Raw genomic sequence first — 72,089 nt, forward strand, 5'->3', positions numbered from 1 at the left:
CGCCCCATGGCCGCCACTGATCCGCTTGTTAGAGTTGACTCAGCCTCACGAGTTGTGTTGTCGTGCAAGCAGGGACCTCCACGATACTGTGTCCCTGACCAAGGCCGAGCAGGGCATGCAAAGTCCGGGCCCCCGAAGCAGGTCGCGCCCCACTGTGCCGCTCGTTATGTAAACGTGGGTCTCCTAGGCAATCGGTCGTGTAGCCAAACTGCCAAGGGTCTGCCGAGAGCAGAGAGAAGGCGCCCCCTGCAGTCAGGGCTGGTCTCCTGTGTGAGAAGCGTTGAGCAGGGAGGTCCCTAGGTGATGCAGCCGTGTCGCGGTCTTCCGAGTCTCGGCTCGTCTCCTCTCCACTCTACACAGTCGCCATAGTGTCTCAGACGCTGTCTGTGCGAGGTCGCCATTGTCCGCCTCCTAGACCCGCAATTCGTGCGCTGACACGCGCCGGGCTGTAGCGCTATGCTTGTGTGACAGGCACCTTCGTTTTGGCGTTTATGAGGGCTCAAGGAGAGTAGGAGCAATGGAGGATTATGTCGTCGGCCGGCAGAGCCACATTAGGAAACGTCATCTTGCCGCGCGCCAAGCCACGCCCCCCTGGTCCTGACATACTTACGGAGTTGCTCAGACCTGTCGTGGATGCCATCATCGACCTGATGCCCTGCTCAGCACTCCAGGTGCCAGTGCACCGCAAGCCATTGTCCATTACTGATTCAGTTTTGAGCTGTGGAGAGGGTGCGCAGCTATGCCACCTCAAACAGTGTGGGGACCCTGAGACCTTGATGGGGAAGATGATGCAGGTATAACACACCCCACTGCATCTGCATCAGATATCTATCAAAGGGACACAATCCGAGACTTTTTCTTCACATGGGCGCCCTCATCTCTAGTGTCCCATCTCCAGTGCACTACAACTCAAGGACACTTCTGTTTGCATGTTGGCTGTCCTCTGTACTTTCTCCGGCTCCCTCCATGTTGCTTTTGCATGTGTTTTCTGTTTCCATTGCACTGGTGTCTAATGTTCAAGTGGTTGCCAGCACCAGACATTCCGTGCAGAATGGCTTACACTCACCCCACACACATCCAGCACAGGCGTCACTGTACATGTGGCCCTGCCAATAAAGGGGTCGGGCGCATGTGCCCGTAGCCAGTTCAACATGATATCTGCGCGTGTCCCTGTAGTCTTGTTGTATGCATGAGGGCCCTGGGCCCTACGCCATTACATTGTGCTGTATACATCGGATGCAGACGTGTCACCGCAGGCAGCGGGTTGGAGCTTGGATATGTAGTTTTGTCATCACCCACTCAATTTGTAAGGGGAGTGGCTAGGGCCGTCATACGCAGAGCCAACATGGATGTGTGACTGCTATTTGAGCGCTCCTGCCCTTGGTTCTGTACTATGAATGTGCATCTGCATGCGTCTCTATGGCAGTGTGGCTCTCCTTAGTGGGGTGTTGGTGGCCCCTGAAGGGTGATAGACACCTCTGTATGTGTCCTGGTTCACATTCCATGGGTTCGGCCCCCACCCACGCCTGTTGGGCCACCTCTTTTTGGCGTGCAGGTACACGGTTTTTCGGGTGTGATGTGTGAGTGGGTGAAGTGTCGTGAGCCAGCTGTGCTTGCGAGTGCTTCCTGCTGTGTGGTCTGTTGCAGGCTCGGTGTTCTCCTCTGAGTAGCTTGGCTGTCTGGGTCCTGGTGGGGGGTTGCATGGGATATCGATGTGCTGTTGTAGGGCCTCGGTGTGGACGGTGTGGTGGTCCTCCCTGGCATTACTAATTGAGTTGTATTCTGTGCTCTGCTGAAGGTGTTGTGTGCCCCTCTGCAATGTGATGGGGAGGTGCGTATTGACTTTGTGTTTACATATATGTTTGCGCATTGTGCATGTTTGCATGCAGACTGTATGGCAATGTACATTGTGACTGTTTGGGGGGTGCTGGATTCTTCTGCAGGGCAGTGTACATTTGGTCTACATGACGGATGTGAGGTCGTACGGGTACATTTCCATTTCACAGTTTCCGGCTCGGTCAGATGTAGCAGGCATGTTTCCGTGCATGTGCGGAGCCAGTTGTGTCCTCTGTTCTGCAGTGTCAGCTATGAGCGTTGTTCCTCGTTGTCGTCAATGTGGGTGTGCTGTTCGTGCTATGTGTGTGTGTGCTGCAGAGCGCCAAGGGGATCGGGCAATGGACATGGATGATTGTGGGTGTGCAGTGTGCTACACCTTGTTGTGCATGTATGCAATTGTGCCCACTCCCCCCGTCCCCCCAGCCACTGTTCGTTGCACTCCCTGTTGATGTTGTGTCAAGTCCTCTCGAGCTGTGTCCGTACTCCCTACGCCTTGCACCGTCTCCACACTGATGACTGTGGCCTGGGTTTCCTTCAGCTGCTCCGGTGGCGCTGGACTGCCACCTCCTGTCACCGTTGCTGCCTTCTTGTTGGCAGCGGGTTTGTCCCTGGTTTAGATAGTCACGTCATGCCAGCGCCTATTGGCCTCCTGGATTGGCCTCGTCAGCACTCCGACTACAATCCAGGTGGTCTGCTAGTGGGTCAGTTGCTGGTAGTGCTCTGTCACCTCCGTGATGCTGGTCTTGTTTTCCTGCGGTCTGCACCCTGTCTTCCTCTCCCTCTTCTCCTTGGCCTTCCCCGACCCCGTTGTTCCTTGCGGGTAGTCTGTGGGTGTTGTGGGGCAAGAGTTGGCCCCTGCGCTGTGTCAGGGTGCATCCATGTTGCTACGCACTTTGGATTGTTTTTGGTGTATTTTTTCTGTGGTTTTTATGGTGCATTGTTCCACCAGAACACATGGGATTTGCAAGCCTGTGGCTGGTTTTCGCTACTTTTTGTACCTTGGTTGGCCTCATCGCATGTTTTTTTGCGTTCCCGTATCACATTTCTGCGGTGTGGCGTTGATTTTCACACGGAGATTTGGCGCGTTATCTGGTGACTATCGCATGCTACCGCCTTGTTGTGAATTCCACGTTGACATGGGGTTATTTTCCCGCGATATGCTGCGATATTGAAAGTTGCGTTACGCTACTCTTGCAGTAGTTATCACACGCTCTTGAGAATATACCCCTAAAAGTTTACTCCTTCTCTCCAGGGCTGGATCACTTCTCAGAGCCCTCTCAGAACCCCCAGAACATGCAACGCTTCTCACTTAGGTCACCAGCCCACACAGACCTTTCAAAGGAGTCACTCATGGGAGCTCAAGGTGTCTCCACGCTGGAAAGGATTGGGGCTGGAGACCCACATTAGCTTTGCATGCTGGATTCTGGGTGTGGATAAAACTGCATCTTTCCTTGTAGACAAGTAGCAGATGGTCAGTCAGGCTCTGCTCGAACACTCACCGGCAATGCCCCGAAGCCCTCAACTTCACGTCGGGCTCCAGAGGATAGAAGGTGTAAGACCTGCAATCCTAGCAGCACCTATATATGCCGATGTACGCGGCCGCCAAAGGGCACCGCCTCATGGAAGTGCCATATTACACCCAACCGCCCAAAAAGAGCATTCTTTCAATATATGGAAGCACTTAAATAATTGTGAGGATTTCTTGCCCCATGCCCGAGTTGCCATTTCTGGGTGTTTGACCACTCTTCGAGCAGCGATGTAGACTGGTCTGCAATGGAAGAGAGGCCGAAGGCCCAGAAAGGCAATCAGGGGCAAAGGGCTTTGACATATCATTCAGTTGCCTAATTTCACCCATGGGTGCCATAAAATTGCTGGAGTAGTTAAATGCATATCACGCGCCCCTAGATGCTCTGATCACAGAAGTGACACCCCAGGATGAAAATAAGTAATCCGGCATTGCTGCTCCTTAGTGCTAGTTTTATTTGCTATCACTTTAAAAAAATCAAAGGTTTTGAAAAGCAAAACCATTGGGTTTATAATTGCTTGTTTCCTTTGAATGTTCTATGAGCAGCCATCTTTGAACGGTTTTATACAAAAATAGAGCTATGTTCAGCACCCTCATAAGTGAGTACAATTGTCCAAGATGAAGTGGATAAGTTTAAAAATCACAAAAATATTTTGAGCACAACTTTTACATTAAGCAGCAAATCAAAACAGGCCAATGATATCTTTTCTCAAAATATAAGTAGTCCCAAGAGTCCATAAATCTATATTCAAATTGTTGGTTTATTCTTTTGGTACTCCCAGCAAGGATTTTGCCTGCCAAGTTCTCGCTGCAACATCATACAATGATAGTGATAAGTAGAATATCAGAAATGAATTTGATGCTCGATGAAAAATAATCCACATCCCTTTATGGCATCCAAGTCTCAATCCTCAAGCAACGTTGCCTCGGCTAGGCCAGTGTTATCTCGTTCCCCCCCAAAAAAATATAAGTAGCCCCTATAAACAGAAGTCAACATTTGCTCCCCAAATGCCCAAAGACTCTATCGACATATTCCATGAAAGGGTGACTGAAGATATTAAACAATTGTACCATCAAGTCAAACATAAAAAACGACAAAAACAAAACAAAGAAATTGAATATATCAAACTAATCAACAAACTGAGTAAAAATCATGAGGTGATAGTAAAACAATCTGATAAAGGAGGCAACATTGTGCTGTGGCCCCAAAGTGATTATCTAAAAGAGGCACAACGACAACTATCCGATCAGTCATGTTACCAACGAACAAGCATGCAAGAATACAATAAAGCCAAGGAGATGCTAACCAAACAGCTTAATCAATTTAAAAGTGATGGCATGATATTTACAGAAGAATTTAAATTCCTATGGATAGAACACCCTGTTATCCCATCTATCTACTTAATACCCAAAACGCATAAAAATGTCAACCCCATACCAGGACGACCGATTATCTCCGCTATCAATAGTATGGGTGAACACATATCGCAATATGTCGATTACTTTTTGAAAGATCTAGTAAAAGACCTGCCAACGTATGTAAAAGATACAGGAGATTTTCTTAAAAAGATCAAAGACATACAATGGGGAACCAACATGAGATTTATTACTCTGGACATAGAGTCACTGTATACATGCATTGAACATGACATAGGGCTCGAAGCTACAAAATATTTTTTGGACTCAAGACCTGTAGAGTACTATGAACACAACAAGACCATAATCAAATGCATACATTGGTGTCTAAACAACAACTATTTCATGTTTGGGTCTCAAATGTATAAACAAACAAGGGGCGTTGCGATGGGATCCTGCTTCTCCCCCAGCTATGCCTGTCTTATGGTAGGCTGGTGGGAGGAGCAGACCCTAAAAACAACATGGATTGAACAATATACTGGACACGTGCAACACTGGTTCAGATATATTGATGACGTCTTTGTTGTGTGGCAGGGCAGCGACGAAAATGCCATTTCATTTGTAAAGAACATCAACAATAATGCAGTCAACCTTAAATTCACGTCGCATATAAGTGAAAAAGAAGTAGACTTTCTGGATGTAAAAATATATATCTATGATGGCAAGATTAACACTACCCTACACAGAAAGGAGACAGCAGGAAACTCGACGCTTCATGCGTCAAGTGCCCATCCACGACACCTAGTGCAAAGTATACCCTATGGTGAATTACTTAGGTTAAAAAGAATACGTAGCACCACAGAACAACAGGAGAAATGCACTAGTGAGGCACTCCAGAGATTCAAACAAATAAGATACAGTGTATCTACCCTAAATCAGGCAGTAGCCAAGGTAGCTCAAAGATCCAAAGATTCTCTGCTAGAATACAACAACAGTAAAACTGACCAAACGCATGAAACCAACACGCCTAGACTCATTCTCACATTTACCCAACAGGAACGACAGATCAGGTCCATAATAAAACGCAATTGGCCGATCATCCTGACAGATGCTGTCCTAGCCCCAGATCTCTCCAATAACCCTACCATCACATTCAGAAAAGGCATATCCATGAGAACTCAAATAGTGAAAAAAAGCCCCGAGATGACAGCTAAAAAGTCAACTTGGCTGCAACCAAGACAGGGGTTCTTCAAATGTTCCTCATGTCGAGCATGTAGATTTGGAGAAACCACTACCAAATACATGACTCCCTTCAGCCCCACTGAATACAAGATCAAGGGCAGTTACAACTGCAAAACTGAGTACGCAGTGTATGTTCTGATATGCACCTGCGGCCTCAAATATGTAGGAAGTACAAAATTGCAGGTGCATGTCAGAATCCTTCAACATCTGCGTGCAATTGTCAACAATGACATGGCGTACCCAGTCGCACGACATTTCAAAGCAGTGCATGGTAATGACCTTAAATGCCTGAAATTCTTTGTAATTGCAGCCGTCCCAAATCCCCCCCCAAAGGGGGAAACCGGGAAAGATCCTTACGGCAATTGGAGTCAAAAATGATCGTTGAACTTGACAGCAAACATCCAAACGGGTTAAATAACACTGAAGATCTTCATAAAATTTTATAATGCATCCCACAGTTACAATATACACATTAGTAATTAACCCAACTATCCTCAGCTGACAATCCCCCTTCTCTGTTTTTTAAATCCCTGAAACACTTACTTTTAGATGGATAAATAACTTGCACCATTTGCACACAATTTTGGCACTTTAAACACAGCGCTTTGCACTTTCAAGCACAACACACAAGTAGATATGGGTGCTTCTAATTGTTTACAAAAATGCATAGTTTTGCACAAGAATCATGGTGGTCAGTATATGTTCAAATTTTATGGAAAAATGCACCAACATTTATGAATCTTAATTTTAGATGATCTTACTAGCAATTGCATCATTGTTCTTATAATTCATAGTGACCCTCAATATACATGTAATCATTGCCATATTTATTGTAAATGGTACTATGAGGAAATGGGCATAACAGATGGTATAGGAATTATTCTCCCTGTTTTTCACATCATAATATAATGTGAACAACTGAGTCTATCTGTGGAACAATGTGCAATGTATCATGCATTTATGCAGGTATTTATATTCGTGCTAAATTCTTTGTGATGACGATAATTGTTGTTTTTTATAAAAGACAATAATGCGGCCACCAAAAATGCATGATTCTCTATTCTGAGCAAATAGCAATATGTATAAACAAAGAAAGAATACTAGCGCCATAAGTGTATTTTCTATGTTTATTATCACATGACACGAGAGCACCATTTGCAAAATACCATCACACAAATAAACATTGGTATAAAAACAGTAGGCGGACTGCGTTTCCGCATGTGAACAAGGATACGTTGTTATCCGAAACGCGTCAGAGCTGTGAACGAGAAATGAAGACCTGATCTCTGCCACGAAGTAACTGGTGTCCGTGACTCTCTCTTCTCTCTTTACCGGCTGGGAAGTGGGAAGAGTCGGGAAAGTGCTTCAGTTATATATATGTATATATGTATATATATATATATATATATATCTATTTGGAGCGCTTGCCAGCAGGACTGGGAAGCCATTTGGCTGTTCGAGTGAAGAGTCACTGTATTTTTTCACTCGCTACGGTATGCATCAAAACCCGACATGAACTAGGTGGAAGCAGCGCTATGGGGAGGCTGGCTCAACGTACTACACCAATCAGAGCGGACTATCCTTTACTTTAACCGGCCCCCAAGTGTTACTACATTCACTTGATGGAACGTGGCACTGAGGAAAGCCGACAGGCTGAAACGCGTCTGCCTTGAGTTTCATTCATCTATTTGGAGCGCTTGAATTTGAAATAAAAGCATGTGGCAACTCCGAGCATGTGTCAGCCCCGTTTGCTCTTCGGAAAAATTGGGGATTGGAGTGTATGTTTAAGCGGTATAGCAAGCACCGCTAACCGGCACGCCCTCCCGGTTTGGAGCTCCGCGCAGACTTGCTAAAAACTTTTGGTGTTGTATTAAACTACAGCGCGGCGCCCCCCGTATGGCAAGGACACTCACCTGAGTTGGAATACCTGACGGGGAGAGAGGACGCAGTCGTGTGCTGCGTTAGGAGTTTGCCAGATGGGATTTATCGAACCCACTTTTGTAATGCCGGGACTAAGTGCAAGCCCTTGCCAGCAGGACTGGAAAGCCATTTGGCTGTTCGAGTGAAGAGTCACTGTATTTTTTCACTCGCTACGGTATGCATCAAAACCCGACATGAACTAGGTGGAAGCAGCGCTATGGGGAGGCTGGCTCAACGCACTACACCAATCAGAGCGGACTATCCTTTACTTTAACCGGCCCCCAAGTGTTACTACATTCACTTGATGGAATGTGGCACTGAGGAAAGCCGACAAGCTGAAACGCGTCTGCCTTGCGTTTCATTCATCTATTTGGAGCGCTTGAATTTGAAATAAAAGCATGTGGCAACTCCGAGCATGTGTCGGCCCCGTTTGCTCTTCGGAAAAATTGGGGATTGGAGTGTATGTTTAAGCGGTATAGCAAGCACCGCTAACCGGCACGCCCTCCCGGTTTGGAGCTCCGCGCAGACTTGCTAAAAACTTTTGGTGTTGTATTAAACTACAGCGCGGCGCCCCCCCGTATGGCAAGGACACTCACCTGAGTTGGAATACCTGACGGGGAGAGAGGACGCAGTCATGTGCTGCGTTAGGAGTTTGCCAGATGGGATTTATCGAACCCACTTTTGTAATGCCGGGACTAAGTGCAAGCCCTTGCCAGCAGGACTGGGAAGCCATTTGGCTGTTCGAGTGAAGAGTCACTGTATTTTTTCACTCGCTACGGTATGCATCAAAACCCGACATGAACTAGGTGGAAGCAGCGCTATGGGGAGGCTGGCTCAACGTACTACACCAATCAGAGCGGACTATCCTTTACTTTAACCGGCCCCCAAGTGTTACTACATTCACTTGATGGAACGTGGCACTGAGGAAAGCCGACAGGCTGAAACGCGTCTGCCTTGAGTTTCATTCATCTATTTGGAGCGCTTGAATTTGAAATAAAAGCATGTGGCAACTCCGAGCATGTGTCAGCCCCGTTTGCTCTTCGGAAAAATTGGGGATTGGAGTGTATGTTTAAGCGGTATAGCAAGCACCGCTAACCGGCACGCCCTCCCGGTTTGGAGCTCCGCGCAGACTTGCTAAAAACTTTTGGTGTTGTATTAAACTACAGCGCGGCGCCCCCCGTATGGCAAGGACACTCACCTGAGTTGGAATACCTGACGGGGAGAGAGGACGCAGTCGTGTGCTGCGTTAGGAGTTTGCCAGATGGGATTTATCGAACCCACTTTTGTAATGCCGGGACTAAGTGCAAGCCCTTGCCAGCAGGACTGGAAAGCCATTTGGCTGTTCGAGTGAAGAGTCACTGTATTTTTTCACTCGCTACGGTATGCATCAAAACCCGACATGAACTAGGTGGAAGCAGCGCTATGGGGAGGCTGGCTCAACGCACTACACCAATCAGAGCGGACTATCCTTTACTTTAACCGGCCCCCAAGTGTTACTACATTCACTTGATGGAATGTGGCACTGAGGAAAGCCGACAAGCTGAAACGCGTCTGCCTTGCGTTTCATTCATCTATTTGGAGCGCTTGAATTTGAAATAAAAGCATGTGGCAACTCCGAGCATGTGTCGGCCCCGTTTGCTCTTCGGAAAAATTGGGGATTGGAGTGTATGTTTAAGCGGTATAGCAAGCACCGCTAACCGGCACGCCCTCCCGGTTTGGAGCTCCGCGCAGACTTGCTAAAAACTTTTGGTGTTGTATTAAACTACAGCGCGGCGCCCCCCCGTATGGCAAGGACACTCACCTGAGTTGGAATACCTGACGGGGAGAGAGGACGCAGTCATGTGCTGCGTTAGGAGTTTGCCAGATGGGATTTATCGAACCCACTTTTGTAATGCCGGGACTAAGTGCAAGCCCTTGCCAGCAGGACTGGGAAGCCATTTGGCTGTTCGAGTGAAGAGTCACTGTATTTTTTCACTCGCTACGGTATGCATCAAAACCCGACATGAACTAGGTGGAAGCAGCGCTATGGGGAGGCTGGCTCAACGTACTACACCAATCAGAGCGGACTATCCTTTACTTTAACCGGCCCCCAAGTGTTACTACATTCACTTGATGGAACGTGGCACTGAGGAAAGCCGACAGGCTGAAACGCGTCTGCCTTGCGTTTCATTCATCTATTTGGAGCGCTTGAATTTGAAATAAAAGCATGTGGCAACTCCGAGCATGTGTCAGCCCCGTTTGCTCTTCGGAAAAATTGGGGATTGGAGTGTATGTTTAAGCGGTATAGCAAGCACCGCTAACCGGCACGCCCTCCCGGTTTGGAGCTCCGCGCAGACTTGCTAAAAACTTTTGGTGTTGTATTAAACTACAGCGCGGCGCCCCCCGTATGGCAAGGACACTCACCTGAGTTGGAATACCTGACGGGGAGAGAGGACGCAGTCGTGTGCTGCGTTAGGAGTTTGCCAGATGGGATTTATCGAACCCACTTTTGTAATGCCGGGACTAAGTGCAAGCCCTTGCCAGCAGGACTGGGAAGCCATTTGGCTGTTCGAGTGAAGAGTCACTGTATTTTTTCACTCGCTACGGTATGCATCAAAACCCGACATGAACTAGGTGGAAGCTGTGCTATGGGGAGGCTGGCTCAACGCACTACACCAATCAGAGCGGACTATCCTTTACTTTAACCGGCCCCCAAGTGTTACTACATTCACTTGATGGAACGTGGCACTGAGGAAAGCCGACAGGCTGAAACGCGTCTGCCTTGCGTTTCATTCATCTATTTGGAGCGCTTGAATTTGAAATAAAAGCATGTGGCAACTCCGAGCATGTGTCGGCCCCGTTTGCTCTTCGGAAAAATTGGGGATTGGAGTGTATGTTTAAGCGGTATAGCAAGCACCGCTAACCGGCACGCCCTCCCGGTTTGGAGCTCCGCGCAGACTTGCTAAAAACTTTTGGTGTTGTATTAAACTACAGCGCTGCGCCCCCCCGTATGGCAAGGACACTCACCTGAGTTGGAATACCTGACGGGGAGAGAGGACGCAGTCGTGTGCTGCGTTAGGAGTTTGCCAGATGGGATTTATCGAACCCACTTTTGTAATGCCGGGACTAAGTGCAAGCCCTTGCCAGCAGGACTGGGAAGCCATTTGGCTGTTCGAGTGAAGAGTCACTGTATTTTTTCACTCGCTATGGTATGCATCAAAACCCGACATGAACTAGGTGGAAGCAGCGCTATGGGGAGGCTGGCTCAACGCACTACACCAATCAGAGCGGACTATCCTTTACTTTAACCGGCCCCCAAGTGTTACTACATTCACTTGATGGAACGTGGCACTGAGGAAAGCCGACAGGCTGAAACGCGTCTGCCTTGCGTTTCATTCATCTATTTGGAGCGCTTGAATTTGAAATAAAAGCATGTGGCAACTCCGAGCATGTGTCGGCCCAGTTTGCTCTTCGGAAAAATTGGGGATTGGAGTGTATATGCACTATGGGAGTTGTATTTTAACAGCAAAATCACGTGACTGACTATTTTTAAGCACGCACAAGAGCACTTTGCAGTTTGAGTGTTTCACCTCCACCTGTGATCAAGGCCGATAGCGCCGAAACGTTAGGAAAGGAAATGGAAGCATGCTGTGCTGCTGGATGCTGAATAAAGGTTGTTTCCAGTATTGGGCCTCAATTGTTGCTTCGTTCACAGTGGTGATTTGATGGGCTGCTCCGTGCCCATTGTCTTGAGGCCGCCCTGAAGGGTCGGGGGCTCCGCAGTTCGGAGGATTTCTGTTTGCATTGGATTCAGGAGCATGACCCACTCACGCGCACAACCTACAAAGGAGATGCCAATGGAGCGAAAAAAAGTGTGCGTGTGGAAGGGATTCGAGTAGGAGTACGTCCTGCTTCGATCGTGCTGGTGAACTAACTTTATTCAGGCCAATCATAGAACGACAGCACTATGCAAAAATACGAACTCACCTGATTGACTTTGAAATATTCCACACCAACATCAGTGCGATTATCAAGTAAGAATTTGCATGAAGTATGAAAAAATAACGAGGACTTCCAGTTTACTTATTTGAAATGATTGAACATTGCACTATGGGAGTTGTATTTTAACAGCAAAATCACGTGACTGACTATTTTTAAGCACGCACAAGCGCACTTTGCAGTTTGAGTGTTTCACTTCCACCTGTGATCAAGGCCGATAGCGCCGAAACGTTAGGAAAGGAAATGGAAGCATGCTGTGCTGCTGGATGCTGAATGAAGGTTGTTTCCAGTATTGGGCCACAATTGTTGCTTCGTTCACAGTGGTGATTTGATGGGCTGCTCCGTGCCCATTGTCTTGAGGCCGCCCTGAAGGGTCGGGGGCTCCGCAGTTCGGAGGATTTCTGTTTGCATTGGATTCAGGAGCATGACCCACTCACGCGCACAACCTACAAAGGAGATGCCAATGGAGCGACAAAAAGTGTGCGTGTGGAAGGGATTCGAGTAGGAGTACGTCCTGCTTCGATCGTGCTGGTGAACTAACTTTATTCAGGCCAATCATAGAACGACAGCACTATGCAAAAATACGAACTCACCTGATTGACTTTGAAATATTCCACACCAACATCAGTGCGATTATCAAGTAAGAATTTGCATGAAGTATGAAAAAATAATGAGGACTTCCAGTTTACTTATTTGAAATGATTGAACATTGCACTATGGGAGTTGTATTTTAACAGCAAAATCACGTGACTGACTATTTTTAAGCACGCACAAGCGCACTTTGCAGTTTGAGTGTTTCACTTCCACCTGTGATCAAGGCCGATAGCGCCGAAACGTTAGGAAAGGAAATGGAAGCATGCTGTGCTGCTGGATGCTGAATAAAGGTTGTTTCCAGTATTGGGCCTCAATTGTTGCTTCGTTCACAGTGGTGATTTGATGGGCTGCTCCGTGCCCATTGTCTTGAGGCCGCCCTGAAGGGTCGGGGGCTCCGCAGTTCGGAGGATTTCTGTTTGCATTGTGTTATATATATATATATATATATATATATATATATATATATATATTCTAATGAAGTCATGGTAGTGTGATGGTATGTTTGAAACATTGGTCTCTGATACATAGAAACCTACTGCATTGAGATTACACTGCCGGAATTATGGAATGTATATCAAACAGAATTGTTGAAGTATAACACGATGTTGATTTGGATGGGTGAAAATTATTAATATGTATTATCATATATTCACCCACAATCATTTATATTGTATATTGATTTATGATCGTTTTTCTTTTTCCATAATCTCCCTCAAAGTATGCACAATTAATGCAATGATAGTAATTGGGGTGGTATAAATGCGAGATTACATATTACAAGATGGCCGCCGTCTTTACACGGTTACTTGAACGTTCACTGTCTGTCTTTTATGTTTGACACTGCATTTAAAATATGTGCAAAAACGCCTGTCACTTAGCGTGATCAAGGCGTAAGCTGAAACGCGTTGATGTGCAGCCTGAATAAACCTTTTTGCTGCAATTGCCTTTGTGTCTGTGGTATTTCCATAAATTTGGAAAGTGGTGGATTAATATGTATATATATATATATATATATATATATATATTCACTTAAAAAACCATAGGTTTCACACATGTTATAGTTAGGTGGATATTTCACTCATAAAAAACCAATGAAATTCCCCCGTTATAGTTAGTTGAGATAACTATAACTCGCACGCCCGCAATCCTCTGCTCATGACGTCACATATTACATCACTCATGACATGGTCAGTGGCATCACTCATGACATCACTGATGACATCATCCTTGTGATAGAGCGGCGGTCGCGCGAGTTATAGTTATCTCAACTAACTATAACGGGGGAATTTCATTGGTTTTTTATGAGTGAAATATCCACCTAACTATAACATGTGTGAAACCTATGGTTTTTTAAGTGAATTTGCAAGGTTTTTTAAATGCTAATTCCTAACTATAACGTGTGTGAAACCTATGGTTTTTTCAGTGAATTTGTACGGTTTTTTAAATGCTAATTTATTTATGTATTTTTTTTTTATATATTTATTTTACAATAAACTATGTATTAAAAATTATTTATTTATTTTTTTCGTTTTCACCCTGCGATTTTTAAAAAAAAATGTAAATGTTTTTTTTTTGGGGGGTTTTTCAGGGTGCGCGCACTGTGCGCGCACCCCCGCGATTTTTCAAAAAAAAATAATTTATTTTTGCCTTCGGGGTCCTTCAGGGACCCCCTGACAAAGGCTAGGGGGTCAGGAACTCTCTACCCTGCCCCCTTTTCACGTTCGCCACCTTCCTTTTTCACTCTCGCACTGAAAACAAACAAAATGGCGGCCGACACTTCCTGATTTCGATCGATTCGAACGTTGACTAACATGTAACCACCAATCAGAATTACGCTCGCGCACGTTAGGGTGCTCGCACGGTGCTCGCACGGTGCGCGCACCCTGCGCGCATATAGATATATATATGCTTTTAAATGCTATTTTCTCCGGAAATACTGAACAGATTTACACCAGACCTGCAAAAGGCACTTCCTTGACCTTATGGCTACCTCTCTGCCAAATTTCAAGTAATTCTGTTCAGCCGTTCGGGCTGTAGCTGCGACTTAAGGTCCTATGGGAAAATGCATGGGGAAAACGCGTTTTGGGACCCCCCTTTTTTCTCGGCCCCCGCTTGACGAATCACCCCGAGACTTTCAGGGTAGGAGCTGAATGGAGCGCCCCATTAGTTTTGAAAATTCCGCGAGGATTCGTCAACCGGCGCCAAAGGTCCTAACTATAACTATCTATATATATATATCAGTAGTTTCAGTATCCTTCCTCTCCGCAAAAAATATATCTATGTGATCAAGACCGCTGTGTCGGTCGAAACGCGTCAGAACCGGATTGAAGTTTGCGTGGAAATAAACTAAGCTAAATACCTGTACCAGCGTATCTGTGTCCGTGTCTTGGAGCAACACCGGCTGGTGTTGCGAAAGGAGGAGTTGATATATATATATATATATATATATATATATATATATATATATATATATATATATATATATATATATATCACTGAAAAAACCATAGGTTTCAGGGGTGTTATAGTTAGCTGGACTTTTCACTTGTACAAAACCATTGAAATTCCCCCGTTATAGTTAGTTCAGCTAACTATAACTCGCGCGCCCGCAATGCACTGCTGATGACGTCACATATTACATCACTCATGACATGGTCAGTGACATCACTCATGACATCACTGATGACATCTCAAATGATATCACTGATGACATCACTGATGACATCATCCAGTGAATGTGTGTTTTTCTGAAAATTAAATATGTTTTATATATGTATATCTCAAGGTCGATGGAAGAATAAATGGGTATATAAGTGTCTAAATGGATGATTTGTTTTTGAAAAATTGATTGTGTAACTGACTGATTAAGTGTATCATAGTGAATACATGGCTTAGTGAGTAATGTTTAAATATGTAAATATCTGTATCAGTCTCTCACTTTGTGTATAAGTGGCTGCATGGGTTGGTGAGTAGCTACATGGGTGTCTATATAGGTTATTAGTTGGTTTTTTGAGTATCAGTCTGAGTGTCTGCATGGTTCGGTGGGGGGTATTACGTAGTGCATAGGTGCATGAATGAGTGACTCACTGTTTGTATGTGTTGAACACAGCATGTGTGCAGGACTGTATGGGTGGATGAGTGTGTGTATGGGTGTGTTAGTGAGTGAATGACTGTCTCAATAGTGTCTTTATGAGTAACTACATATGTTTTAAACTAGTATATGTGACTATTGGTGTATATATGTGAGTATATGTGAGAGTGAGAGATTGAAAGAGTTCCTGTATGAATAAGTATGTGTTTCTATAAGTGATTGTTTAAAAGACTAAGTATGTGTAATTTTCCGTAGAAGTAAGTATGGTGGTGTGTGTATAACTGTATATGCAAGTAAATGTATGTTTGATTCTTTATTAGCATGAGTGACTATGTGTGTGAGTAACTCTATGGATGAGTGGCATTGTGTAACAGGATGTATAGGTGTATGAGTACATATGATGAGTGAGTACATGTATGAGTGACTGTATAGGACTGTTGGTGAATGAGTGGATGTGTATGTGGATCTTAGAATTACTGAAGAGGTTGTTGTAACTGGTATTGGTATGTCCATTGTTTTGAAAATTTTAGTCTCTATTTTTGAATGTGTGTATCAAAGGTTATATTAGGGTGAGAGGAGGTCTGCCACTCTATCACAAGGATGATGTCATCAGTGATGTCATCAGTGATGTCATTTGAGATGTCATCAGTGATGTCATGAGTGATGTCACTGACCATGTCATGAGTGATGTAATATGTGACGTCATCAGCAGTGCATTGCGGGCGCGCGAGTTATAGTTAGCTGAACTAACTATAACGGGGGAATTTCAATGGTTTTGTACAAGTGAAAAGTCCAGCTAACTATAACACCCCTGAAACCTATGGTTTTTTCAGTGAATTTCTGAGGTTTTTTAAATGCTAATTCCTAACTATAACGTGCCTGAAACCTATGGTTTTTTCTGTGAATTTCAAAGGTTTTTTAAATGCTAATTTCTAACTATGCCTACAGAGATAGGACATGTGAAGAAAGAAGAAAAAATGCACAGAAAGAAACAAAAGAAGTGCAGAAAGAAGCAACAGAAGTCCTCAAATACGAAGATAAGTGCAGGAAGAAGGCTAACGTGCAGAAAGAACAAAAAGAAGAGCAGAAAGAAGCCTTGTTGCAAAATCATCCTGTACCCTCAACTTTTTCAGACGGATACTGGTGGTAACTGAGTCTGACTAACCAGTCCTAGAGCCAGTGCTATGTTAAAAGACACTTAGAATACAGTGAAAACACCTACATACACTAGGGAACATTATGCGTTGGGGTCCCCCTGTGATTAGCATGACCTCCTCTGTAAGCCCCTAGTGTATAATAGGGCATGGGGATTAAAACTACCTCTTAAAACAGGCCACAGGGCGTTTTTGCACACGTTAACTCAGGCCCCGTCCCCTCCCTTCACCACTGTGTAAACACGCCCTGTGTCCATTTTTAGTTGGGAGATTAAGTTCATTTCAATCCTGAGGGTCCCTAGGGTCCAACTAGCCCACTAGGTACCTCCAGTAAGTGCCACAGAGCTGCGTTGCAGAGAGGTGTAAAAAGTGGCACGGCCTGGACCACCTCTCTGCAATGCAGCTCAGTGGCGCTTACTGGAAGCACTTGGTGGGCTAGTTAGCCCCCAGGGGCCCTCAGTATTGAAGGGAAATTATATCCCCAATTTAAAACGTGCCATAGTGCGTGTTTGCACACGTCACCTCAGGCCCCGTCCCCTCCCTTCACCACTGTGTAAACGCGCCCTGTGGCTGTTCTAAGTTGAGAGATTAAGTCCCCCTGAATCCTAAGGGTCCCTAGGGTCAAACTAGACCACTAGGTACCTCCAGTAAGCGCCACAGAGCTGCGTTGCAGAGAGGTGTAAAAAGGGGCTTGGCCTCAGAACACCTGGCTGCAGCGCAGCTCCCTGGCGCATACTGGAGATGCCTGTTGGGGGCGCGTTTGCAGAGTGCTGCACGGAGGGGGCATGGCCTCCGGCACGATGCCAGTCTTTTATTTATTTTAGTTTTTTAAGAAGGGGGGCTGTTTGGTTCCCCTTCTTATTCTAAATTATTGGCCCTGATGACCCCATCCCCCAGGGCCAGTCTCCTAATTATATTTTTTTTACCCCAATCCCCAGGGCCGGCCACTGTTTTTTATTATTTTTAAAAAATAGATATTTATAGACACACCTAGGACATGCTGGACAAACCGTACGTACCTATCACCATGACGATTTGCGTGATATTCATTAAAAGGCGACTATGCATGCAATGAATCCACGTGGAATGTATTTACACCACTAGTGAAGCTCTGACATGTCTGATGCCCTACCGTGCCTAATCCTGGTAGACACCCTTGTCGTTTATTTATACAAACATGGGTAGCTATTGACGGGCACATTTAATACACATGCACACCAAGCCATTCAAAGGGGATTCGACCAAAACTATGCAAGAAACCCCCCTCACGGTTAATAAAACACACATCCACTGCCGGATGTGTAATACTTTTTATTTTACTCTCTGGAAAGGGGAAGAACATCACTTGAGAGTCACAGCGTGCTCCTGACAGAGCCCAATGCTGTGTTACACCCACCATTGCCTGCCGAGTGCCACACACCTCTGTGTTGTATTCCACTAGCTAGTGCATATGCTATGACACTCTCTAGCCCATGTGCACTGTAACACCACCCCGTGAATATGTCATGCCACACTTGTCTTCGCACGGGTTATATTGCCCCATCTAACGTGCCTTTCTCGATGCCTATGTTATAACGCACAGTGCTATACCATACATATTACAATCTGGGATCCATATCTTTGTCACAGTGCATATGCAACGTTACACTCCCCAGCACATATTTTATATTACAACTTTAGAGACTAGTTAGGTTACACAACACTGCCCTGTGCATATTACACTCCAAGGCGCATATCGCATAGCACGCGCTAGTGCCTGTGCTATCTCGCGCTCTCCAATGAATCTGTCATTGCGCACAATGTATTGCATATTATATTTCACGCCCGGTTCATCTTATATCACACTTTTTGGTGCATAGTTTATACCATACACTATATCTAGTTTTCATTTTCAATCGTGCTCTCAGGACTATGTTCTATATAACACTGTGTTCACCTACCCTTTTCACGGGCATTACATTTTGCGATAGGGGGTGGAGGGTCAGTTGGTGTTTCTGCCAAGTGAGCCCGGAGTCACAGTCACAAACGTCCTCTTCTTCCTGAATAAAAGTGAGATTATGCTGCATACTTGTTCATATTTTAAGTAGTTCGCACAGACACAATGTTTTAAAAACAATAAAGTTCCTAATACCCGCCTTCTCTGAACAGTTAGCTTGCTGCCCCATCCCCTTCCTCCCTATCCTCTGTTGTGTGAATCCATGGACTAGCCTCCTCCCTCCTGCCATGCATGGTCTGATGTGCTGCCACTGCCCTCAATTTAGTATGATGTACCAGTCCACTCCTCCTGCCCTCCATTGCCCAATTCTATGCCCCATCATTGACCTCCTGCTTAAACTCTGTGCTTAGCTTGCTGCCCCTATTCTCCTTCCCCCTGCCCTCCGATGTCTTTGTGCATGCCCCTGCTCCATCCTTTTTGCCCACCATGTCCCATGGACCTGCCACTCCTATCTACTCTGAGTGTTCTGTTGAGCTGCCACTCCCCTCCCACCTGCCTAGCATTGTCAGATGACTGTAACCTGTCCCTGCCACCTCCACCCTGCCTGTCCACATGCCATGCCCCTATCCTCTTCCTCCTGTCCTACATGGTCCATTGTACTGCCACACCCTTCTGCCCTCCCTGGTCTGTTGTGCTGCAACTGCTCCTCCTGCCTGCCCCGTGTGGTCTGTTGTGAGGTCCCTTCCCCTGAACTTTCTTGTCTGTGCACAGGTCCTGACCCTCCCTTCTATCCTCCATCGTCCTTTGTGCATGCCCCTCCACCCTCCTTCTTGCCCATCATAGCCATTGTGCTGCCACTAACCCTCCCACTTGCCATGCATGGTCTTCTGTGCTGCCATGGCCCCTCCCACCTTCCCTGTGTGGTCAGTTAGCTGCCCCTGACCCCCTCCCACCTTCCCTCCATGGTCTGTGTGTATGCCATCACAGTCTCACTGTTGCTCTTCATGGTGTGTCTTGCTTCTAGTGCCCATCCTGCCTGACCTCCATGGCTATCTTGCTGCTCCTGCCCTGCCCCCTTGCCCCCAGCCCTACTCCCTCCCTCCTGGCTTGTCTGTTCCATTGTAATGCCCCTGATCCGTCCCTCCTGCCCTTTATGGTCTGTTATGCTGCAGCTTTCTCTCCTGTCTGTCTATTATGGTCAGCTAGCTACCATTGCCTCTTGCCCCTCTGTTCTCTGTTGTCCATGTGCATGGTCCTGTCCCTTTCCTCTTGCTTTCTATGGATTGTTGTGCTGCACTCCCGTCCTGCATGCCCTGTGTGGTGTATTGTGCTGCTGCAAACCCTGATGCCTGGCCTGCAGGGTCAGTTTGGTGCACCTCTCCATGTCCCTCCTGTCCTCTGTTATCCAAGTCCATGTCCCTATCCCATTTCCTTCCATGATCCAATGTACCATACTTGCGAACATTTTGAACTTGGTAAGAGGGAGATTTTGAAAAAAAACTGGGGTATTGATTTTCCCCTTTGAGTTACATTGAAAAAGAGGATATTGTAGACAGGAGACAGATCAAATAAAGCCCATTTGAGCTTAAAAACATTGGACGTTTCCTGGCTGAATCGGGTCTGTTGGCATGTATGGTTGTACTACCATTGCCTCTTCCTTCTGCCCACAATGGTCTATTACATTGCCACAGCCTTGAAGGAGGGTAGATTTTGTATCACAGGGGGCCCCTGACCCGTTCTGTCCACACCTGAAGTATGAGACCCTTGTCCTTGCCCTGCCAGCTGCATTTGTAGGCCGTATTAAAGTGACCAGCGGGTCCTGTGTTGCTATATAATTATCCTGAGACATCCTTACCACTCAGCCAGCATAAAACCCCTGTGTAGGCCCTTCTGTTCAATATGTAGGCCTCTTTGTTAAATTGACCATAGCTCTGCAATTTTAGTGTATAGCAGTCTGAAGGCAGGTCTGCGAGGCCTTCTGATCCAAACTAGTAGCCCCCACCCTACCCGAGTGCTCCGTGCTCGGTATCAAAGTTCAACATCCCCCTGAAGCTGTCGACATACAGTAGGCTGCATCCTGGACTGGTACTTGCTTCCTGGGCAGGTTTCCCCCTTTTAAGGAAGTGGCAACCGCAGAGCGTCAAGTTAGGAGAACTGAGGAGATTTTATACATGAATATATTGAATTCCCGTACAATACCCATTATTTTCTGCTTGCTCTATGGAACTTACGATAAGCGATTGGCCTGAGAGACTGACCTTTTCACCCAGTCCATTGTCAGCATTAAGTGGGTAAATGACGAAATGTCTGGTAAAATCTGCAGACGAAGCTTTTGGGTAGCATACGTAGGTAGATGTAGAGTGCAAAGGAGCCCACAAAATGATATAAAAAGGGAGCACCCACAGATATCGACGGACTACCTCGCCGTCTGTATGTAGGTTAACAGGCAGTGCAGGTTTTCCCCAAGAGCTGGGAGCTCTTGTCTTCCTTTGCTTAAAATGTCTTGCTCTGCTTTGCTTGAAGTATCTTATTCTATTTTACCTATATGAAATGTCATGTTATGTTTAACCATTGTTCTCTTTACTTTTGCATTTAAAAGATTTTGTATTGTAATTGCAGGAATGCTTGCTCTAAGAGTAAACGTGAGTGTTCCTAGGTAACATTTTCCTTGGTGTAACTTGTTTCTCATGATGCATTTATAGATGTGTTTTCTCTCTCTCTCTGTCAGTACATTAATTGAGATACAGAGAATATTATGACAGCTGTATGATTATCTGGATTCTGTATTTTGTACTTTATGTCTCTATTCTGCGGTTTCTTTGAAGTTGCATCTTCTCATTAAACTGCCATTGTATTCTGCCTCCAATTCCATGTCTCATATGTCTGTTTTCTTCATTTTTGGAGCAAGCGTTCCTAGGCACCCCGGCTCAAATTAAGGTGCCCCTTTTGTCCCTGACTCACTCTCCTGCTCAGTTCTGTGGTGGCTCCCGGGGATCTGGGGACCGCCCCTAGCTTCCTTGACCCATAATAGATCTTCCCTCCAACAGCCTCTCTTGCAAGTCCTGTATTGTTGGTTTGTTGCCCCTGCCCCCCTTTCCACTGCCCTCCATAGTCTGTTGTGCTTCCACGGCCCTTCCTGCCTGCTCAGTGTGGTTAAATTGTTGCCTTTGCACCCTCCTACCTGCCTTCAATTTTCAGAGTCCGTGCCCCTGGCCTCTGCCTCTCAACAGTATCCTAATGAACAACTAGATTGCTAACATTCTATATTTATTACAAAAGTGTGGAACGCCTGACATCATCTTGATGTAATCAAAACTGTAATACCTAGAGCATTTCCTTTAGAAATTACATATATGAGAGGGTCTTATTGGCATCAAAATTATGGTTAGTGCTCTAAAAGACTAAAATAAGGACATATTTTCTGAGTTTTCAAATAGCGACAAAGCACTTTTAAATTATTTGTTATCTTTATGTTTTTTTATCCAGTTGACCACTTGATTAAATGTTGCACTTAGGGGAGAGGATGTGGTGTTACTTCCAGAACTGCAGACTTTGCAACTGGGGAACCAGGTTGAAGTTTCTGCTTCAGCTCGACATTCTGTGATTCTGGTCAAATCACTTAGTCTCCCCATGTCTACAACCAAAATGAATTTGTTCTTGTGTGATGTAACCAATGCTCATGTAAAGCACTCCAATACCTGACAAGTCTGCACTATATAACACTGCAAAAACACAAAATAATAAGTGTTTTGCACACTTCTGTCATTGGGCTATATTTGGGCTACATCTGGGTGATTTTGGGCTACATTTGGGCTCTTTTGTCTCCGGTGGCCATCTTGGGAGATTTATTTGTTATGAAGTTTCCTAATTTCCTCATGTACTGCAGTCTCCTCAGTAGGAAATGCTTTCAGTTTTTTACTTTGATTCCATCATGAAGGTATTCAGATATGTCACACATTTGCCATACATTCTGAATGTTAGCACTCTAGTTGCTCATTAGATCACTGTAGTAAAACTACTGCACCATGGAAATCTGCTCCTGGTATTAAAAGTGCATGTTTCAGTCTGCATGTCAGAATGTTTTAATGAAATAGAAGAGGATTTGAGAAGTCACTCAAAATGTGCCCTCATTTTCTTTCTTCAGCATTAATCATAATTTCTATGGCAAAATGAACCTCCTCATTGTGTTCCTTTTTAAATTAAATGTTTTAAGTGTTACCAGTTTATTCCAATCAAGATGGCTTCAGGTGTGCCATACTTTTGTCATAATGAAGACAGTAAGCGCTCTAGTTGTTTTTAAGAACATTCTGGGACATTCTGTCATTGGGCTATACTTGGGCTACATCTGGGTGATATTTGGGCTACATTTGGGCTCTTTTGTCTCTGGTGGCCATCTTGGGAGACTTATTTGTTATGAAGTTTCCTAATTTCCTCATTTACTGCAGTCTCCTCAGTAGGAAATATTTTCAGTTTTTTACTTTGATTCCATCAAGAAGGCATTCAGATGTGTCACACATTTGCCATAAATTCAGAATGTTAGCACTCTTTTTGCTCATTAGATCACTGTAGTAAAGCTACTGCTCACCAGGGAAAACTGCTGCTGGTATTGAAAGTGCATGTTTCAGTCTGCATGTCAGAATTTTTTAATGAAATAGAAGAGGATTTGAGAAGTCACTCAAAATGTGCCCTAATTTTTCTTTCTGCAGCACTAATCATACTTTTTATGGAAAAATGAACCCCCTCATTTTGTTCCTTTTTAAATTAAATGTTTTAAGAGTTACCACTTTAATCCAAGCAAGATGGCTTCAGGTGTGCCATACGTTTATCATAAGTAGGACTGTTAGCGCTCTAGTAGTTCTTTGGAACACTCTGGGAAGCTGCAGTAGAACACAAAGGAATCAACTGACAGTCTCTGCCCTTGTTGGATGTACATGTTTTACTGAGAATGTCAGACTTCATTCTCACATGACTGAGAAAGATAATGTGAATTTACAGAAAATAAGCTCTCAGTTTAGCCTATAGATCACCTTCCAAACCTCTGTGGTAAAAGCATGAGAAAATATTTTTCTCTCAATCATGATATCCCAGCAGAAGGCTTTTTCACATGGTGAAATCACCTTAGAACATACCACAATTCCTAAAATGAGTATGGTACCATCAACAAATGATTTATAATGTAACTAAAGTCTTAAAACCTTCTATTAACTGCAATGCTTTTTAATGAGGTGCTATCATGTATATTGGTCCCAAGATGGCTGCCAACACTTCTTGGATGAAGTGCTGACAGCCAATCAGATCTCAGGATGAGATGTGTGGTTAGGCTCCGCCCACATATATATATGCTTTTAAATGCTATTTTCTCAGGAAATACTGAACAGATTTACACCAGACCTGCAAAAGGCACTTCCTTGACCTTATGGCTACCTCTCTGCCAAATTTCAAGTAATTCTGTTCAGCCGTTCGGGCTGTAGCTGTGTCTAAAGGTCCTATGGAAAAATGCATGGGGAAAACGCGTTTTGGGACCCCCCTTTTTTCTCGGCCCCTGCTTGACGAATCCCCCCGAGACTTTCAGGGTAGGAGCGGAGCGTAGCGCCCCACCTATTTTGAAAATTTTGCGAGGATCGGTCGACCGGCGCCAAAGTTATTCCAAATAGAATGTTGCAGATTTCCTATGGAAACAGGGTCCTAACTATAACTACCTACTGGCGACCGCCAGTAGGTAATATATATATATATATATATATATATATATATCAGTAGTTTCAGTATCCTTCCTCTCCGCAAAAAATATATCTATGTTCGTTGGAACGCGGATCTGTGTCGCATAAACCACGTCACTGCGTTTGGTTACGGCGTGAATTTGAATATGTTCTCCACTTGTGAGGAGGTCCCTGATAAGCTCCCTCACAGAGAATCGTTAGTATCAACGCTCGAACGCGAGTCCGTGTTGCCTGCACAGAGTCACGGTTTTTGTTAGACATTTCACCATAAATTACTCAAAAGGGCCGACACGTGTAGATAGTTTTAATGGTGCCAAGCTTGTATCCTTCCCTTCTGTACTCTTACACATCTATACTTCCCTAATAAGTGCACTGCTCTCGACCTCACTCAAGATGCCACAGATAATGTCATAGGCTGTGCCCTGCACTAAATATGGATTTTCAGACAATTTAAGATTTATTCTGTTAATTACAGCACGACTAAGGGGCAAGTGTACAGAAGCAAACACAGGCAGTCAGGAGCAGGCCAGGGTCACACCCAGGCCTTTGAGGCTGCTTCTCCTTACCCCTGCTGCCACAGGGGGTGACAGGGCATTAGTAATGGGGGCGGGGTCACTTTTCAACTGGAAGGAGTCTGCAGCAGGCAGACACTGGCTCTGGATAGCCCAAAGAAGCTGCCAGTGGTCACAAAAATAAGCCATTGCATTGGTAGGCATGTGAGATCAGCATGGCAAATAATAGAATTGACTGGCATATGGGCATCAGGGACGTTGTGACATTAGAACGCATAAGGGATAACCATGCAAGTCATGGCATTGCCTGGCTATTGAGGGAAATAAGGTACATCATTGCAGTGCTTGGCAGATTGAGGGAATGGGGGCATTCAGTGCCACTGGCTGGTATTAGGGACAAATGGGGACAAATCAGGGCACTGCCTGGGAATCAGGGAACCAGTCACATCATGGTAAATGCCAACTGGGCTGCTCTATTCGATATATCCTGGCATGGCTGTCAGATGGGGAAACATGCACATAAAAACACTGCCTGGCATGTGGGGAAAAGTAATTACATGGCAATGGAGAGTCATGATGGCACATGATGGCATGGCTTGCATGTGAGTTAGTGGGAACAGCATAGCATGGGCTGACAAGTGGATGGGATGAGTGACACATAATGTCATTGGCTGGCACAGTGGAGGGGCAGGGGCAAAGCATGGCTTTAATTGGCATATGGAGAATCGAGGGTATATGTGAAAGAAAGAGGCACTGGCTGGCATACGGGGTAGACAATGACATGGAATGGCATGTGAAGGGAAATGATGGCAGATGATTGCATTGGCATATGGGCAACTCAGTCGCATCATGGATTTGGCTGGCAAAGGGAGACCATTTGGCTGGCATACTGGAGAAACACTGGCATTTAAAGGGTCAAGCACACGATTGGCTCTCCTGTCACAGCGCATAAAAGGAGGCTTCTCTGTTAAATGATGCCCTTCGTGGGAGCCAAGAATAACGACCAATGAAGCTGTGGACATTACGCCAAAGAAATTGGCTGGATGGGGCCTGATATGTTTGCTTTAATTAAAATTTCTGATGAATAAATACAAAAACGTAAAAGAAAAAAAATCAACATATTAGAGCATTAGGATTTGTGTGGAAGCAATATGATTTCTGCATTCTAATTATCGTCAAGTTTAGCTAATTTCTGAGGTCTGAGCCTGTGAAAGCAGATACAAGAGACCGCATAACATGCCAGGCTTGGGAAACAGTTCTAATGACTGGACTGAGGCTGGGGCTCTGTATAATTTCCCCATCTTTCCCTTTGCAAATAAATGTGGTTCAGATGGTGGTATAGATAATCTACTTAAAAAAGCATAATAGGAAAATAAAAGAATAGGGGCCAGATGTACGACAATTGCATTCTCAGACACTGTTTGCGATTCCCAATGGGGTCGCAAATTGCATGCCTCATCAATATTCATGAGGCAAGCGCAATTTGCGACCCCATTGGGAATGGCTGGCACTAACAGCAATGGTGGCCTGCTAGGGTCAACAGACCCCCATGTCTGTGACTGCTGTTTCAATAAAGCAGGTCTTTTTTAGGTCGAGCGTAAGGGCAGCGCGTATGCGCTACTCGCTTTGCGAAGCATGCTGAAATAGAGTATGCAGTGGAAGCTCTGCTTACTCTCCGCCCCTATTTTTAATTAGCTTGTGTCATTTTCTTTGGTAAACTCTGGCTTCTGATTCATTATGAGGCTTGTTACTCCCTCCTGGGTACCCCCTTGTCGCCATTAGTTACCGCCCATAAGGACTGGACCTTTTACTTGGCTCGTTACACGGTATGCTTTATCTAGTGGGTCAGCACTATTTTGTGTATGGATACTAGTGGGAACAGTCCAGCCCGAAATACCAGGCAAGGTCTTCCCAGGCCCAGAAACAAACATCCTGGGACATGTTTCACCTCCCCATCAGCCAGGCTAGTTTAACTCCAGTGGCATGGAGGGCATGGGACCCACATCTGGGCATACCTGGCCCACTCAGGTGACAAATGCAAAAAGAACAATTGATGGACAGCATGCTGAACAATGTCAAACCTTCACCCCTGTACAGAGATCTGGGCCTAAATCTGTTTTTTTCTGCTTACCATGCTATTCCAGTTTAGACGCAGCCATTTGTTAATCCTTCTTGATCCGGCTTCCAATGGGAACAGCCCAGCCCATCTGTCAGGCCAGGTCCTCCCTGTACCGGAAACAAGCATACTGGTTACCGGGTTCGGGGTGTCACACCTCATCAACCAGGCTAGCGCATTGAGAGCACAGGACCCACGTCTGGGCATACCCATCCCACTAGGGGTGACAAAATCAAATAGAACAATTGATGGACAGAATGCTAAACAATGTAAAGCTGTCACCCCAGTACAGGGATCTGGTCCTAAATCCATTGTTTCTTTGCTCCCCATGCCATTCCAATTTAAACCCAGCCATATGCAAATCAGTCTTGACCCTCCTCCCCATGGGAACAGTCCAGCCCGAACTGCCAGACCAGGTCTTCTCTGGCCCGGTAACAAACATCCTGGGACAGGTTTCACCCCCTCATTAGTCAGGCTCGTTTGACTCCAGTGGCATGGAGAGCACGGGAACCATGTCTGGGCATACCCATCCCAATCAGGTTGACAAAAGCAAATAGAACAATTGATGGATTGAATGCTGAACAATGTCAAACATTCACCCCAGTACAGAGATCTGGGCCATTCCAGTTTCAACCCAGCCATATGCAAATTAGTCTTGACCCTGCTCCCCGAACCTGGTTGCTGTTTCACCCCTCATCAGCTAGGCTAGCTTGACTCCAGTGGCATGGAGAGCACGGGACCCACGTCTGGGCATACCCATCCCACTTGGGGTGACAAAAGCAAAAAGAACAATTGATGGACAGAATGCCGAACAATGTCAAACATTCACCCCAGTACAGATATCTGATCCTAAATCCTTTTATTTCTTTAATATTTAGCTTATTTATAAATATGCAATACAAAAACAGAGAGTGAAATAGTTCAGTACAGCATCCCCCCACAATCCACCCTCCAAACTAGAGCAATACATTTTTACCGCAGCGGGGAGAACAAATTAATTTTTTCAAACATGATACTGGTTGTTTAAACAAAGATCTCTTAATACTTAAAGTACTGTTGCATACATTTTGAGACCATAAGGCAAAATAGTGCAGAAACAAAGAATATATTAATAATAAAGTGAATCAACAAACAGGGTTAATATATGAGCATTGTCTGTAAAAATAGAGCAATTTAACAATTTATAGTGCAGGCATACAATAAATTAATGCAAAGATTGAGCCACTTGGTTAGGGGTTCCCAGGTGACTAATCCCTTCTTTTTGGCCCGAATGCCTTTATTAGCCTTCTCAAGGTTGCATGTCTCTACCAATCGAGCCAACCACTGGGAAAATAAAGGGGGATTTGGATCTATCCAAGCAGAAGTGATTCACATCATGAGAATAGTCATAGCCACAAAGATTAGCGACCCACCACTCTTCCTATCGATCATGTCCTGTATACCCAGCAAGATGGTCGTGGGGGTTAGCTGGATATCGCATGATAGGACTACTCTTAGAAATTTCTGTATCTTATTAGTAGTGGCTCAAGTTCTATGCGGGTAGAAAACATATGGACAGAATCTTTGCCAAATTCTGCACATCTGGGGCAGAACGTTCCTTTGCCTGTCTGCCATTTTGCAATTCTACTAGGTGTAATGTACGGGAAGAAACCGGTTTTGTAAAACTGTGCCTGTACTTTGACGGATAGCAGGTAACTCTGAGCGGATCGCAGGGCAAGATAAAAAATGTTGTTGGGAATTTTCAATTTTTGTTGCCGTTTTCTTGCAATTTTAGCCACGTCATCAGGCATTTGGCTATTCAGTACAGAATATATATACCCAATGCAGGGCGGGGTAGGATCATTTAGCTTAATCATAAGATCATTTTGTACAAACCCCATGGGCCTGCCGGCCTTGCGTGCCAAGAAGTACCTAATGGCAAGATATTTAAAAGCCTCATTATGGCTCAGGTTGAATTTAGTACTAAGATCGTTGAAAGGCCGGATTCCTTCGGCAGAGTACAAGGTTCCCAGTTTTAATATGCCTGCATTATACCAATTTTGGAGATATGATCTCCGGAAGATAGCGGGCAGGTTAGCAATATGGTTACTAGGGGTATGAAAATTAATTCTACCTAAACCTAAAAGTTTACGCAAATTGGAGAAGACCCTAAAAGCACCCTGAAGAGTCTTAAATCTGACCCACTTGTAGTACCAGTATTTGAGTTGTTGCCAAGTCAACCCCAGGCCTCAGCCCCAAGTAGTAATTCAAAGGGAGACAGAAGCCCTGATGTTAAAGTAGATGGTTGTTTATGCAGTAACATAGTACAATTCTGCTGGACTGTGGCCCAATAGTAAAGCCTTAAATTGGGGAGCGCCCAACCCCCTCTTTCCTGAGGAAGGGATAAAAGCTTAAAAGATCTCCTTGGCTGAGAATATGCCCGACAAATTGAGAAAAAAGCTGTTCAAATCTCTGAAGCATTACCTTGTAAAATTCAAGGGGGATAGCTCTAAAAAACATAAAGAAGTTTGGAGAAGAAAATCAACCTGAGGACGTTACATCGACCCACTATGGCCAAATGTAGATTGTTGATCCGATTAAGCGCTCTTTTGGATTCTGCCGCCAGCGGGATCGAATTCTCGCTAACAATTAAGTCAGTGTTGGCTACGATGTTTACCCCTAAATATTTAGCCTTACGGACACCCTGCTATCTGTCCACTTGATTTCCTTATTTAAGATGATCTGTGTCTTTCCTTTGTTAAGTGCGCATCCAGAAATCTTCCCAAATCCTTGAGCCTCTTGTTCTATGGCTAAAATAGCTGTCTCAGAGTCCGGAGTCACCACGGCAAGATCATTGGCATAGGCCATGATTTTAGTATCTACACCAAATCTACTTACAGCCAGGATTCCTTGATTATTTTCAATTTTCTTGATGAAAGGGTCTATATATATGGCAAAGAGCAGTGGAGAACAGGGACACCCCTGTCGAGTCCCATGTGAGATTTTGATCTGCTCTGTTAATTTCCCATTTATTGAAATCCTGGCTGTGGGATTTAGATTGTAAGTACCCCACACCATGGCGCAGGATTTGCACCACCGCTGCATCACAAAAGTGACGCAACGGCGGCGTAAATGAGGCGCAAGGGGCTTGTAAATCTGCCCTGTAGTGCCTATTGACCAGCTCAGATGGTTACTCAGTAGATTTTGCATATTGTGAATGAATGAAGTAGTGCTTTCCATGACGTGCTAGAAAGCAGCGCAGGTTTTTTCACGTCCAGACAATAATAGATTCTATTGGCCTTCAGCATCTCTGGGTGGGACCCATATACAATACCTTTAGCTCCATTCTTCTTCTAAGCCATGGCACTGGATTTGGGTACACAGAATGACTGTGTTATTCAAGTGTGGGTCATCTGGCAACGGACCCCTGGAAGTCATTGCAGTAGTTTTAGCTCCTCCCATGGACCTCTCCTTTCCGACTCGGCTCCCGTGGCGGATGCTGCCAATACAAAGTGGGGGGGGGGCAGTGCGGGGCAGCATGGGGTAAAAGCAATTTTAAAAAAGTACTCTTACCTTCCTGCTGCCTTGCCTCGGTGCTCCTCTGCTGCAGGATCCGCAGTCCCCATGCGCACCGGCTCCCAGACTCCCCTCCGCCCACTCCCAGTGCTTCTTAAGAAGGGCTGGGATTGGCCTGAGTTGGCTTGTTTTCCGCTCCAAAGGGGACTGGAAACCCGCGCCTGCTATTCACTCCACCCGGCAATGCAGCTCGGGTTGGGGAGATGTCAGTGTGCATGTCAGTTCCGTGCCGCCCTGAGACAGCCAGCCAAACCAACATGCATACTGACAGCAGTGCTCTGTGCCCACCACTCCTGCTGCTGATGGGCCCACCCTCAAGACTCGGCTCCTAGAGGTCAATTAAAATGACAATAAGGCAGTTTTATTTATTGCTTTAGTATCATTTTATTTTACGTTTTGATCTGTGTCTTCCAGCAGTGGGTCGACGCTCCTCCGCCATAACAGAGGAGCCGCCCCTGATGGCACGTGTTCACGCGCTGGTGAGATTGTCCATCCCCCTCCAGTCAGCCTGCTTGACTCATCCCCTTTGCTTCTGTTTCATCATTGTGTGCTGTGCCCAAGGCAAGGGGGTCCAGGAGGGTTGGGAGCATGGTTCATCGCTGCTGTAGAATACATTTCTATAGACTTTTGCTGTTGGTTCATTGTGCTTGATTTGCCATTTATCATCTGTTGGCACGTGCGCAGTGATTTATCATCCTTGCAGCCTCGTCTTTCATCATAGCTGCTGGCTGACTCCATCTGCTTAGGGTCTCTTGCCTGTGATTTTATCTACTAGGGGGCCGTCTTCAGATCCAGACAGTGACTTATTGCTCAGCGGTTCCATCTTCCCTTGCACTGGTCTTTGCCTCCTCCTCGACTGCAGAGGGTTTCTTGGGTTCTGGGCTGCAGACTTCTGATGTTTTAATCATTCGTTTGTTTGTCACTGGTGCATGTTTACTTTGTAGTCATCACATTTTTAGGTCGAGCCTGGGCAGCGCATGCGCTGCTCTGTGAGGCATGCTGTATTGAGGTCTGGAATAAAAGCTCTGCCCATTTCCTGCCCATCTTTTTAATTGGCTCCTGTTACATACAGTCCTTTCAAAATCGTTGCTTTTCATTCGTGAATTGGCTTACTAGTCCCTCCTTGGTATCGCCTTGTCTGCATTTGCAACCTCCCATAAGGACTGGACTTTTTTCTTGTGGTGTTACACAGTCTGCATTATTCAGTCGATGAGCGCTCTTTTCTTTAATGACCTTCCCCTAATCCACACACGACGTCGCAGCACACTACCCGCTTTTATATTGTTATTATTAATGTATTTATTTTTTAATTTGTAATGCGGTCCGCTTTCACTTCAGCGGCTGCGCTTATTTATTAATTTAATTTGCAGCCTGGTACGCTTTAAGTTGAGTGGACGTGCTTTTTTATATGTTCAATTTATGGCTTTATTTAATTAACGGCAACCCTTCTTTTTTATTTTATTTACAGTGCTGTCTGCTGTCACTTTAGCCGGCATGCTACAAAAACGTTCTTTCTTTTTTTTGAGTGAAAGTGCCGCACACCGTGCTTTCACCTTAATGTTGGCTACGCCCCTTTCTTTAGACACTACCCACTATATAACCTGAATACGGTGAGCAGCATCTAAAGAAAAGGGCGTGGCCACTATGATAGGGGTCTCTCATTCGCAAGAGTTTGAGCTATCGGCATTAGAAAAGACAATGCCTTTTATACATGTGTTGCTTTTAAAAACCGATAAATAAAAAAACTCTCGCAAATGCACCCCCTATTAGATTGAAAATGCTGGGCTTCTTTCTTTTAAACTTTTAGGGGCCTGTTTACGGACTAGTCACTCAGTGCAGCACAGCAGAGTAACCTTGTAGCATTGCACTGCGTGAAAAGGAACAGGCAGGAATGTGCTGTACTTAAGGCAATAAGGTGCAGTCCTGCCTTTTCCCCTGTGCTTGCACTCTTTTGTCATCCTAGCGCCAAAGGATGTACACACTTGCATAATGGTGCAAGGGTGCCTGCAGTATTGTTTGGGTGCAGGAAGGGACACCTTCATGCACAAAAAACAACTCTGAGAGGCATATTCCTCTTTCTATGTGAGCTGCAGAATGCACCACATATAGAAAGAGGCAGTATCGAGGAGAAATAAAGATATCTCTCCTTCTTACGCCTCTCCTGGAAAGGCGTACCTTTTTTGTGCATTCTCAGGTTTACCAGTTCTGGTAAATCTAGGAATGAATAAAAAACCATGAGAGTTCCGTGGGAACACCCACGCAACACCCATGGAACGCCTTAACAGGGCAGAGTAAGGCACGGCAACTATTTACGCTGCGTTGACTTACTCCAGATTTATAGATCCACTCAGGGCCACTGCACACGGTGAAAGGGAAAGGGCAGAATGTGTGTATTTAAAAGAATATGGTGCAGGGTCTTATGAAAAATATGCCCCTTGGTGTACCCGACTCCATGGACTGACGGGAGACCGCCGGCTCGTATACGAAGTCTATAAGGTCTAAGCTTATCAGGGTTTTGGAATCTGGCATTAAAACTGCTTACTGGCAACTGGACTACCTATGAAACCCGTGGGGGTTTGACTTGAACAAGGACAGGGCAGTCTTGGGCTCACGCCTTCTCGAGGGCAGTCTTGGGCTCACACCTTCTTGAGACACAGGAGCGCGCCAAAGAACGAGGGTGTGCCACTCTAATGGAACTATATGCGTATTATGCTGCGTTCTAGCTACAGAATAATTTTTGATCCAGGCTTCCTTACAATTCTGCAATTTGGGGTCCTTGGGCTGCAAAGTGCATATACAGGTGCAGGAACTCTTAAGAATAAATGCGGGTCATACTACATATGATCCATAGGATTTTTTATGCTGCATGGTTATACTTTCGCTGGGAAACCTGGGGGAATCTAGTGGATGTGGCTTCCTTTAACTGATTGGGTGCTCTTCATAGGATCAGATTACGCGTTTCTGTCCTACATGTCCGGGACACTGTCCTGCGGTGATTACAGACATTCATACTATTAGATCTTAGCCTTGAAAAAGTCCTGCTGGACGAAACAGGTGTCGGCTGCCAGTGTGTGTTTGTATGTGGACACTTGAGATCAAGAAAAGAAAATAAAAGAACAAAGAAAAATCTGATGGACTCACTTTTTTTACTATTTACGCTACTTTTTGACCTTACTTAGTTTTGAGACTTACCCTGGGTGCCTCGGCATTTGTGTATAGCCCCGCGGTGTAGTACAAGTGACATCATGCAGCCTCTAACCTCTGATGGCACCACAAGGTTGGAGAGTATATCACTCTTAGCCCCAATAAAAGCCCACTCTTTGCTGATGATAATATGAGGAGATATAAAGGAGTGGACATTACAGGAGGTACAGAGGCCCTGTAAACCTTCGTATCTGCAGTAGGCTTCATGAACGCTGACACCAGGGGCACAAGGGCTGTTCTGCAGGTACTGAAGTGCACGTCATGGGTAGGTGATGCAACCCTTGGCCATCCCTTGTGAAGTCCATGGGTTTTCCTCCATTAGCGAGCCAATTATCTTGGGCAAAATAAAAATCCTGCAGAGATCAAAGCATCTTCATCAGTTTGTTCTGTCAGTTGAGGGTCAGACGACGTCCCACCTCCATGTGACTCAGAGCCATATGGATGTGATGTCATCTCTACATCTCATGACATCGAAGGGTCATGAAATTAACCTTCTTCTGGGAAAGGCAAGGGATCCCACGGCTCGACTGCATGAGAAGATGGCAGCTCAAACCCTTCTCTTTAATAAATGTCTGTGGGGCATAAAATAACTTGGTGAATGGCCTTGGCGGACTCCACATCGGGAGGTAGAGGCCAGCGGAATGTCAACTCAGCAGATTAAAGAGAGGGAGTGAGAAAATAAGTCATGATCCCCGGTAAGAAGGAGAGACCAGTAGTAACCATGGTACATAGCTGCGAATGATGTAAATCTAGGTTCTCCGCACCTGTTAAGTGGTTCTATTTGTACTTTTGCAGGGAGTCACATCTGTGGTGCATGGTCAGTAAGGCACTTGTCATTGCTGCAGTTCAAACCCAGATGACAACAATACAGATGTCTTATGAGTATTAACTTATATTCATGATTTGTGCATCTCCAGTAAGAATTTAACTTCCTTCAGTCTCATCTTGTGTCAGATGGTGCTGATCAACGTTAATAGTCACACTGCATGAAGCATACATTCTTCAATTATCCTGCTTTGACATGACCCAATGCATTTCGGAACTTGCCCTTCATCAGGGGTAACTTCCTAACATGTAATACACCACCAAATTAATCAAATGAGTCTGAAGAACCACCTAGATGAATTCATTTGTCAACTTAACAGAACCGTATAACACATGCAAATGAAGATCAATAGACCAGTGCTCAAAGCTTAATTTATCGTGCGTTCTGATTGTGCCCCCATCTTAAAAAAGTAACGTGAAGATTAAGTCATGCGTAAACGATAATCATGTGAACAATCATAAAGAATAATGGGGAATCTTAATATGGTGCACGAACTTCGTAGCTAAAAGTGCAATAACAGTGAAACGGAGATTATGTACACCTCTCCTGAACTAAAATCTCAAATAATGTGAACCATCCAGATCACAAACTTGTGCATGAAAATACAAAACAATATAGTAAAAATACAGAAACAAATCAAACTAAGCCTCCGAGACGACACCACTAATATTATGCAGTTGCACTTAAGATAATTCTCAGTTCGCACGCCTCCAGGAAGTGAACGCCAAGTGAATCACTGAGTTCTACGCAGCCGTACATGTGAGAGGAATCCAGGTACATAACATATAGAAATAGAAGTAAACTTAAATGAAATCCCAAGACATGTTGAAGTGAAGACACTATGACATGTGCACGTGCACCCACAACCCATGCCCTACGAAACACGCAGCAGACGAACAATGCACCAGGCCACAAAATCTCTCCGAGAGCACATATGACCCAAGTCCAAAGCAAATCAGGCCCCGAAAAGTACACAATTCAAAGGCACTCCGCCTCAAAGGGAGAAGGCCACACGAAATCAGAACTGCAGGGGCAACTCCACCACAATGCAGCACACACACATAGCAATCACAGAACATCAGCAATGACGCCAATGTGGCACAAAGTGCAACTTCAGCACCACAGGACAGAGCTCACAACAGGTTACGCTCATGTGTAGTGACTGGCCACTCACATTTGACATTGCCTGACACTGTGTGATGACAATGTACGGGTACTACCACACATCCGTAATGTAGTCGAAAAACACACTGACTGCCATCAAATAGCCAGCTCCCCCAAAACCTTCATAATGTACATTGGCATGCAGTCTGAATTTAAACATCTGAAAATCTGCAACATACATGTGAAACTCTGTTAACCTGCATCTCCCCTTTACATTGCAGAGGGACAAATAACACCTCCTGCAGAGCACACCACACCTCCCATCAGTGATGAGGAGGAGGACAACCTGCACATATGTCAAGACACCCTCCAACGGATAATGGACAGCCTCAGCACCCCATCCCCAGGAGCAGGGCAGGCCAGCTGCCTCGAGGTGACCCCACCACCTGCACAGACCACACAGCAGGAAATACACCCCAGCATGTCTGTCTCCCAGGACCCCCCCGACCAATACATGGAATTCCAACGGCATGTGTTGGGTTGCCAGGTGGAGTTGGCTGATCAGCTGCGGGTGGGTTTCGAGCTCATGGCAGCCAAACTCTATGCCATACGTGGGTGTCTGAGTCCCATCAGGGACCACGTACAGCCCCTATTGGACACCCCATGTACTCACCATGCTCCGCCACAGACCTTGGCTGACCTCGCTGGTGCCATGAATTGAATACAAGACCTGTCTGGTCATACAGACATCAGCGATGACAGCACAGAGTTGGCACAGCTGCAGAGGTCAATGGAGATCATGGAGCAGATGCATGCTGGAAGGATGTCTGCCACGGCTGGACACCAGCGAGTAGTAGCTGGGAACTTCAATGCCCTGCAGTACTTCATCTTGCCATTGCTGCCACTGAGCCTTTCCCAGGTGACTGCAGCGGGAACATCGACACACACAGCTCCGACTCCTGATGTGTCCGTGGCACACAGTGATGCTGCCCCATCACCCTCGCAGTCTGATGTGTCCGAGGCACACAGTGATGCAGCCATCACCCTGCCACACACACCAGACACACCGGACACAGAACCCGTATCAGGGGAGTGAGTAGGGAATGTGAACTACTGTGTGAGGAAGGAGGCAGTAGCATCCATCACCGCCATATGGCCTGTCCCTGCCTGATCATGACCTATGCATCATTCCCTGAGAAATACTTCCTACTGACCCCCGGAACACTCAGCGACATTCACCCCGACCCCGACATGGACTGCCATTTCGTCACCGCTGGAAAATTACAAAGCAATCCTGCTGAGGACTGCACACTCCCTTTTCCTAATCACTGTGCAATCCCCAAAGAACTCTGGTTGGCCCACCACTAGGCTTCCATGTGATGTGGGCTTGGATGGCCATGTACAGCCCCAGTTCCCGCAACCACCTGAATGAGAATAAAACATTCTGAATCACACAGATGTGTCATCACTATGTTCACTCACGTATGGAGGTATGCCTGGATGTAGGGACAATGATTGCACATGAAGGTACACCCTGGTAACTGACATCTATGCGCATCTATGCGCATGTGTATCCCTGAGACACTTGGCCAATTGGATGACTGTGAAGGTGAGTACTAGCTGTGTCCCCATTGCACATCAACAACAATCTCACAACCCCAAACATAGGCACACGTCCATGTATTGAATAGGGCTGTGTGTAGGACTGACCCAAACGAAAGCAGGCCTGGAGTGGTGTCCTACACCACATGTGACACCAGAAGTTCACGTTGCATACCTACTCACACACATCTGTGTGGACACATGCTCCACAAGGTCAGAGGTTAGACACCATACTCACATTGCTGTAGTCATGTAAGTGCACATGTCCTCCAGCACCTATCCAATAACACTGTCTGGCTCACAGAGGTGGAGCTTGCCAAAGGGACACACCCCCATTGCACATGCGTCAGTCAGTTCCTACCTGTGAAGGGACAATGCTCATTGTGGCACACGAGTGGAGAATCCAAACAACACACCTCACAGTCAGACACCAGTGGAGTTGCTTAGACTTTATTGGCATGTGCATGTCAGTATGGACGAGGCATCGGCCACAACAGGCAGGGACAAGACACTTACACGCAGCATGGGTACATTTTGAGGTTCATGATATGTTAGGGCTAAAATGGGCAACATTCATCACGGATGGCAATGCTCTCAGTCTACCGTGCCTTGCAGGATGAGTCATGGTTTTTTTTGCGTCTGCCCATTGCCCCGTGTGAGGGGGCACGACTCACTGCCCATGGGATCTGCATAGTGCTCTGCCTCCGGAGTGCGCCGACTGTCTGCTCTGCTGACGGTGATCAGGTGTGAGGGTCCGACAGGTTCACATGTCGTGCTACATTGCCATGTGTGTGCGCTCACCCAGCAGTGTGTCCGAATTGGCAATTTTGCCAAACGACTCTGTGTTGCACCGGGCATGGTCCTGCATCACCTCGCACATGTGTGTGTAAACACACGTTGTTTCACGCACATGCATCCAGGGCCCAGATGAAGGTAGACGTGTCCTCTGTTGTGGTGGGATATGTGGGCATTCCCCACGATGCAACAGGTTGTTGGGACATGTGCTGTGGGTGCCAATCGGATGTGGCTGCAGGAACTTAGTTACTCGTCCATGTATGCCCATGCAGCTTCATGTGCAATGTGTTCCAATAGTATGTCGTTGTCGTGTTCAAGGAACACCAGGGTGAGCCAATCCATTACATGGTCTGGGCAGGTGTGCTCAGCCCACGCCATTTCACCGATCCGCAACACAGCCCAATAGGGGAGCGCCTCGATGTGGTCAGTGCACACGAGGAATTGTGCAATCTCCCATACACAACTACCAATACATATGCAGTATGTCAGGGCATCCCATGCATAGCTGTCTCGGTTATACTCCTGATCGTGATCCAACAGGGGGTGCAGACACAGGTCATAGTCCAATTCATCAACAGTTGTGTTGGATAGGCAGACATCCATGGGACACTCGAATGTGCATGTTCGGCAGTGGAACCAGGGCTGGACGCATGTGATGTAGGCAATGCGGAAGCTGATCCTGGTACTGATCCGCAGCACTGCCAGTGGCAGTGCACCCAGTAAATGTAGCATACATGCACGGTACTGTTCCACGTGACGGGGGTTGTGCATGTGCCCGGTGTGGCCTGCCATTGCATTGGTGCGTCTCGTGGAACCGGCACTCTTCTGAACTGCGGCAGTTGTGTGAAGGATATGCCACAGCTCTGAGCAATGATTCAAATGTGTGTGCAACATTGGGGAGAGTGGCTTTCTGTGTCCGTGTGTGTCAGGGACATCCCATGCAGGGGTACCACAGGCAGGGGCTTGTGTGTGTGGGGTGTGGATGAATCAGATAGTTCATTTGCGGAATGCGTGGTGTGGGAGTCATCCCCATCTGCCATGGCATCTCTCTCAGGGTGTTCCAGGTGCGTTCTGGTCCAAGGTCATAGGTGCAGGTGTCCTCCCATCTTCTGCTTTGTAACAATGGAGCTTTCATCCCTGATGTTTGTCTGACTACTACTTGCGTTTTCGAAATGTGATGTGGCTTTGGCGCTCAGATTGGGACACGGCCTTGGGCTCATGGTGCACGGATGGCGATACACACACACATGTATGTTGGCATATAGAGCCAGGTGGCCGAAAGGCCTTGCGCTGCTTGTGCAATCTCACTCCGTCTCTCTCCCTCGCTCTTTCCTTCTCTTTCATTTGGTGGGCTTATGGCACACCTTCTTGTCTTGGGTTTGGTCTTCCAGTCTGTGTGCTATGGATTGTCCAGTGAGGGGCCGCTAGGACTCATCCTAAGGGTTGTCTCGGCTTTTGTTTGTATGTTGTGTTGTGTTGGTTGATTGCATTGCTGTTTGACTGTATCTCCATTTTCTGGCCACGCAGGTCTGTTGATTTTCTTGCTTGTACGACATCAGGCAAAATGTTTGTATTGGAATTCGTGGTGTGGGTGTGCAGTTTCTTAGTCTGGGATTGGGGGCGGTCCCAGGGAAGGGGTGGTGTTGCGGGCCTGGGTGTGGTGTTGGTGGTTGTTGAGGCCCTCTTGGGTGTCCGGGCCGCATGATGAGTGGCTCCATGGCATCTGTTGCCGTTCCGATGTGGCCTTGGGCTGGTCTCCCTTTTGTGGTGCAGGCTGCCGTCCGACTTAACACCAGGTCAGAGCAGGTGTAGATTTCCTGGTGCTAACGCGCCTTATCGCCGGATTTGTGTTCTTATCGCAGATCTATCATTAGCGATATTTGCGGGGGTCCTCTGTCGCAATGTTTTTTGCTACTGCTTTCGCATGAAATCTGGTGATAATGGCTGTTAGCACCAGCTTGTGAATGGGGAGGTAAATTTATCACGACTTTGGCTGCGATAAAGTGCCATTAATTCAGCGATAGCTCCTTGTGAATATGGCCCTATAATGGAAGGGTGGAAAACCAATCTATGGTACCAGTTTATTCAGTGTGTCGTGCTATCGACCGATGTGGGCAAGAAATAATGAAAAAAATACACTTAAATAAAAATTCTAATACTAGAATGCACCGAAAATAACTTCAAAGTAAAGGGCCACCTACAGAAGACCACATATATATCATGGTAAAGAGCACATTGTTTGTGAAAAAGTTCTACATGATGTCAACAAGAGTTACCGATAGCAACTAAGATCCAATCGTTCATTGAGTCCCTTTGGGCTGAGAAGAGTCCAAATGTTTCATCCAGTAGATTTCTCTTTGGAGAAGATAATTTTGGTTATTTCTACCTTCCTTTATTGATAGTTTCCAATATTAAAAACCTAAGTTGGCTCACATTATGATTGTGTGTACTAAAATGTACCGCATTGGTTGATTTGGCATTCTTGGTACGACTTTTGCTCTTATGTTCATTCAACCTCACTTTCATTTTCTGTTTAGTTTTGCCCACATATGCCAATCCACATGGGAACTTTAACAAATACATAATATTCTCAGAATCACTTGTTGCAGTGGTTTGTTACTTTATGAGAGTTCCTTGAACTGGGTGCATAATGGTGGTATCTTTTATAATGTTGTTACAGCTTGAATAATTATAACATGGTATAGCTCCTTTGTGAGGCTTATCAGTGTGATCTGTTGTTTGGGATATTAGTTCTCTTAGGTTTTTTGTCCTTTAAGAAGCAAAACGAGGCTGGTAATTAAAGATGCCTTAAAATTCGACTCCAGTCTGTAACATTGGCCAATGTTGTAAAAGATGTTTTTTACCTTCTGACTTCTGGTAGAGTATTTCGAAACAAACACAGCTCTTTTACCCCTGTCTTTTTGTTTCTCTACTTGAAGTAGTTGAATCCTGTCTTGTTTCTCTCCTTGAAGTAGTTGCATCCTGTCTTGTTTCTTTCCTTCAAGTAGTTGCATCCTGTCTTTTGTTTCTCTCCTTGAGGTAGTTGTGTGCTGTCTTTTGTTTCTCTCCTTGAAATAGTTGTTGAATGCTGTCTTTTGTTTCTCTCCTTGAAGTAGTTGCATGCTGTCTTTTGTTTCTCTCCTTGAAGTAGTTGCATCCTGTCTTATGTTTCTCTCCTTGAAGTAGTTGAATCCTGTCTTTTCTTTCTCTCCTTGAAGTAGTTGCATCCTGTCTTTTGTTTCTCTCCTTGAAGTAGTTGCATGCTGTCTTTTGTTTCTCTCCTTGAAGTAGTTGAATCCTGTCTTTTGTTTCTCTCCTTGAAGTAGTTGCATCCTGTCTTTTGTTTCTCTCCTTGAAGTAGTTGCATCCTGTCCTTTGTTTCTCTCTTTGAAGTAGTTGAATCCTGTCTTTTGTTTCTCTCCTTGAAGTAGTTGCATCCTGTCTTTTCTTTCTCTCCTTGAAGTAGCTGCATCCTGTCTTTTGTTTCTCTCCTTGAAGTAGTTGCATCCTGTCTTTTGTTTCTCTCCTTGAAGTAGTTGAATCCTGTATTTTCTTTCTCTCTTTGAAGTAGCTGCATCCTGTCGTTTGTTTCTCTCTTTGAAGTAGTTGAATCCTGTCTTTTGTTTCTCTCCTTGAAGTAGTTGCATCCTGTCTTTTGTTTCTCTCTTTGAAGTAGTTGAATCCTGTCTTTTGTTTCTCTCCTTGAAGTAGTTGCATCCTGTCTTTTGTTTCTCTCCTTGAAGTAGTTGCATGCTGTCTTTTGTTTCTCTCTTTGAAGTAGTTGAATCCTGTCTTTTGTTTCTCTCCTTGAAGTAGTCGTATCCTGTCTTTTGTTTCAGCTGAGGCTATGGCTGCTTGTAAGACATTGTTTGATATCCTCCTTGTTAAAACATTGTAATTATGTTTTCTTTGTAATTCTTATATTGCCATTCAGTAGATGAAATTCCTTTTACCCTTACCAATTGAGAATGAGGTAGATGTCTTTTGAGAGCCATCTGATGGAAGCTCTTGTAATGCAGTAGGTTATTCCTGTCAGTAGGTTTTACAAAAACATTGGGGTCCAACCGCCGGTTCTGTACTGTTATTTCCACATCAAGGAATGTAATCTTGTCTGTACTGAGGTTGTGAGGAAACCCAATTCTCTCATTAGCGGTGTCTAAAGTATCAATAGCTGATTCCAGATCTGCATGATCACCCTTCCATGTAAGAAATATATCTTCTATATACTTCCGGAATATGATTAAATTCTCAAGCCAATTCTCTTTAGAAAAGATGTGTCCAATTAGGTTTAGGTTTTAGGGAATTTATAAAGCGCATGACTACCCTTGGGCATCTCAGCGTTGAGGTGATGCAGGAGAGAGGCTGTAAGCACATCAAAACGATACATAAAGATGAGCGTAGCAAGGAGCCGCACAGTGTCCCATCATGACGGCAACAAAAGGCCATTCCGGAGAGGAGGATCCTAACGTTTTTTAAGTCTACATTGAGAAGTAAAACGTTTTAATAAATGTTTCTAATTGCAGTAATGCAATCCAACGTACTAAATAGAATGCACTGATAAATTAATGCTAAGTATAGAACGTTTAAAAAATGTAAAGCACGGAGTTAAAATTATCGCCGCTTTAGCGGCAGAAAACTGCCGCTAAAGCGGCGATAATGGGCTTGATAATATGCCCTTGTGAATTCCCATAGAAGCCCATGTTCACACCAGAACATGGGCTTCTATGGGAATTCTCAAGGGCATATTATCAAGCCCGTTATCGCCGCTTTAGCGGCAGTTTTCAGCTGCTAAAGCGGTGATAATTTTTAACGCCATCCTTGATAATATGCCCCTAAGGGGCATATTGACAAGGCGGCGATATGAAATTATCGCCGCTTTTGCGTCCGTTTTCGGGCGAAAGCGGCGATAATTTCATCGCCTTATCAGAAAAGACGACTTAGCGCCCGTTTGCAGCACGCCTCAGATCGCATCGCTAATGAGATGCAAAGGAGGCGTGCCTGACAAGACTCCCTTGGGAAAATATCACGAAGGCAGCTTCGCGATATTATCAAGGAGGGTTAGCGATTTTTAAAATCGCGTTAAGTATGCCTTAACGCAGGAATTTAACGTTGGTTAAATTCCTGACTTAAGCATACTTAACATGGGGGGTGGATTTTGTGGCTAAAACCACAGGCCCCTATCATCTAGGATATCGCCGTTTTCCACCATGGAAAACGGCGATATCCCAACTATCTCTGGAATTTTTATCGCCTCGGCGATGCGCGTTGTTAATAACGCGCAAACCGGGCGATAAATTCCAGAGATAGCCGGTGATAAGTATGCAAGCGCTAAGCGCGCTTTGCGATATTTATCGCCGGCCCTTGTTAATATGCCCCCAAGTTCGCACATAAATTGAGTAGTTTTACCGACTGTGAGGGAAATTAATAACCTGCACTCTAATAAGCACGCGTTTGGTGATTCACATGGAAAAAATGTAAGTGCATTTCTTTTTTTGAGAATTTAGAACAGATTTACAAGCCCCTTGCACCACTTTTGTGTCATTTTTAACATGGGAAAAGTGACGTAAGTGTGGCGCGAGGGGCTTGTAAATAAGCTCCTTAGAACTTCCCCGTAACCTGCAAAACTGTACGCCTGTTTTTTCTCAATATAACAGCAGGAGTTTCATAGGGGACATCCACTCCTCATATTATCAGCTAAAATAACCTTTCGGCATCCAGACTCACCTGTGGGTACCCAGTTTTGTCCCCCTCTGCCCACACTCTCACTGAAGAGTTCTTCTGTCAGGCTTTTCGGAGACCGAGTTCGGCGCAGCGTCAGATGCACGCGCCGCCGGTGCGCAGCCTGGGAAAGATGAAAAGAGGAAAAGTCCTGCGGGGCCTGAGCCTTAAATCAATTTATAAGCAGCGGTGCGAGGCCGCTAAAGGGAGTTAAATCGCACTTCAAGATTGGAAGATTAAATACATGTGTGTGCACGCCCGGGCGCCTGTCTCACACATCACTGAGTGAGTGCACATACATACATACTCCAAATGCATGAACATGTTAACAATATCCCATGAAATCAAAACAGCTTAGTTATAAACCGCTGCCTCCAGCTCAGAAATACGTTAACCTCCATACATTAAGTGGCAGCTTAGCCCGGCCGACCCTCAGCCCCCCTCCCTTTGCTGGCCCCTCTAATTACCCGCGGATCTCGCACATTACAAGGCGGTGTTGCTGCTGTAAAGTGGCGGTGGATGAATCCACGTCCTCGGCTGACCCCGCGACGCAAACGTCTCAGCAGAGAAGCGCTGGCTTGGAGTCAACTGGAAGCGGCAGCAGTGCGGATGCCGAATCAATTAGTCTCCTTAATCGGGAGTGAAGTAATTAGTTCACTGCGCTTCGTCCGCGTGGCGGCCCGAGCGCGAGGCGCACGCGATCCTCACGCGGGCACCCATCCGCCAGCACCGGTGCCAAGGCTGTGGAGGGCAGTGGTGCCCTGGAAGGGGCGCTGCTAGGGTGACCAACTGGCATGGGTGCAAATTTCAGGACAGTGAGTGTAAAAATTCAGGACAAAGGGTCAAAATTCAGGACAAAATTTCAGGGCAGAGGTCAAAATTCAGGACAAAAATTCAGGACAGAAGGTCAAAATTCAGGACAAAACTTTGGGACAAAAGGTTCGTTTTACAGACACATCAGAGGACATCACGCAATAATGTATAAGTAAATAGACAACCAACATAAGTGCAAGTCAAAATAAGTGTATATTAGGTAAACATTGTTATTTTCTTATAAGCTCTTACTTGTTCAAATGCGTGATCGATTGCATATGCTTGTTTTTTAAAAGTAACTGGACAATGTTACTTCCATCTAATGTGTTACATTTTTTTTCTTGCCTTCGGGCCCACCACATGCCTTAATTGCCCAAACTGGCCCATTGTCATTCTGTATGCCACAATCAACCGGCAGACAAACGGTTAATGGGTCCATCCATCACAGTCTGTGAGAGGCTTGGGGGGGCTGCTCTTGAGCACAAAGGAGTGTGAGGCGGCCTCAGCCGGGGGCTCTCAGAACACTGAGGCTTCTCAGAGGTGAGCAGTACAGGTCGCTGTCAACCCCCACCCCAAATAACGGACAAAAGGCGTCCGTAAGAGGGATCATCACAGACGACGACGTGACTTCCAATCAACGGACGGTCTGTGAAATTTACGGACGGTTGGTCACCCTAGGCAGAGCCAGTCGGAGGAACAGTCCGTAATCAGCTCTGCCTTAGACCTTTTGTGAGGAGAGCTGACCCACAGGAAGTGTGAAACATGGGTGCAGAAAGTGACTCCTGAGTTTTGGAACCGCATCTCTGTGAGGAGAAGCAACTGGCACACCTGGCATTGGTGACCACCCCAAGGTCTCCTCAAGGATTCGTAGCCGAGGCTGAAATGACTGATAGAAAGGTCCCTGTAGGAATTGGCCAGGCTTGTCAAAGCTTGTTGGAGGCGCCCCAATAAGGTCTACTCTATATCAGCACCACACTGGAAGTGCAGAGGATCAGGGTCACAAACATGAGCGTCTGGGTCCATGCTGTAGAGTCCTGCTGGACACGTTCTAGAAGTGTGATGTTATACACTGTACACCCACCCATCACGGTGGTCACTGGTCAATACCATACTACTGTGGGCGCGTTCCTTATTTGCAAGTTTGTAGGCCTATAGCCCACCCATTTACAATGGCGACGAGCGGGTTGATCCCCACATGATCTTTGGAAATATTGTGTATATTTGTAGTGCTCCTTACAAGTGTGAAATTGATCCCCACATGAGCTGTCATCTGTTTGATGCCGAATCATGAGGGTAAGAGTTGTCTATGTCACTTGCTTGCAGCGCGAAGACGACCGAAGCAAGACAGGCGAGAAGACTACACAGCGATGCACCAGCCAGGAAGAAGAGCAGACGAAGCAAAAGGAAAGCAAGATCCGCTGCACGCTGCCTACCAGCTAGTTGTGCACCCCGTAATGCCTCAAAGTCATGTTGTGAAGGGGTGGGGTGATGAGGTAGTGCTGAAAATTAGGACAATGCGAGGCAGCTGTGGCGCGGTGATTATGTCCGTGGCCCCCATCATCACTCATCTGCCTATTGTGAGTGGTGAAGTAAAGTGACCTCGCAATGCCCCTGCGGCCGTGCCTGAACAGATAATCACACTGATGACCGCTGAGCAAGTGCAGCAGCATCAACGTAGGTTCAGTAGGTGCAACAAGCTGTTGGCAGTGGGACTGGCATTGCTCCTCAGGTGAATGTCATGGGGCATCAAGAGCCCCAAGTCCGCAGCCCACGGGAAAGTTGCTGCCGTGGCCTCTGACATGGAGAGCAGCTCCACCTAGCAGTGAATCATCGCTCCGAACCAAGAAAGTGACTGCGACTGCATAGAAGGTGGCCCAATGGCATTTTAAACGCCTTTTTAGGGAATGTAAAGCCTGCCTCTCCATTAGTATGCAGCCCCCCACCTTTGAATGGGTAGAATAGGCACCGCATAAGGAGAAAGGCATGCAGCACCAGGAAATAGTGGCTGCATCATCACCTGGTGGTAACTCAGTGAACCGCACCAGCGCTGTATTGAAGCCTACAATGCCCCCGGGACCCAGCCTGATGCAGCGCATTCCAAAGTGACTCTAGAAAGGCCCGTGCTGTGGCTTGTAATGAGTGGCTACAGCACCACTAGAGGGACTCCAATGCTGTGGTCCATTCCGCACGGCACTCCTGTAACAGCACATTATCAAAACACCGCACCAGCATTTCCAGCGCCCAGTAAAGCGACGGACAAGGAATGAAGACCCGAAGAGGCACTCACAGCAACTTTCACTGGGCTCCAGCACAGCAGATCAGCGCACCGCAGCATTGAGGCTCTGGAATGCCTCAGTATATAGACTGAGGGTACGGCTCCGACGGCACACTTAGAAGCTCACCACTGAGACTGGTCGGGTGAGCACTGCACGCCCCTGTGGGCGGTCTGTGAAAGGGGAGTTCAGGCAGGAGAGGCAAGTCTGAAGCTGCTCCACCAGCTGGCACTGGGAAGCATCATGGCCTTCAAGGAAGACGCCCATTTCATCAAGGTCATCCTTAGTCTTTGCAGGTTCACCATCCACAGGAGCCTGAGCGCCTTCAAGACGATCTGCGAAGTGGACTCCACCACCTCTCCAGATGCACCCCTATTGAAATATGTTATTAATCTCCAACACCGTGAGACCAGGCCGGTCTAAGCTACGTCGCAGAGGTGGACTAAAACCTCATGAACAGGCGGTCCAGAGACCCAGCACTGCCTGGCAGATGGCCTGAAGAGACTCAGTGGTGCTGTGTTTTCTTGTGTGTTCTTTCCCGTAGGTTGGACTTTGGTTCTTTTCCAATAAAGTTTGGGAGGGATGTAGTGTCCTGCTGGACACATTCTAGTGATCAGGAGTGTGATGTTGTACACTGTACACCCACCCATCACAGGCATCACCTGTCAGATGACCCTGCTAATAAAAGGGGCTGGGTGCACGTGCCCGGGTCAGTTATCCAGTACCATACTGCTCTGTGTGCATTCCTTATTTGCACGTATGTTAGCCTAGAGTCCACTACTTCACACATGCTTATCATCCACCACCTCAGACACCTGCTGCCAGGGTGACTGCCTCCCTCCAGGTCATCACAGACTCTCGCTCCACTCCTGAACTTTAACATACAAGTGTATTAATCTAAGTGGGTCAATGAAAGCAAGACTACAAATCCCACAATGCATTAGCTTGTGATATAAAAGTGTCGGACTTGAAACAGTATGCGTAATGACCTGGAGGTAGCTGGTCATCCTACCTGCTGTAGTCTCAGGACACTTTTTGGGCAGGACTAGATGACTAGCAGACTTCAAAACCTTCCACCATCACCAGCAGGTGGCACTGGTTTGCAGCAGTGTTCTCCGCCAACCCTGGAGTGGGGTCACCAGATGAGCTCTCACTATCTCTTCCTAGACTGAAGGTACAGAAGTGAAGTATCCTTGTTTAAGGATGAAAGTTGCCACACTGTGTGGACAAGATAATCATCCTGCTTTTTAAATAATTTTTGGTTTGTCCTTGGTTTAGCGACAAGAGACCGTCATGTGTACGTGCACTGCATAAATGCTTGCAACATAAGATAAGACAAAATAACATAACATAAGATAACATAACATAACATCCTGTTTATTAGAATCCACGTTCCTTCCACCCTCTTCCTCCATCCGTGGTCTCCAGGTCTGTGAGGTCACAGGAGGTGTTCCACACTATTTTTGCCACTCCACCAGAAGAGCAGCTGTCTCTGTTCGGCTAAGGGCTCATCCAATCTGTACCCTCACTCATAGTCGAGGGAGGAATATGTTTGTTGGAAGCTGGTTGGCCTACAGGAACACAGCCCATTGTATCGCTACCTTAGGGGGAGATGTGTGCTGTCTTCTTGTGGAAAGTCTGTTCAGCCCCCCACAATGCAGTTCTTCACTTCACCTGAGTGTGTGCTGTGCTGGTCTGTGTGAGGTATGTCACTGAGGTCACATGACATGGGCGATTAGGGTAATACAGGCATCTCTCGCCTCATCCTCTGGGACATCTGCCTCAGGGACCCCATGGTGGTTCCTCCAATATCTAATTTCTGGCCTGCAATATGTATCTAGCCAAAAGGGTTGACTAGCAGCACCACATGGGGAAACAGATGTGGCTGCCTCATGCAGAACAAGATCTGTTCTGCCCAGCAACAGCTGGATCCCCATGTGGGATGTTTTGTCTGTAGCCATTAAATCCATATCCCAATGAACCCTTGCTTGAGCACCCTCCTGCCCCCCCAGGTGGAAAGCAAAGGAGAATTGGCTGTTTATGTGGCACTCCTGCCATGAGGACTCCGCCTTTCCACCAGTGCCATCTAAAACATCTGTTGCTTGGATTTAGAAAGGAAACTATGCAGTGTCATCTGAGACGCGTCATCCGAGGAGCAGGTCACTACATTGGTGCTCTCTGCAAGCCAAGGGCTGAGTAGAGGACAAGATTGACACTGCTACCTCGGCTGGTGCGACAAGAGAACAAGACTGCCACTGCTGCTGCTAGGGAGACAAGAGGACAAGACTGACACTGCTGCTGCTAGGGAGACAAGAGGACACGACTGCCACTGTTGCTGCTATGGAGACAAGAGGACAAGACTGACACTGCTGTTGCTAGGGAGACAAGAGGACACGACTGCCACTGCTGCTGCTATGGAGACAAGAGGACAAGACTGCCACTGCTGCTGCTATGGAGACAAGAGGACAAGACTGACACTGCTGTTGCTAGGGAGACAAGAGGACAAGAATGATACTGCTGCTGCTAGGGAGGCAAGAGGACAAGACTGACACTGCTGCTCATGCTAGGGAGACAAGAGGACAAGACTGACACTGGTGCTGCTAGAGAGACAAGAGGACAAGACTGACACTGCTGCGGCTAGGGAGACAAGAGGACAAGACTGACACTGCTGCCCTTGCTGGGGAAACAGGAGGAATAGCCTGACACTACTACTCCCTCTCAGAGGGCAAAACGAATAGCCTGAACTTACAGCCCCTCCTGGGGAGACAAGAGGACAAGGCGGCTGAATCTGCTGTCCTTGCATGGGAGACAATAGGACACAACTGAACCTGCTGTCCTTGCATGGGAGACAATAGGACACGTCTGAACCTGCTGTCCTTGCATGGGAGACAAGAAGACAATTCTGAACCTGCTGTCCTTAAATGGGAGACTGAACCTGCTGTCCTTGCTGTCCTTGCATGGGAGATAATAGGACAAGTCTGAAGCTGCTGTCCGTGCACGGGAGACAAGAGGACACGTCTGAAGCTGCTGTCCTTGCATGTGAGACAAGAAGACAAGTCCGAACCTGCTGTCCTTGCATGGGAGACAAGAAGACAAGTCTGAAGCTGCTGTCCTTGCATGGAAGACAAGAAGACAAGTCTGAACCTGCTGTCCTTAAATGGCAGACTGAACCTGCTGTCCTTGAATGGGAGACAAGGCTTGTTTCATGCTGTCTTTGCATGGGAGACAAGAGGACACATCTGAGGCTGCTGTCCTTGCATGGGAGACAAGAGGACAAGGCTTGACCCTGCTGTTCTTGCATGGGAGACAAGAAGACAAGGCTTGACCCTGCTGTTCTTGCATGGGAGACAAGAAGACAAGGCTGAACCTGCTGTCTTTGCATGGGAGACAAGAGGACAAGGCCGAACCTGCTGTTCTTGCATGGGAGACGATAGGGCAAGGCTGAACCTGCTGTCCTTGCGTGGGAGACAATAGGACAAGGCTGAACCTGCAGTCCTTGCATGGGAGGCAAGAGAACAGAGCCTGAACCTGCTGTCCTTGCATGGGAGACAATAGGACAAGGCTGAACTTGCAGTCCTTGCATGGGAGACAAGAGGACAAGTCTGAAGCTACTGTATTTGCATGGGAAACAAGAGGACAAGGCTGAAACGCCTGTCCTTGCATGGGAGACAATAGGACAAGTCTGAAACTGCTGTCCTTTCATGGGAGACAAGAGGACAAGGGTGAACCTGCTGCTCATGCATGGGAGACAGTAGGACACGGCCGAACCTGCAGTCCTTGCATGAGAGACAAGAGGACAAGGCTGAACCTGCTGTCCTTGAATGGGAGGCAATAGGACAAACCTGAACCTGCTCTCCTTGCATGGGAGGCAAGAGAACAAGGTGGAACCTGCTGTCCTTGCATGGGAGACAACAGGACACATCTGAACCAGCTGTCCTTGCATGAGGGACAAAAGGACAAGGCTGGAACTGCAGTCCTTGCATGGGAGGCAAGAGAACAGAGCTTTAACCTGCTGTCCTTGCATGGGAGACAATAGGACAAGGCTGAACTTGCATTCCTTGCATGGGAGACAAGAGGACAAGTCTGAAGCTGCTGTATTTGCATGGGAGACAAGAGGACAAGGCTGAACCGCCTGTCCTTGCATGGGAGACAATAGGACAAGTCTGAACCTGCTGTCCTTTCATGGGAGAGAAGAGAACAAGGGTGAACCTGCTGTCCTTGCATGGGAGACAAGAGGACAAGGCTGAACCTGCTGCTCATGCATGGAAGACAATAGGACACGGCTGAATCTGCAGTTCTTGCATGAGAGACAAGAGGACAAGGCTGAACCTGCTGTCCTTGAATGGGAGACAATAGGACAAGGCTGAACCAGCAGTCATTGCATGGGAGGCATGAGGACAAGGCTGAACATTCTGTCCGGGCATGGGAGACAAGAGGACACGTCTGACAAGAGGAAAAGTATGTACCTACTGTCCTTGCATGGGAGGCAAGGGGACAAGGCTGAACCTATTGTCTTTGCATGGGAGACAAAGGGACAAGGCTGAACCTGCTGTCCTTGCATGGGAGACAATAGGACAAGCCTGAACCTGCTGTCCTTGCATGGGGGACAATGGGACAAGCCTGAACCTGCTGTCCTTGCATGGGAGACAACAGAACACATCTGAACCTGCTGTCCTTGCGTGAGGGACAAAAGGACAAGGCTGGAACTGCAGTCCTTGCATGGGAGGCAAGAGAACAGAGCTTGAACCTGCTGTCCTTGCATGGGAGACAAGAGGACAAGTCTGAAGCTGCTCTCCGTGCATGGTCGACAAGAGGACAAGTCTGAACCTGCTGTCCTTGCATGGGCGACAAGAGGACATGGCTGAACCTGCTGTTCTTGCATGGGAGACAATAGGACAAGGGTGAACCTGCAGTCCTTGCATGGGAGACAAGAGGACAAGTCTGAACCTGATGTCCTTGCAGGGGAGCCAAGAGGACAAGTCTGAACCTGCTGTTGTTGCATGGGAGACAAGCGGAGAAGGCTGAACCTACTGTCCATGCATGGGAGAAAAGAGGACAAGTCTGAACATGCTGTCCTTGCATGGGGGACAAGAGGACAAGTCTGAATCTGCTTTCTTTGCATGGGAGAAAAAAGGCAAGTCTGAACCTGCTGTCCTTGCATTGGAGATAAGAGGACAGGACTGAACCTCCTTTCTTTGCATGGGAGAAAAGAGGACAAGTCTGAACCTGCAGTCCTTCCATGGATGATAATAGGCTGAACCCTCTGTCTTTGCATGGGAGACAAGAGGACAAGTCTGAAGCTGCAGTCCTTGCATGGGAGACAAGAGGATAAGTCTGAACCTGCTGTCCTTGCTTGGGAGATAAGAGGACAAGTCTGAACCTGCTGTCCTTGCATGGGAGACAAAGGGACAAGTCTGGAGCTGCTGTCCTTGCATGGGAGACAAGAGGACAAGTCTGAAGCTGCTGTCCTTGCAAGGGAGACAAGAGGAGAAGTCTGAAGCTGCTGTCCTTGCATGGGAGACAACAGGACAAGTCTGAACCTGCTGTTCTTGCATGGGAGACAAGAGGACAAGTCTGAACCTGCTGTCCTTGCATGGGAGATGATAGGGCAAGGCTGAACCTGCTGCCCTTGCACGGGAGACGATAGGGCAAGGCTGAACCTGCTGTTCTTGCATGGGGGACAAGAGGACAAGTCTGAACCTGCTGTCCTTGCATGGGAGACATGAGGACAAGTCTGAACTTGCTGTCCTTGCATGGGAGACAAATTGACAAGTCTGAACCTGCTGTCCTTGCATGGGAGACAAAGGGACAAGTCTGAACCTGCTGTCCTTGCATGGGAGACATGAGGACAAGTCTGAACTTGCTGTCCTTGCATGGGAGACAAATTGACAAGTCTGAACCTGCTGTCCTTGCATGGGAGACAAAGGGACAAGTCTGAACCTGCTGTCCTTGCATTGGAGATAAGAGGACACGTCTGAACCTGCTGTCCTTGCATGGGAGACAAAGGGACTGGTCTGAACCTGCTGTCCTTGCATGGGAGACAAGAGGACAAGTCTGAACCTGATGTCCTTGCAGGGGAGACAAGAGGACAAGTCTGAACCTGCTGTTGTTGCATGGGAGACAAGCGGAGAAGGCTGAACCTACTGTCCATGCATGGGAGAAAAGAGGACAAGTCTGAACATGCTGTCCTTGCATGGGAGACAAGAGGACAAGTCTGAATCTGCTTTCTTTGCATGGGAGAAAAAAGGCAAGTCTGAACCTGCTGTCCTTGCATTGGAGATAAGTGGACAGGACTGAACCTCCTTTCTTTGCATGGGAGAAAAGAGGACACGTCTGAACCTGCAGTCCTTCCATGGATGATAATAGGCTGAACCCTCTGTCTTTGCATGGGAGACAAGAGGACAAGTCTGAAGCTGCAGTCCTTGCATGGGAGACAAGAGGATAAGTCTGAACCTGCTGTCCTTGCATGGGAGATAAGAGGACAAGTCTGAACCTCCTGTCCTTGCATAGGAGACAAAGGGACAAGTCTGGAGCTGCTGTCCTTGCATGGGAGACAAGAGGACAAGTCTGGAGCTGCTGTCCTTGCACGGGAGACAAGAGGACAAGTCTGAAGCTGCTGTCCTTGCATGGGAGACAACAGGACAAGTCTGAACCTGCTGTTCTTGCATGGGAGACAAGAGGACAAGTCTGAACCTGCTGTCCTTGCATGGGAGATGATAGGGCAAGGCTGAACCTGCTGCCCTTGCACGGGAGACGATAGGGCAAGGCTGAACCTGCTGTTCTTGCATGGGGGGAAAAGAGGACAAGTCTGAACCTGCTGTCCTTGCATGGGAGACATGAGGACAAGTCTGAACTTGCTGTCCTTGCATGGGAGACAAATGGACAAGTCTGAACCTGCTGTCCTTGCATGGGAGACAAAGGGACAAGTCTGAACCTGCTGTCCTTGCATTGGAGATAAGAGGACAAGTCTGAACCTGCTGTCCTTGCATGGGAGACAAAGGGACAAGTCTGAACTTGCTGTCCTTGCATGGGAGACAAGAGGACACGTATGAACCTGTTGTCCTTGCATGGGAGACAAGAGGACAAGTCTGAAGCTGCTGTCCTTGCATGGGAGACAACAGGACAAGTCTGAACCTGCTGTCCTTGCATGGGAGACGAGAGGGCAAGGCTGAACCAGCTGTCCTTGCATGGGAGACGATAGGGCAAGGCTGAACCTGCTTTCCTTGCACAGGAGACGATGGGGCAAGGTTGAACCTGCTATCCTTGCATGGGGGACAAGAGGACAAGGCTGAACCTGCTGTCCTTGCATGGGAGACAAGAGGACAAGTCTGAAGCTGCTGTCCTTGCTTGGGAGACAAAGGGACAAGTCTGAACCTGCTGTCCTTGCATTGGAGATAAGAGGACAAGTCTGAACCTGCTGTCCTTGCATGGGAGACAAAGGGACAAGTCTGAACCTGCTGTCCTTGAATGGGAGACAAGAGGACACGTATGAACCTGCTGTCCTTGCATGGGAGACAAGAGGACAAGTCTGAACCTGATGTCCTTGCAGGGGAGACAAGAGGACAAGTCTGAACCTGCTGTTGTTGCATGGGAGACAAGCGGAGAAGGCTGAACCTACTGTCCATGCATGGGAGAAAAGAGGACAAGTCTGAACATGCTGTCCTTGCATGGGAGACAAGAGGACAAGTCTGAATCTGCTTTCTTTGCATGGGAGAAAAAAGGCAAGTCTGAACCTGCTGTCCTTGCATTGGAGATAAGAGGACAAGGCTGAACCTCCTTTCTTTGCATGGGAGAAAAGAGGACAAGTCTGAACCTGCAGTCCTTGCATGGAAGATAATAGAACAAGGCTGAACCCTCTGTCTTTGCATGGGAGACAAGAGGACAAGTCTGAAGCTGAAGTCCTTGCATGGGAGACAAGAGGATAAGTCTGAACCTGCTGTCCTTGCATGGGAGATAAGAGGACAAGTCTGAACCTGCTGTCCTTGCGTGGGAGACAAAGGGACAAGTCTGGAGCTGCTGTCCTTGCATGGGAGACAAGAGGACAAGTCTGAAGCTGCTGTCCTTGCATGGGAGACAAGAGGACAAGTCTGAAGCTGCTGTCCTTGCATGGGAGACAACAGGACAAGTCTGAACCTGCTGTTCTTGCATGGGAGACAAGAGGACAAGTCTGAACCTGCTGTCCTTGCATGGGAGATGATAGGGCAAGGCTGAATCTGCTGCCCTTGCACGGGAGACGATAGGGCAAGGCTGAACCTTCTGTTCTTGCATGGGGGACAAGAGGACAAGTCTGAACCTGCTGTCCTTGCATGGGAGACATGAGGACAAGTCTGAACTTGCTGTCCTTGCATGGGAGACAAATGGACAAGTCTGAACCTGCTGTCCTTGCATGGGAGACAAAGGGACAAGTCTGAACCTGCTGTCCTTGCATTGGAGATAAGAGGACAAGTCTGAACCTGCTGTCCTTGCATGGGAGACAAAGGGACAAGTCTGAACATGCTGTCCTTGAATGGGAGACAAGAGGACACGTATGAACCTGTTGTCCTTGCACAGGAGACGATGGGGCAAGGCTGAACCTGCTATCCTTGCATGGGGGACACGAGGACAAGGCTGAACCTGCTGTCCTTGCATGGGAGACAAGAGGACAAGTCTGAAGCTGCTGTCCTTGCTTGGGAGACAAGAGGACAAGCCTGAAGCTGCAGTCCTTGCATGGGAGACAAGATGTCAAGCCTGAACCTGCTGTCCTTGCATGGGAGACAAAGGGACAAGTCTGAACCTGCTGTCCTTGCATGGGAGACAAAGGGACAAATCTGAACCTGCTGTCCTTGCATGGGAGACAAGAGGACAAGTCTGAACCTGATGTCCTTGCATGGGAGACAAAGGGACAAGTCTGAACCTGCTGTCCTTGCATCGGAGACAAAGGGAAACGTCTGAACCGGCTGTCCTTGCATGGGAGACAAAGGGAAAGTCTGAACCTGCTGTCCTTGAATGGGAGACAAGAGGACAAGTCTGAACCTGCTGTCCTTGCATGGGAGAAAAGAGGACAAGTCTGAACTCGCTGTCCTTGCATGCGAGATAATAGGACAAGTCTAAACCTGCTGTCCTTGCATGGAAGACAAAGGGATAAGTCTGGAGCTGCTGTCCTTGCATGGGAGACAAGAGGACAAGTCTGAAGCTGCTGTCCTTGCATGGGAGACAAGAGGACAAGTCTGAACCTGCTGTCCTTGCATGGGTGACAAGGGTACAAGTCTGAACCTGCTGTCCTTGCATGGGAGATAAGAGGACAAGTCTGAACCTGCTGTCCTTGCATGGTAGACAAAGGGGAAAGTCTGAAGCTGCAGTCCTTGCATGGGAGACAAGAGGACAATGCTGAAGCTGCAGTCCTTGCATGGGAGACAAGAGGACAAGGCTGTACCTGCTGCCCTTGCATGGGAGACAAAGGGACAAGTCTGAACCTGCTGTCCTTGTATGGGAGACAAAGGGACAAGTCTGAACCTGCTGTCCTTGCATGGGAGAGAAGAGGACAAGTCTGAACCTGCTGGCCTTGCATGGGAGACAAAGGGACAAGTCTGAACCTGCTGCTCTTGCATGGGAGACAAAGGGACAAGTCAAACCTGCTGTTCTTGCATGGGAGACAAGAGGACAAGGCTGAACCTGCTGACCTTGCATGGGAGACAAAGGGACAAGTCTGAACCTGCTGCTCTTGCATGGGAGACAAAGGGACAAGTCTGAACCTGCTGACCTTGCATGGGAGACAAAGGGACAAGTCTGAACCTGCTGCTCATGCATGGGAGACAAAGGGACAAGTCTGACCCTGCTGTCCTTGCATGGTAGATAAGAGGACAAGTCTGAACCTGCTGTTCTTGCATGGTAGACAAAGGGGCAAGTCTGAAGCTGCAGTCCTTGCATGGGAGACAAGAGGACAAGGCTGAAGCTGCAGTCCTTGCATGGGAGACAAGAGGACAAGTCTGAACCTGCTGTCCTTGCATGGGAGACAAAGGGACAAGTCTGAACCTGCTGTCCTTGCATGGGAGAGAAGAGGACAAGTCTGAACCTGCTGTCCTTGCATGGGAGACAAAGGGACAAGTCTGAACCTGCTGTTCTTGCATGGGAGACAAAGGGACAAGTCTGAACCTGCTGTCCTTGCATGGGAGACAAGAGGACAAGTCTGAATCTGCTGTCCTTGCATAGTCTGAAGCTGCTGCTCTGGTTCAGGAGACAAGAAGACAAGGTTGAAGCAGGCGCCCATGCTTGGGGGACAAGGGATAAGACTGAATCTGCAGCCCTTGCTGTGGACGGAGGAGGGACCCCTGTGCTTCTGTCCTAGTGGGTTTTCAAGAGCTACAATCCTATGGTCTATTTTGCATCCAACTATCAGATAAAGCCAGCACATTTTTGTACAACTCGGCTCAGATTGAAAAAGCAAGACATCCATCATAGCAAAAGTGTTGCAGTGATTTAAGAATCCGAGCCAGTTTTATGTACAGAAAATTAGTTTAGTATCAGACGTTTGCCCTTAACACTGGCGGCCAGATTTTCAAATTATGTTTCAATCTAAGAATGAAAAATGCATCTTATGAGCCGGCGGTGCATAAACAACATCAGCAGTTGCTGATTTTTGATGTAGTGCGGGCTGCATTTCTAGATGCCTGGCACCTTCTGATGTGTTTCTCTTACAGTTTGGTCTGTTGTATTTGTTCCTGGCATTGATTTTTTTGTTCATTCCTGTTGGCCCTGTGTGATGTTAAAGTCATATGTCCTGATAGATACAGCTACACCGGAGCAATTCCTCCCACAGCTCCTTGTATGAATGCATCTGGTATTGATTTAGTGCAGAGCACTGTAGAGGTTTGGAGGCAAAAATATAGTCAACATATGAGAGGACAGGTAGCTGGTTGCTGCCTGTTACTGCACCGTGCTGTAGTGTTCTTCAAAAGGCCTGTTGTCAGCTCTTTCCTAAATTGGAGCAGGTTGGATCAGTTGTGATGGATACAGGGATGTTGTTCGAGATCCTGAGTGCTTTGATAGAGAAGGTCTGTTGCATTGTCTTTTTTTATTCCTTTTCCCCCTCCTTTGTTGCCGGTCTATTGGTGTCCTGGCAGTGGTCGTGCCAAGAACCACAGAGGATGGTGAACTTGTCATCCAGGTAGGCAGATGTGCTCATCGTGATGGCTTAATCGATGATGTAACTTGTTTTGAGGATGGCAATGGCCAGCAAAGGGGGCCAGTGGAGCACCACTACAGAGGCCGTGATTTGGTCACTTTTCTTCTAGTCCTTGCTGAGTTTTGATGCTGCATGTGAGATGCCCTTAAGAGGTGCCAGTTAGTAAAACTGGAAGGCCATGGAGAAGAGTGTTACCACCATCGAGATGCAAGAGTACAAGGGCTTTAACAGCAGTTCTGAAGACACTTTCCTGGACAAATGATCTCACATTCTTTATTTGTGAGGACTACTCCCCAGGGCGTCTTGGTTCCCTTGACCAGGGTCAAATGGCAGTTCTCATCCTCCTGGAGCTCTCAGCTGCCACTGACACCATTGCCCACCGCACACTAGCCACCAGACTACACGACATTTACACACGTAGCAGGTAAATGCTTCGGCATCATAAAGTCCCTGAGAAAGTTCTTTGACTTCCTCCCGCTCGACTCCAGAAAGACCATCGCGGTAGCCCTCATACTCTCTCGAGTGGACTACTGTAATGGCCTCCTGGCAGGGACCAAAAAGTCCACCCGATTGAAACTTCAAGGCGTCCTACACACTGCTGCGCGCCTTGTCCTTAAACTCCCACGCAAATCCTCAATCTCCTCTGCTCTTAAATCCTTACATTGGCTCCCTTTGCATAAGAGAATACTCTTTAAAATTCTCATTGTAGCTTTCCGAGCCTTCAACAAATCCGGTCCAGCATATTTGTCAAGCCGCTTCCCCCACTACACACCGGGCCGCTCTCTCAGATCCTCGCAAGAAAACCTCATGACCCCCTCCAAATTCAATCTGAAGTCTAAAGGCGGTAAAACACTTAGTTCCCTGGCTATCAGAGCCTGGAACAGCATGCCAAGGCATCTCAGATTTCAGACGCTTGAAAAGCCGTTTAGGAAACATCTCAAAACGTGGATTTTTAATCTCTCTGATGACTGGACCAAAGCAGCCATCTAGCCCCCCACTACCTTCTTTGTGATTTGGTCATTGGTCTGGCAGCGCCATGATGCTCCTTCCGGAGCGAACGTTTGCACTCTATAAATACCTATCCAAATTCCAAATTCCAGACACGGGCATCTGCACAAAGGCCCTTGACTGGATATGTTCATTTCTCACAGGCAGAATTCAGCGAGCCAGACTCCCGCCTTTCCTCTCGGAACCAACAGAGACCAGATGTGGAGTGCCCCAGAGATCCTCCCTCAGCCCCACCCTCTTCAACATCTACATGGCCCCCCTCGCAACCATCGTCAGAGACCACAGGCTCAACATAATCTCCTACGCCGACGAAACCCAGCTCATCCTCTCTCTCACCAAAGAACCCAACATCATCAGGCACAACTTCCAAGAAGGGATGAAAGCCGTCACCACCTGGATGAAGATGAGCTGCCTGAAACCCAATTCAGAGAAAACAGAAGTCCTCATCCTTGGCTCCACGCCCTCTGCCTGCGATGACACCTGGTGGCCTCTGCCCTCGGAAACCCCCTACCCCAGACAGACCATGCACGAAACCTTGCCATCATACTAGACTCAGCATTCATGATGAACAGCCAAATCAACGCAGTATCCTTGGCCTGCTTCAGCAACCTCCGCATACTCCGAAAACCATTCAGATGGATCCCACCCGAATACAGAAAAATGGTCATGCACGCCCTCACCAACAGCAAACTGCACTAAGGAAACACCCTCTATGCCAGAGTCAACAAGAAACTACTTTGCAAGCTCCAGACCATCCAGAACGCCACAGCCAAATTAATCCTAGACACCTCCGACCTCTCTCTGGGCACCATCCCACTCATCTACAAGACCAGAATGGGAGGATAGTCCTTCTCCTACCTCACAGCCAAGGCCTGGAATGACCTCCACCTCCAGCAAACCCCCACACTGCCCCAATTCAGGAAAGACCTCAAGACCTGGCTCATTGGATGACGCCAGCACGCTACTGAGTCTCCCACCCACCCCATAGCACCTTGAGACCCTCGAGGGTGAGTAGTTGCACTTTACAAACCCCTGATTGATTGATTGACAGTGTGTTTCTTGAGAATTAGATCTGTGTGCAGAGTGAAGCCCAGTAACTTGGCATGGGATGAAAATTGGGGTTCAAATCTCTCCAGGTTTGTGTTGTTGAACTAGGTTTAGACTAGTTGTCTGTTGTGTTCTGGTAGGTCTGTGCACTTCTCTAAAGGTCATAATGATGAGGACCTCCTCCTGTCCACCCTCACCCACTCCCTCACCAGAGGGTGAACTTCCTGTCCCTTCTGCTGCTTTCCGCTTAATTTGTGGAGCAGTGCTGCAGTCTCAGGATTGTACTCTCCACTCATTGTTTGAGCTCTCTCCCCTTAGGACCTTCCCTGCCCTCCACCTGTTCGCTACGTTCCCCCCACCTCGCCTTATTGGATTTTGTTGCCAGTGTCCCTGCCTGGCTAGTGGAAGGTTATCCTTAAAGGTTCTTCTTAGTGCTGCAGAAAACAGTAATTTTTTATGAAATGCTGGATTGGCGCAAATGAAGTAGATAAACTTGATGTCATGTTATTTATAGTTTTTTTTAATACTTTTTACCTTGGATACTTAATATCTACAAATTGCAATACAGAAATGTTCCAAAAATCCTCCCTGTTATTTCTGCTTTTCTAAAGTTCTCTTATTTGAGCCCCTTGCACCGCCAGTGAGTCAGTTTTTGTGACGGACAGATGGCGTAAAATATGTGCCACACTGCAACGTATATTCAAAGTGACGCATATAAGCACAAACATCACTTTGTAAACCACTGCATTACATCATACCTGTGTCAGGTATAATGCATCCAGGTAGGGTGTTACCCTGCAAAAAAGGGTTATAGAAGTGGCGCAGTGAAATCTATCAGATGTCACTACGCCACTTATGGGACGCCACTGCATCAAATCCTTACGCCTGCCTCACAGAAGGCGTATGGGGTGCTGCAGTGCCTTTCACATGGGGCCTGCTGGAGTTGTGTCTGTTTTCAGACACACTGCAGCAATCCATCAATTTTGCACCTCATATAGGTCAGGAATACTGACGTATCTGTAAAGCCTTGCGACGTGGAGCGCCATACAGTAAATACAGTGCATCCAGGGTGTCACAAGGATGGAGATATGAAAATGGTTGCATTGCTGGGTCCCCCAGCGATGCAACACTTTTCATAATTAGGCCCTCTGTATGCATGTTCGAGCGTGGCTGGGCATATTGTGGGCACAGAAGCACAGACCTTGCCCATGTCCAGGTGTTTCCCTATCTGATGGCAGAACAGAGCAGACTGTGTGCCCGGGGGCAGAATCAGCTCAATGCAGACCTGTTTTGACGCCCAGGCTGCAAAGCTGCAATAGGCCACACCTCCCTAGAGGGATCATTGCCATGAATTCGAGCAATCTTTCAAAGCCAGTGCCTCAAAGCTCCTTGATGATAAGTCAGATATAGTTTATCCCTAATCTTCCATTTCTATCTAATTCAACTTGATGCCCTCATTGACAACTCCTGTTTTGTGCGTTTGCTTTTCTCACTTCATTGTGGATAATCAAGGGCATTCTTACCAATATGTCACATTGCACAGCGCAGCAAGTCACTTGACACGTGCCAGGGAAAGGGCAGGTATGCACTGTCTTTAACATAATAATGTGTATCCCTGTCTTTTCCCAGCGTTGGTGCACAATGTGCTGTCTAGCGCTAATGCAGGCACCCTTTCACCATAGTGCAAGGGTGCCTCCGCTGCATGCGGATTGTTTTTGTTCAGGAAGGAACATCTTCCTGTACAAAAACAATCCTGACAGGTGTTTTCCTCTTTCTACGTGTGCTGCAGAATGAGGAGAGGAAAAAACAAGGAGAAACACAAATATCTCTCCTCCTTACCCCTCACCTGCGGATGTTAAAATCTGGTTTGCGATGTCAACATAATCGGCGCCACCTTGTCCCCTCTCAGGCCCGTACGCTCACGTAAGCAGTAGCCATTTTGAAAGCGCCATGGCCCCTCTGCCCCTCGCCGATCACCAGCGCGTTCCCTTGGCGCTGCGAACACCCCCCGCTCTCTCGTGCATTGACCATACACCCCTCCCCAGCGCGACCCTACCTCGGAAGCGAAAAAAAAACCCCCGGGGCCAGCACCTCCCCGTCCTTTGATGAACCCCCTTCCTCTGCCCTGCCCCGCTCCCAAGCCACCACCTGGTCCTTCAGCTGCCATTTATTGGCCCCCTTCCTGTAAGCAGTTGCCCCGATTCAAAGGATCTCCGACTAATCAAAGGCCTCCCACCCCGTGCGATCCGATCAGATTCCCCGTTCCGGGAATTGACAGAGTATCCTGCTGTGGAATAGCCATCACTTACTGTAGATATGTGTGGGAACGAGCTTAAAGTGGGGATTCCAAGGATGTCTTTCCGTACATCAAAGTCTTAACAAGAATGTGTCACGTGTAATAAAGCAATAAACCTGTGTATAAGAGGCCAGGCCTCAGAGATGTGGTTAGAGCACCTCCCGAAGGCATTCTGTGTTCGTGTCCGAAATGACAGGCTCTCCTCATGAGAAATAAACCCTGTTCTTGCGTTCCAGCTTCCAGCGCCTGTCTCTTTATTTGGTAACTATTTGCTATGGGAAATTAGAGGCGTCCTTGCGCCAAAAGCCTGGGCGTTTGACAGTAACTGGCTGCTTTTCCACACGGAGGTGTAGCATTTTTGCACATTCCCAGGTCTACCACTAATGGTAAGTCTGGGAATGTGTCAAAGTCCCTGGGTGTTGCGTGGGAACACCCACGCACCACCCATGGATTGCCTGTGAAAGTAATGCGACGCAGTAGTTTGTGCTGCGTTGCGTTACTCTGGATGTATAAAATCAATCCTGGCCAAGCACGGTGGCCTTGCGTGGCTTGATACATCACACTTTGTAGTTGCGTCATGCTTGCGCGCCATTGCGAGGTGCAAACACAATACAAATACGTGATAAATAGGGCCCTCAATCTTTTTACATCCACTTCCAAACTAAATCTGTTTGCAGCTTCATATTATATTCTCACCTTATTATGTTTAGTGTACAGTGATGTTGACCGTTTCCATACTGAAGTTCACCTATTGTGTGTCTTCTGCTGTGATTGACGGTACTGCTGTGGACAGGTCGTCCCAGGTTTGTAACATGTCCCCTGTGTTAACTGAAGCAGAACCCTAACACAAAATGACGGGGCCCCCTGCAGAATGCAGTTCGGGCCCCTGAGCCTCCCATATCTTGACTTATATTTATAGGCCTGGGTCTGAATAGGGCGCCCAGGAGGGGTGGGTCACCCCAAGTAGTACCCCCTGTGTGGGCCTCTCAATCGGGTCCCCGGCTGGGCTCTCACTGAAGAGGCTCTTTGGAGGTCCCATCCACCCCCTCACGCTAGGGAAGTGGACCCAAGCACTGTTACTGAATTGACCGACAGAGAAGGTTCCACGTGCAGGTGAAGACCCTGCTACTAATACAGTGCTTGATAGTGGGGATGACCCTTTGACGGCAGTGGCACATCGAGAGACTTTCCTCCCCCCCCCCAAGATACAGAGGCAGACTTTCATACAAAACAAATGGGGGTGGGCACAGGATGGCAGTCTCTTCATCGTAAGAAGAAAGTTGCCAAGTCCCCCACCCCCAAATCACTAGGACCCAGGGGCAGTTCTCCTAAAGGACGGAGGAGCGTCTTCCCACCTGCCGCGAGTGCCGCAGGTAAACACAAATTAATAAAATGATAATACCATTTTCTTATAATTTGTCGCCGGCTCGCGCTGTTACAGTGGGAGGGCAGGGGGCGGGGCTGATTCCTGCAATTGTGCTATTACTGCCGCCCATGTCAGTGCTTATGTTGGACTGGCTGGCTGTCTTGTGATGACCAGCCCGACATGCACACTTCAGAGTCAGCAATCCCAGAGCTGTGAAACAGCTGGTGAATTGCTGGCACCCGCCTCCAGCCTCAGTGCTGGGTGAGCCTACTCTAACCTAACTCCTGAGTGCCGTCCCCCTTGCCCTCCCGCCATCTCCCCCTCGTTTTTCCTGTTTTTCTGCGCCTTTTTCATTTTTCTAGGCCTCCTCGCCTTTGGAGCCTTTTTCCCGCCGCCGCTTTTTTGCCGCTTTTTTTCCCCTACCCGCCCTCCTCCCGCCTCCCAGCTGACCCCGCCTCCCCGGCTACCTCTTAAATGGCGGCCGCTGCGAGGCCGCGCAGCGTACGCGCGCAGCGGGCGCGCCGCTGGCGCACCGAAGGCGCGCCTAAGGCAAGCCCGTCTGCGCCCGTCCGCGCCTGGCCCGCGCTCAGCGCCCCAACCCCTGGCCCCCGCGCCCCCCGCCTGACCTACGACTCCGCCACCCTCGTCAACCTCAACCCCGGCCGCACTCCGGGCTGCTACCGCGCCCACCCTAAACGGACCCACGGACCCTTCACCTGCAACAACTGTCACTTCACCTGCCCACGGACCAACACGGCTCCCGTCAAGAACAACTCCCCCGGAAGCAATCTCCACTGCATCCTGGTCAACACCCGATCCATCCACAGGCACGCCATCGAACTGTGGAACCTCATCAACTCTACGAACCCGGACATCGCCTTCCTCACCGAGACCTGGATGAATCCCTCCTCGGCACCCGACATCGCCATAGCCATCCCCGACGGCTACAAAATCATCCGGAAAGACCGCACCAACCGCATCGGAGGAGGCATCGCCATCGCACACAAAAACTCCATCCGCATCTCAACCAACACCGACAACTCACTCCCCGACGCTAGGCCTGGGCGGTAAATTCCGTTCCGTTCGCGGAATTTGCGGAATTTGGGTAATTTCGCGTTCCGCGGAGAACGCGAAATTGCCCAAAATCCCGCTTTCCGCGACTTCGCGACATTTTTGCTTCTTCGCGTTCTCAAAATGCGTGTTCGCGAGATATTTCTCCCCGAGCACGCAAACAGCGATTGCGAACAGGAAAAAAGCATCGCGAACAAGCAATTCCGCGTGTTCGCGGAATTTCTGCGTGTTCGCGGAGATTTTTTACCGTTTCGCGGAGATTTGCGTACCGCGATTACGCAAATTCCGCCCACCCCTAGGCCGACGCCGAACATCTCCACTTCACGATCCACAGCGACCCCAGACCACCCTCAGAGGCACCCTCATGTACAGACCACCAGGACCCCGCACCAAGTTCAGCGAAGACATCGCAGACTTCGTCAACCCTCACGCACTCTCGTCCACCGACTACATCCTCCTAGGAGACCTCAACTTTCAGCTGGAGAACCTCACCGACAACAACACCACCGCCTTACTGGACAACCTCACCAACCTGGGACTGAATCAGCTAGTCAACACACCCACCCACTACGCCGGACACACGCTCGACCCCATCTTCTCCTCCAGCAAACACATCACATTCAGCCACACCACCGAACTCACCTGGTCGGACCACAGCTGCGTCCACTTCATCTTCAAGAAGACCACTGTGCACCACCACACCCAGCAACCACCAAGAAGACACTGGACTCGTATCACCACGGATCAGCTCGCCTCAACCCTCTCCCAGAACCGACCCACCAGCACCACCGACCCAAACGAAGCCGCCAACAACCTCACCAACTGGATCTCCGACTGCGCCGACCTCCTGGCCCCCTGAAAACTCAAGCCAGCACCAACAACCACAAGAAAAACTCCTGGTTCACCCCCGACCTCAAGGACTCCAAGAAAGAATGCCGCGCCCGCGAGAAGACGTGGCGCCTCAACCACACCGAAGAGAACATGTCAGCTCTCAAGGACGCCACCCGCCAACACCACCAACACCTCCGCGCCGCACGAAAAACAGCCTACCGGAACAGACTTGACAACAACGCCCACAACAGCAAGGAACTATTTGGCATCGTCAAAGAGCTCTCCAACCCGGACGCAGAAAACAACTCCATCCCCCCATCACAGGACCTCTGCGACTCCCTCGCGACCTTCTTCCACCACAAGATCACCAACATATACAACAGCTTCCCGACCACCGACACGAACCCCCCCCCGGAACCCGCTACCGACATCACCACCATCCTCACCTGGAGCCCAACCACCACCGAGGAGACCACCCGCGTCATGATCTCGATCCACTCCGGATCCCCATCGGACCCCTGCCCGCACCACATCTACAACAAAGCCGACGACATCATCGCACCGCACCTCCGAGATGTCATCAACGCCTCCCTCACCACCACCACCTTCCCAGAGAGCTGGAAACACGCAGAGCTCAATGCCCTCTTAAAGAAACCCACAGCAGACCCCACCGAACTCAAAAACTTCCGGCCCATCTCTCTCCTGCCGTTCCCCGCCAAAGTGATTGAGAAAATTGTCAACACTCAACTCTCCAACGCCCTGGAAACCAACGACTCCCTCGACCCCACACAGTTCGGTTTCAGGACCAACCACAGCACCGAAACCGCCCTCATCGCAGCCACGGACGACATCAGAGCCCTGACCGACAAGGGTGAGACCGTGGCCCTCATACTCCTGGACCTCTCCGCAGCCTTCGACACGGTCTGCCACCGCACCCTGATACGACGCCTCAGCAACGCCGGCATCAGAGGCAAGGCCCTCGAATGGATCATCTCCTTCCTCTCCGGAAGGACTCAGAGAGTCCGCCTGCCCCCCTTCAGATCCACAGCCACGGAGATCATCTGCGGCGTACCTCAAGGATCCTCCCTCAGCCCCACTCTCTTCAACATCTACATGACCCCCCTGGCGAACATCGCACGCAAACACGGACTGGACCTTATATCATACGCCGACGACACCCAGCTCATCTTATCACTCACAAACAACCCCACCTCAGCTAGGACCAGACTTCATGAAGGAATGAAGGAAGTGGCGAACTGGATGACAGACAGCCGCCTGAAACTGAACGCCGACAAGACGGAGGTCCTCATCCTCGGCCCCACCCCCACTGCATGGGACGACTCCTGGTGGCCCCCCGCCCTAGGCAGCACTCCCCAACCCACCGACCACGCACGCAACCTCGGCTTCATCCTGGACTCATCCCTCACCATGACCAGACAGGTGAACTCGGTGACCTCAGCATGCTTCAACACCCTCCGCATGCTCCGCAAGATCTTCCGCTGGATCCCCACAGACACCAGAAAGACCGTCACCCACGCCCTCGTCACCAGTCGCTTGGACTTCGGGAACACCTTGTACGCGGGCATCACCACCAAGCTGCTGAGGAAACTCCAACGGATCCAGAACGCTGCCGCAAGACTCATCCTGGACATCCCTCGCCACCACCACATCTCAGGACACCTGAAAAAACTCCATTGGCTCCCCGTCAACAAGAGGATCACCTTCCGACTCCTCACCCACGCACACAAAGCCCTTCACAACCTCGGACCCAAACTCATCAACAACCGCGTCTCCTTCTACACTCCTCCGCGCACTCTACGATCCGCCGGACAGGCCCTGGCAGCCGTACCCCGCCTCCGCAGAGCCACCGCCGGAGGAAGATCCTTCTCTTTCCTGGCAGCGAAGACCTGGAACTCTCTGTCCAGCCACCTTCGCGCCATACCTGAACACCTCTCCTTCAGAAGGCAGCTCAAGACCTGGCTCTTCGAGCACTGACCCCCCCCCCCCTCCCCAGCGCCTTGAGACCCTTTATGGGTGAGTAGCGCGCTTTATAAATGCGAATGATTGATTGATTGATTAACCAATCCTGGAGCTGTTCCCGTGCTGAAAACAGCATGAGAGAAGCTCCAGCCTTGGATGGATTTGCGTTGCAGGAAGGAAGGAGGTATTTTCCTTTCCTTCTGTAGTCACCAGGATCCCACTGAGGAGAGACACACCAAATCAGACAGAGGGCCAGCAACATATATGGTGAGTTTTTTGGGCATCTTGCCTTACCATATTTTAATGTTGCCAGCCACCACTGCTAGGACCCCATGGCCCCTCTGCATCGAAGGGAGGTAGCGCCCTGTGTGCTATATGTCGCTGCTTTAATACACTCCCAAATTGGTGGAAAAGGAAACAGGAGAGCAAAATAGGGTGAGTTGTTCGAATTGCACTATTCGATCAAGAGGGGAAGACTCAAGCGGGGCTCCCCCTCTACCTGAAGGGATGTAGGGGTCTCAAGCATCGCAGAGAAGCTCAGACTGAAGCCATGGGATTACGAGGGGGGATAAAGAATCCTTGATTTCTGATAATCCCCCCTAAATCTTCATTAATGCCAGAGTCTTACTGAACCCTTAGGTTTCACTGGCCATCGTAAGGAGGAAGGCAGGTCCAACATTGGGCCAATGACCTGGTTGTGTCAGACGGAAGTCAGGAGGGTGGTTCTTATTCCCTGTTACATCTTGCCAATGTTTTGTAGCATATCTCTAAAAATGTCTAAATAAATTCTTAAGGCTCTACTAGCTCTGAATCTGTAAAGACACATGGCACAAGAAATTATGGAAAGGCCTTGCGGACCAGTGGGATGGCTGCACACATAGGAGACTGAAAGAATCATCCTCTCTCAACATAAGTGGGGGTGGCACCACTCCGGCACAAATACCCTATTTCCTACCTCTAATCATATGACGCTCCCAACTATTTTGGGACACTGTAGAACACTACCTGCGAGGAGGAAGCGAAATGGCTCAGTCATGATTAGGGCTTCCAGTTTTATGGTATTTATTTTTTTGCCATTTCCATCTGTATTTATCCATATTTCTTTTTTGGCCATTTTATCTGTATTTATACATATTTATTTTGTACTTTACGTATAAATGAAGTTGTAAAACTGTACATTTCCACATCTATTTAACTGATAGACACGCACTCATACTATGATGTCTGTCGGTTTTTACCTGTTTAAGCTGCCAAATATTACATAACAGTACATCCACTAGTATATACTAGCATTATACCATAAATGTATGTTGACATATGCTGTTATTTAAAGAAATGTCATCCTGTTTTTTAATTTCCCTTGCTGTCCATCTGTTCAGCTGCTGGCCTATAGTTCATGAAAGACTGCACGGAGAATCACTTACAAGAAGCACAATTTTCTGTATTTATCCACTTTAAAAAATAAATGCAGACAGAAAACACATTGCTTTCTGTCTGTATTTATCTGTAAAAATCTGTAAAAACGGAAAACAGGGAGCCTTAATCATGATAGACAACACAAGTTTCACAAGAAGCGCCAATAAGTGGATTCCCACTGCGGGGTGCAAGTAAAAACATCTTTGCCCCATGACTATATACAAGCCGCCACCAACTGTTAGTACTATCATAGCTTGATCATGGCAAAAATAGTCACCCATAACACAAGGAGCACCACTTTGAGTAGACCCTTATCACTGAACGGAGCCTGAAGACTGGTGATCAAAACACAAAATAGGTAGAGCTCCAGGTAAGAAACTCCTTACACCAGTCTTATAAACTGGAGAACGTTGAGACAGAAAAGTCCTCTGCATGGTGAAGACGTGCACCCCTGCCCTGAGTGCTCAACTGTACTGTTGTCTGGATCCCTAATGCTGTCAGTGGTGAACGCAGATCATGATTGTGCAACTTGACATTGGCCTGTTTCATGGACTGCGGTCTTATTGGAACGGGAGGGTTGCCCAAAGCGCTACCCTCAAAGGGCTGGAAGGCTACTTCCTTCATGAGGAGTTAAGTGGCATGCGTTTGGTGCTGGAAGCATACTGTGGAGCAATCAGTAGAAGTGAACAACACCGTTTTACCCTGTGTCAGTGGAGTACGGCCTACAGGCTCACTCACCTTCTTCAAAGTTTCACTCTGTGTGCTTAATCCACCCTTGGCCTACTTTAGGTAAGTTGTGGAGTGCTGCGCAGTGCAGGAGTAGTGACTCAGTGTTATTTGTATGTGTGCCTGGGAAGGGTGCAGTACCAGGATGAAATAATACTGTGCAGTGCATGTGTGGTTAGTACATGTACTGGGTGTATGTACACCAAAAGGAATACATTACTTGAGAGATGTAGTGCGGTGCAGTGCATGCGTGGATAAAGCATGTGCTGAGTGTATGTGTGCTAGTGCAGCGCACACATAGTGAGTGTGCGTGTTCTGGCAGTGCATGCATTTATAAAGAGCACACCCTGGTTAAATATCGAAAAGCTTCACTGCTGCACAGTGAGCGGAGACTGCATGTGTGCTGGAAGTACCGGTACATGTAAAGGTACAATGTGTGGAAGAACAGTGTTGGACTGCAAATGTACTGTAAACGTGCACTGAGTGAATGCCCCCTCAAGGATACATTATACGGATGACCCTGGGTTCCATTTTGGAAGCCCAGCCCTGTCTGGTGAAGGCATGAGGTGGAGAGGAACCCCCTGGACAGATTGGTGTACAGCTGCCTTCCTGCGAGCTGGATGGGACACACACTGGAGGGGAAAGGAAGAGACTCCCGCTACATTTCAAAAGACTGTTCTTTGATTCAGTGATAGATCTCAAAGAAGGGGCCTGGACAGATCCCAAGAAAAGGGATCGGACTGATAAGGGAAAAATAAAGAGTATGGCTGGGGTGCTGCGATTAACCTTTTCTTGCACATGTCACTGTGGCTGACATCCTGGTATGAACTTTGATCACTGTTATGAATTGTATTGTGGACAATCAGATTCAGAGTTGAGCCTGCTGTGACGGATGTATGTCGTTACAACGCACACTTTTACAACGCATGCACTTACAACGCATTTTTTACAACGCAAAATCCATTACAACGCACTACACTTACAACACATGACACTACAACGCATTTTTAAAAACTACCTTTACAACGCATACCATTACAACGCATAATATTAAATTGCATTTAAGGTAAGTATTAGATAGTATAGGGGTAAAAATTACTTTTCTAACTCCAGGGGGTGCAACAGTAGGGTAAGTGTTGGATAGTATAGGGGTAAAAATTGCTATTCTAACTCCAGGGGGTGCAACAGTAGGGTAAGTGTTGGATAGTATAGGGGTAAAAATTACTATTCTAACTCCAGGGGGTGCAACAGTAGGGTAAGTGTTGGATAGTATAGGGGTAAAAATTACTATTCTAACTCCAGGGGGTGCAACAGTAGGGTAAGTGTTGGATAGTATAGGGGTAAAAATTGCTATTCTAACTACAGGGGGTGCAACAGTAGGGTAAGTGTTGGATAGTATAGGGGTAAAAATTGCTATTCTAACTCCAGGGGGTGCAACAGTAGGGTAAGTGTTGGATAGTATAGGGGTAAAAATTGCTATTCTAACTCCAGGGGGTGCAACAGTAGGGTAAGTGTTGGATAGTATAGGGGTAAAAATTACTATTCTAACTCCAGGGGGTGCAACAGTAGGGTAAGTGTTGGATAGTATAGGGGTAAAAATTACTATTCTGACTCCAGGGGGTGCAACAGTAGGGTAAGTGTTGGATAGTATAGGGGTAAACATTACTATTCTAGCTCCAGGGGGTGCAACAGTAGGGTAAGTGTTGGATAGTATAGGGGTAAAAATTACTATTCTAACTCCAGGGGGTGCAACAGTAGGGTAAGTGTTGGATAGTATAGGGGTAAAAATTACTATTCTAACTCCAGGGGATGCAACAGTAGGGTAAGTGTTGGATAGTATAGGGGTAAAAATTACTATTCTAACTCCAGGGGGTGCAACAGTAGGGTAAGTGTTGGATAGTATAGGGCTAAAAATTGCTATTCTAACTCCAGGGGGTGCAACAGTAGGGTAAGTGTTGGATAGTATAGGGGTAAACATTACTATTCTAGCTCCAGGGGGTGCAACAGTAGGGTAAGTGTTGGATAGTATAGGGGTAAAAATTACTATTCTAACTCCAGGGGGTGTAACAGTAGGGTAAGTGTTGGATAGTATAGGGGTAAAAATTACTATTCTAACTCCAGGGGGTGCAACAGTAGGGTAAGTGTTGGATAGTATAGGGGTAAAAATTACTATTCTAGCTCCAGGGGGTGCAACAGTAGGGTAAGTGTTGGATAGTATAGGGCTAAAAATTGCTATTCTAACTCCAGGGGGTGCAACAGTGGGGTAAGTGTTGGATAGTGTAGTGTAATATTATGCGTTGTAATGGTAGGCGTTGTA

This window comes from Triturus cristatus, chromosome 4_2, assembly GCF_964204655.1.
Source record: "Triturus cristatus chromosome 4_2, aTriCri1.1, whole genome shotgun sequence".
Taxonomy (NCBI): domain Eukaryota; kingdom Metazoa; phylum Chordata; class Amphibia; order Caudata; family Salamandridae; genus Triturus; species Triturus cristatus.